Below are 71174 nucleotides of genomic sequence, written 5' to 3' on the forward strand. Positions count from 1 at the left end.
AGGCTAATCCCAGCGAACTAGCTTAAGATAGTGGATGCAGACAAGGAAGAAGTTCTGGCAGCCATTGATAAACTAAATGTTACCAAATCCCCTGGCCCAGATTGCATTCTACACTAAGAGCTCTTAAAGAGCTCAAGCATGAAATTGCTTATCTTCTCACTTTAATATGCAACTTATCCCTGAAATCAGGCTCCATCCCTGAAGACTGGAAGATGGCCAATGTCACACCAATCTTTTAAGCAGCGATCTAGGGGGGGGACCCGGAAATTACAGGCCAGTCAGTTTGACATCTGTTCCTGGTAAATTAGGTGCAGAATCTATCATTAAAGATAAAATTATATAAAAACATGTAGTAGAAAGCAAGACCTGCTGAGAAAGAGAGTCAGCATGGCTTTTGCAGAGGCAAATCCTGCCCTTACAAACTTACCTAGAGTTCTTCTGAGGGTGTAAACAGGCATGTGGACAGGGGTGAACCAGTGGACATTGGTTCGTACTTGGATTTCCAAAAAGGCTTTTGACAAAGTTCCTCACCAGAGACTGTTGGAGAAAAACTCAGCAAATGAAGGAATACAGAGGGAAAAGTCCTCCTCTATGGATTTCATTAAGAACTGGCTGAGAAACAGGGAAACAAAGAGTGGGTGTAAATGGGAAGTTCTCACAATGGAGAGATGTCGGGAGTGGTGTCCCCCCAAGGATCCGCTTTTGGGACCAGTGCTCTTTTTTAACCTATTCCATAAATGACCTGGAAGTAGGTAGGTGAAGCTGTAGGCTAAGTTTGCAGGATGATACCAAATTATGTAGGGTGGTGAGAACCAATAAAAGGATTGGCGTAAGAGCTCCAAGTGGACCTTGATAAAATTAGATGAGTGGCTCCTAGAAAATGGTAAAATGCAGTTCAATGTAGCAAAATGTAAAGTGATGCACATAGGGGCAAAAAATCCGGCAAACTTCACATACACGCTTACAGGGTCAGTGCTATCACACACACCAGGAAAGGGATTTGAAATGCCTTAGTTGATAGGTTCCATGGAATGTCAACTCAATGCATGGCAGCTGTGAAAAAAAGGCAAACTCTATGCTGGGGATCATTAGAAAGCTGAATTCGATAATAAATCTGTAAAGATTGTCATGCCCTTATATAAAGCAGTGGTGCTGTATCGCGACTTGGAGTACTGTGGTCCAGTTCTGGTCGCCGTGATCTCAAAAAGGATATTGAGGAGATAGAAAAAGTGCAGAGAAGGGCAACAAGCATGCTTGAGGGACTGGAGCACCTTCCCTATGAGGAGAGGCTGCAGCGTTTGGGACTCCCCTTTAGCTTGGAGAGAGGAGCGGCTGAGAGGGATAATATGATTGAAGTCTGTACCAAATTATGCATGGGGGTAGAAAATGTTGGACAGAGAGAAATTTCTTTCTCACAATACTAGGAACCAGGGACATTCATTGAAAAATGCTGGGGGAAGAATTAGGACTTCAATAAAAAGGAAAACACTTCTTCACTGCTAAATGCATTGGTGTTTGGAATATGCTGCCACAGGAGGTGGTGATGCCTCCATATGAGAACAGGTTATGTCAATGTAATACGGTCAGTTGTTGAGACGGGTTCAACATGTACCATTGGAGTGTCCAATACACGCAGTCTATACTCCATACATTCGTCCATTGGTAGAGAGCTCAAACGCCGTCAGGGTTACCATCTGTGATGAACTTTTCATCACAATGGGTCCCGTGATCTTGTATGAGAATGTTGCAAGTTTTTTGAGGCACTATTTGGTCAGGGCGCAATCATTGTCTACATAGTAGTAATGGTTAATTAATTTATATGTGTGCGTTTACAAGGCGCGGGTTGTGAACGCTAACATTGTTTTAATGTATTTAATGTATTTAATGTTTTAATGCATTTTAATGTTTTAATGTCTCAGTTAGTAGATAAATGCCTCTTTTCTACTTTTCTACTAACTCTGTAGTTTATAATGCCAATAAAGGCTTTGGAATTGGAATTGGAGGTGGTGATGGCCACTAACCTTTATAGCTTTAAAAGGGGCTTGGACAGATTTATGGAGAAGAAGTCGATTTATGGCTACCAATCTCGATCCTCTTTAATCTGAGATTGCAAATGCCTTAACAGACCAGGTGATCGGGAGCAACAGCCGCAGAAGGCCATTGCTTTCACCTCCTGCACGTGAGCTCCCAAAGGCACCTGGCGGGCCACTGCGAGTAGCAGAGAGCTGGACTAGATGGACTTTGGTCTGATCCAGCTGGCTTGTTCTTATGTTCTTATGTTCTTAACCTGTGTGTTTCACCATTGCTGTGTTCAGATTTGTGAGTTGGGGCATTTTCTATAATGTGATGATGATTTAGAAATGACCTGGTGCAAAAAAAAAATTTGGGGTCAGTGGTGGTAGGTGGTTGGCCCGGCGGAAGGGGCATCCAACTCCAGGTTTTGCCCAGGGCTGAGCCTAGGGTAATGCTCTCTGCCCCTTTGCTGAGGGGGGGGGCTGGTGAGGGAACTCTGTTACTAAATTTTTGGATCCCACCACTGGCAACAAAGCTTTACTAACGAGAAGCCAGGAAAGTGCACACAGCAGAGACTGGGAGGGTGGAAAAGATCCCCTGTTACAAAACAACATTCCTGACCTGCACAATCAGTGTGGGGTAATAGTTAGAAGGCCAGACTAGGATCAAGGTAGGGATGCAGCCTCCAGGTGGGGCATGCTGGAACATCCCAGAATGCCGCCTCATCTCCAGACTACAGAGACTGAAGTTCCCCTGGAGAAAAATGGATGTTAGGGTTCAATCCAGTGGTTCTCCAGATTAGACCATTCCTATCAGCCTCGCCACTTGGCCATGCTGGCAGAGGGCTGATGGGAATTGTAGTCCATGAACATCTGGAGGGCCATAGTTTGAAGACCCCTGCTTTGGAGTGTGGATTCTATGACGTTGCACCCCTCTGAGGTGCCTGTCCTCCCGAGGCTCCCTCCCCAAATCTCCAGGAGTTTTCCAACCTGGATCTGGCAACCCTAACGCCCGCCCCCCCATCCCCTGCAGGTGTGTGTGTGTGTGGGGGGGGGGGGACCTGGAAACCCTAGATCAAGAATATTTAGGTTCAGCTCTCCACTCTGCCACCCAAAGCTGCTGGCAGACCTTCGGCTTCTCGCACATTCTTAGCCGGACCTGCTTCGCAGGATTGTTGTGAGAATAAAACAGAAGAGGGAAGAACAATGTAAGCTGATTTGGATCCCAGGTGGGGTGGGGGGAGGAGGGAGGGAAGCAGGATGTAAGTTTTGTTCTTCTGAAGATAATTTTAGCTACAATTTGCCGAAAGGGGATGAGCTCTATTGCTGTTGCCACAGCAAGAAATATTCCTCTGAAGCCTCTAGATTAGTTCAGTATTCACATTTCTGTTAAATATTGGGAGCACAATTAGCTATGGGGTTGGAGAGAGCGGGGGGACCCATGGGGTTTTTTTAAAAAAAATAAGGGTAAGCTTCTGATTTGTACCTGCTTGTGGAAATGTGTAGTTTTCATTTCCCTCCACTTTATACTAACTATGTCCTATCTATACTTACTATGTCCACTTTACACTTACTATGTCCTATTTCACTGTTCTGTACATGAATTACCATTCTCTAATTTGGAAATACGGTCTGCACTCTTGGTTTTAAATTTTCCTTTAATTGTATAATCCAGTTTTACTTTATTGTTGATTGTATATGTGGTGTTTATTGAACTGGTTTTTTTTTTAATAAGTGCACAATCCAGTTTAAGCAAGGCAGAGGACAAATGAATAATTATGGAGGTCTTTCATAAAATCTAATCCCACATGCAAACTATCCGATAATATATAGAGTGACTCCAGAAGCATGGACTACAATTCCCATCAGCCCCTGCCAGCCTGGCCAATTGGCAGGGGCTGATGGGAATTGTAGTCCATAACATCTGGAGTGCCAAAGGTTCGCCACCACATAGTGACCTATTTAATTTTCGCGATATGTGTGTTATGTGCTACGAGCAAAACTCCAACCAGAACCTAGAATGAAGGCTGCACAGGAGACTTTGCTGGCGATCCTCTAGGGGGCGGTGTGTCTATTTGATGCGGAGAGGGCTCCCTAGCCCGCCATTCTCCTCTCTATGATCGCCTGTTCCTCGATTCACTGGCCTGGAAAGAGAAAAAGAACGACCGTTTCATACCCGGTCGACCAATAAACGGTCGACCAGGGAGTAGCCAATTAAGAGAGGGAGTTTCTATAAATGGCAGTAAAGTTGACCAATGACAATCGCTCCTTTGAGGGAGGCGGGGCATCTGGAAATAAATTGCGAGAGTTTACCTCGTAGGGTGCCTCTCCGTAGGGGGTGCGAAGAAGCGCCCCCCCCCCCCCGGTCCCAGGTAGGGGATGAGGCACAAGGCGTTGCAATCTGATTTGAACACTTTTAGGGGAGAAAGTGGATAACTGGGCCTGGGCGCCTTTAAGGCTTAAAGGGCGATGCACCTTTTCAAAAGTTGGATAGTAAGAGGGGTCAGATGGGGATCAGGAATTAAGAGTATCACAATCACCATTCTCCGAGGGAAATCTGTGGGACTTTCAATAATGGAGGTAGAGCAAGTGCTGCCGTGATCTGGAAATGAGGCTTCCTTATAGCACGCATGTTTAGGAACAGGAAGGCATTTGGGCACCTAAATCCACTAAAAGATGTACTATGGCCCAAGCTTTTGTGCAGTAGGCTCTAATTCATCCTGCGGTGCGCTTGCTCTTAAGCACAGCGCCTTTGCTAGTTTTCCTTCATGCTACAGGGCAGTTTTTGTTGCAGCAGATCAACAGGGATTCCCCGTGGAACGTGTGTCTTTTGATTTTGCAGAATGGACCAAACTCAGCTGTTGGACTGGCCTGGAGAGAGCGATGCTGAAGATCCTTCTTCTGATGGGGCTGGGGGTTGTGGGGAGAACCCCAAACCTGTGGGGCGCCTCCACCTCCTGAGCAGCAAGTATGGGGCTGAGAAGGGTAAGGCTGGTCTAGTGCCAGAAGCTCTGGTCCTTGCATTGTACTTATTTGATTCGATTTTGTTTGCTTGGGTTTTTTTTTTATTTGAGACTGTAAATTTGGGGTTGATAATAATACAGTGTTTGTTGTTTTTTTAAAAAGGGGGGTGGAATAAAGTAGATTTTTGAACCATCAAATGCTGGCTCTGAAAACCAGAGGTGTCTACTGTTTTGGATGTGTATTCATGCCTTGTGCTTTGGTGATGAAGCTGCCTTTCTCCACTGTGGAAAAACGCTCAAAATATATATCTTGGCAAGCAAATGTTTTTGAGACAGGTTCAGGATATCAATAGGATTTGTGGGGGATGGATCACTAGCCCTGGTAAACAAGATACGTGGGACTTGGCTGTCAAGGCCATGTGTGGTGTGGAGGTTAAGAGTGGCAGACTCTGATCTGGAGAACTGGAGTTGAATTCCCACTCCTCCACAGGAATGGCAGACTCTGACCTGGTGAAATGGATTTGTTTCCCCGCTCCTCCACATGCAGCCTGCTGTGTGATCTTAGACTAGTCACAGTTATCTCAGGACTCTCTCAGCCCCACCTCCCTCACAAGGTATCTCTGGTGGGAAGAGGAAAGGAAGAAGTGTGTAAGTCCCTTTAAGACTCCTTACAGTTGAGAAAAGCAGGACATATGTATTGTCAAAGGCTTTCATGACTCGAATTATTATGCTGTGGAAAGTTTATTGGGAGGAAACAGAATTCTAACAGCATTCTCTCCTGATGTTTCGCCTGCATCTGTGGCTGGCATCCTCAGAGGATCTGATAGTTAAAAAGGAAAGCAAGTGGAGTATATATACCCAGTGAGTAAAGGTCAATAGGTGAGGGCATCTTTGACCTTTTGACCTTTACTCACAGGTATATATACTCCATTTGCTTTCCTTTCCAATTATCAGATCCTCTGAAAATGCCAGCCACAGATGCAGGCGAAACGTCAGAGAGAATGCTGCTAGAACATGGCCATACAGTTCAGAAACCACACAGCACTCCAAAGCAGGATATAAATCCAAACTCTTGTCTTCTTCCTCCTTTCCTTCAGAGGTTACACAGATGAGAACTGGTCTTCAGGGATGGCACCGTTTTTGAAACACACTTATTGCAACCTGAGTCCTGGTTCTTTTTTCTTTTTTTTTTGCCTCTTGGCAAACCCACCCTACGCTGGCGTGGGAGGGTTATTTTAATACTGTGAACTAAAAAATGTGTGTGTGTCCCCCTTTTAAAAATTTTTGTCACGTCTGGTCTGATGAAGAATTCTGGGGGGCTTGGAAGCCAGCATGCTGGGATATTTAATCGGTTTGGGTCTCAGGGTGTTCTTGACCAGGTTAGCCTGATCTTATTAGATCCCAGAAGTGAAGCAAGGCCAGCCGCAGTTAGTCATTGGAAGGGAGACCAGCAGGGTTGTTGTGCAGAGGAAGGCAATCACATCTATTAGTCTCTTGCCTTAAAAAACCTACTGGCTTGCCATAAGTTGGCTGCAACTTCACACCATCACACTTATGATGACCCTGAAGGGTTCTGAGGTTGTCCCTTATTAAAGAGACCGTCTTTAGAGCATGAATTTGAACATTTGTCAGCCAGTGGATCCTGTTCTTAGCTCTAAGAGGGGCTAGCGTTTTTTTAAAGTGCCGCATAAAAACTGAATCCTTCCCCAGTTTTTTACACTTTGTTTTTATTGTTGCTTCCACTTTCATTTAACTGCTTTTTACTGTAATGTTCCTCTGCTGTTGGTGTTTTCCTTATGAAGAAGAGTTTGGATTTATATCCCTCGTTGCTATAAGTGACTTATAAACTCATTCCCTTCCTCTCCCCACCACAGACTTCTTGTGGGTTCTTTTATTTATTTATTAAATTTATAGGCCGCCTCGTCCCCGAAGGGCTCGAGGCGGCTCACAACACGGCTGTTTCCAACAGCAATTGATACAGCATAAAAGTTAACTCATTAAAACTCAGCAGCAATTAATAACAATAATAAATAAATTAAAACAGCAAGATTGCGTAAAACACATATACACAGGCGCCCGATCTAAAAGGCCAAGAAAGAAAAAGGAAGAAGAAAAAGGAAGAAGGAGGTAGGCAGGGCCCAAGGTGGAATTAGGGCCCAACCAAGGTGGTCCAGACAGGCAGCTTTGATTTCAGTTTCAACGGGGGGCGGTGGAACCACAGCCGGCCCCTCCAAAAGCCCGGTGGAATAGCTCTGTCTTACAGGCCCTGCGGAACTCGCCAAGGTCCCGCAGGGCCCGGACAGCTGGAAGTAGAGCATTCCACCAGGCAGGGGCCAGAGCCGTAAAGGCCCTGGCCCGGGTCGAGGCCAGCCGCATCCTTGCAGGGCCTGGGATCACCAGCAATTCTGCCGCCATCGATCGTAGCGGCCTATGTGGGACATAAGGGGTGATGCGGTCCCATAGGTTAGGTGGGATTGAGAGAATACTGAGAGAACTGTGACTGGCCTAAGGTCACCCAGCAGGCTTCATGTGTAGGAGTGGGGAAACAAATCCAGATAGGTGTCTGCTGCTCCTGTGGAGGGGTGGGGAATCAAACTGTCTTCTTCAGATTAGAGTCCACCACTCTTCACCACTATATCACATTGGCTCTCTATGATGATAACTGGAAAGAAGACAATTGATTCTTTCACAGTCTTACAGTGTTTATATTATCCTGCTTCATGATGGACTTTATTTTTACTTCTAAGCTGCTTTGGAGGTTTTAGTTGCCCAAGTAGGGAGTAAATATTAAAATTTGTTCAAGCGTGCAGCATAAATGTTTTTCTTTTCTTTACGGGTGAAGCTGAATAAACCAGTTGCCATACATTACATACCTTGGTGGACATTTGATTGCATGTCCATATAGCAGTGATGGCGAACCTTTTCGAGATCAAGTGCCCAAATTGCAACCCAAAACCCACTTATTTATCGCAAAGTGCCAACACGGCAATTTAACCTGAATACTGAGGGTTTAGTTTAGAAAAAACGGTTGGCGCCAAGGTGTGCCTTACTCGGAAGTAAGCTTGGTGGTAGTCTGTGGCTTTGCTTTGAAGCAACCGTGCAACTCTTCCAACGGGTGAATCATGACCCTAGGAGGGTTTACTCAGAAGCAAGTCCCATTGCCAGTAACCGAGCTTACTCCCAGGTAAAGGATTGCACTGTAGTTCTTTGCATTAAAATCAGTTGGGTTTAACAGCGCTTAACAGGGTTACCTACACTGCTTCCCCAAAACTAGGTCTTATGTTTAATGCTAATAGAGCCCAGCGGCCCAGGCCAGCGTAGATATGGGGGGGGGGCACTCTGTTTGCACGTGCCCACAGAGGGGGCTCTGAGTGCCACCTCTGGCACCTGTGCCATAGGTTCGCCACCACTGCCATTTAGAGTTGTTTTGGGAGAAGGGTCCAGTTTGCAGACCGTCTTTCACCTGTCCCACATTTATATAATCTCGGGGTGAATGTGGGGGTGGAATGAGTCCCTAGTCTGAAACACATTAAACCTATTTCAATCTAAGATTCTCTCTTGATTGGAAATAAATCAGGTGTGGATTTCTCAGATTTTATACAGGCTGTCAGAACCCTGATAGAAAACATTTCCAGGCAGCCAGACAAGAGGAAGATCGACTTTATTAAGGAAGCCACAAGCCCTCAGTTTGCACGATCTCACCAAGGCTGTTAATGATAGGATGCTTGGAAGTCTTTAATTCCCAGGGTTGGAGGCCCTACAAATGCTCACCGCTCCGGAGACTTACCATCGCTTAAAGTCTAGATCAGGGGTAGGGAACCTGCGGCTCTCCAGATGTTCAGGAACTGCAATTCCCATCAGCCTCTGTCAGCATGGCCAATTGGCCATGCTGGTAGGGTCTGATGGGAATTGTAGTTCCTGAACATCTGGAGAGCTGCAGGTTCCCTACCCCTGGTCTAGATTATTTGATCAAGAATATCCATTTCTCCTGAGCAAAGCGCAAAGCTCTTGCTCTCCAATATACTTTGGGATTATCCCTCAGAAATCTAGCCCTGCTATATACCTGGAACATCTTGTTAATTACAATTGCAGATGGGTCACGACTAGAGCAAGGTGCAACTCTTTTCCATCAGTACATCTTCAAGGTGGCTTCTCTAATATCCCACAAAATGCGCGTTGCTGTCGATTTTGTCCTGATACAACTGATTCACTTTCTCACATTCTGCTTCACTGTTCAAAATACAACAACATCAGAACTGATTTGAGAACTGGATTACCAACAGGATTTATTCTCCTTTCTGATAAGATAAAAATGGCTAAGCTTCTAAATAACTCTAATGTTGAAATCTCTGAAGCTGTTGCTATATTTTTACTCTTGTGTACTGCAAGTTGTGCAATAATCTTCTTATTGTATTTGGAATTCTTGACGCACACCGGTTTTATGCCTAATAAAGGTTTTGGATTTGGAATTCCCAGGGTCACCACAAGTTGGCAGTGACTTCATGATACGTAACGCACACAGTTATAAACCAGCTTTGGATGGGAGCAGGATAGGATGGAGATTTGGAAAGGACAAAGTTCCGGGTTCCTTTTACCTAACTATTCTTCCCCCCTCCCTACAGATTTTTGGATCTACCCAGGGAAGAATGTCATTGGCCGGCTTGAAAGCTGCCAGATCTGCTTGCCAGTCTCTTCAGTTTCAAAGGCTCATGCCGTCATCGAGGTCCCCTCTCCCGGAGGACCCCACCTTTTGTACGACCAGGAGAGCCTGAACCGCACCCGGCGGCAGCGTATGTTGTTGATCCCGCAGGTCCGCTACAGCCTGCAGGATGGAGACACTTTGGTCTTTGGAGATGTGGGGTGCCAGTACTTCATGCTTGATCCGGAGGGCGGCCTGGAATCCTCAGATGACTCCATGGTGGTGCCACCCACCCAGGCAACCACAGATACCAATGCCCTGGTTATTGAGGAGACGCCTGTGCCGGGGAGGAAGATGGGCTTTGGGCGCTTCCTGGTCCAGGATTCGGATAGAGAGGAGGAAGGCGAGGAAGTGGTCAATGGGGGAGGCAAGGTCCTGCATCTTCCATCGGAGGATGGTAAGTGGGAGCTATGAAAGGGGAGACGACTGGGCCCCTTGCACAGTGGTGGGATCCAAAAATTTTAGTAACAGGTTCCCATGGTGGTGGGATTCAAACTGTGGCGTAGCACCAATGGGGCTGGGTGGGGCACGACGGGGGCGTGGCCGGGCATTCTGGGGCGGGGCATTCCTGGGTGGGGCTGTGGCAAGGACGCAGCTGCTGCGCCGGTCCTTGGGCGGGAAACAAATGCACGCAGGCGCAGGCTGCCATGCACGCCGGTACACCTCCTGCTAGACTGCTTCAAGTTCTGCACGCTACTGCTGAGAGGAGGGGCGTAACTAAGGCAAAAATCACAGGGCAAAATCACCAATTAGTAACCCCCTCTCGGCACACACAAATAATTAGTAACCTACTGTCGGGAACCTGTGAGAACCTGCTGGATCTCACCTCTGCCCTTGCAGCTTCAGACCCCGTGGCATTTTTGTAGCTCAGTGGTATTTGCTCCATGACTGGCAGAAAAGCCACATTCATAATCAAAGTCAGCCAAGAGTCACCTTTATCTCCATGTCTGTCGTAAGGCCTGTACCTGAGGGAGCTTGGCACCTTACCTGTTCCTCTGGTAGCAGCTGTTTCGAGGTGGGAACCATCTGTCCAAACTCACACCCTATCATGCAAGCTTTCCCGACTTTCCTGAAACATCAGGAATATTGGGGACCAGTCCTGAGAAAAGCCTGTAAAAGATCCACAGGCAGCTTCTAATCCAGGGGTAGGGAACCTTTAACACTCAAAGAGCCATTTGGACCCATTTTCCATGGGAAAAGAAAACACTTGGAGCCGCAAATAATTTTTGACATTTAAAATAAAGATAACACTACATATATTGGGGTTTTTTTACCTTTTACTCCGCTCATTCTGAGAAGCGCATGGATGCTCTGCCCTGCTGCCTGCAGGGTGGGCAAGGATGAAGCTGGTGGCTCGGCCTCGCCGGCTGCCGGGAAAGCGCCCACCCCGCTCCAATAGGGTGGGCGAGAGGGGAAGCCCGCAGCACAGCCCAGCCGGCCGCAGGCCATTGGTGCACCCGCCCTGCTGCCTGCAGGGCAGGCAAGGATGAAGCCGGTGGCTCGGCCTCGCTGGCCGCCGGGAAAGCGCCTGCCCCGCTCGAATGGGGTGGGCAAGAGGGGAAGCCTGCAGCATGGCCCAGCCGACCGCGGGCAGTTGGTGTGCCCGCCCTACTGCCTGCAGGACGGGCAAGGATGGGGCTGGCGGCTCAGCTCGTGGAGCCACAGTGCAAGGGCAGAAGAGCCGCATGCGGCTCTTGAGCCGCAGGTTCCCTACCCCTGTTCTAATCCATTGAGCCAATATTGTTGTTCTAGGTCAGGGGTCTGCAACCTGCGGCTCTCCAGATGTTCATGGACTACAAATCCCATCAGCCCCTGCCAGCATGGCCAATTGACCTAGAACAGGGGTCTGCAACCTGCGGCTCTCCAGATGTTCATGGACTACAAATCCCATCGGCCCCTGCCAGCCCGGCCAATTGACCGTGCTGGCAGGGGCTGATGGGAATTGTAGTCTGTGAACATCTGGAGAGCTGCAGGTTGCAGACTCCTGTTCTAGGTCCTATTACAATAGTAGCGGAAGTTCCAAATAAATAACAGAACAGGTCCTCAGCTGCAGGATTCAACTTGCAGAATTCAACCCGAGATTTCTGTCGCTTAGGAAAGTATGCCGGCAACGTTTCCTGAGATTTCAGTCATTAGGTTAACTGAGTAAGATTGCCAGTGGCAGAGTATCGGTGCTCACGGTCCTCGCTCGGGAGAAAAGCTGAATATAAATGTATATCTGAATAAATAAATGTAACAGTCCATAATGCCCTCCCTGGAACAAAGGGAAGTTCTGTTCTTCCCCCAGCCCCGCGGCTTCTCCAACTGAAGAAGGCATTGCCCGCGTGGAAATTTATTTTAAAATTAACCTTCAAAACCATATGTAAGAATTTGTGTGTGTGGGTTTGCCATGGTTAGTGCTTGGATGGGAGACCACCACATAGGGTAGCTATTCAGAGGCAAGCAAGCCTCTGTTTGTCTCTTGCCCTGAAGATGGAGTTTGACCCAGCTGGGCCTTGATGGTACTTTCCATCACCAGGAGCAGCAGTGGCATAGGAGGTTAAGAGCTCGTGTATCTAATCTGGAGGAACCGGGTTTGATTCCCAACTCTGCCGTCTGAGCTGTGGAGGCTTATCTGGGGAATTCAGATTAGCCTGTACACTCCCACACACGCCAGCTGGGTGACCTTGGGCTAGTCACAGCTTCTCGAAGCTCTCTCAGCCCCACCCACCTCACAGGGTGTTTGTTGTGAGGGGGGAAGGGCAAGGAGATTGTCAGCTCCTTTGAGTCTCCTGCAGGAGAGAAAGGGGGATATAAATCCAAACTCTTCTTCTTCTTCTTCACCATCTGTAGTGAAGGGTGTTGCCAGAAAATTCTGGGCTGCTGAATGAACCTTTTTACCAGTGCCCATATGTAAAAGGCAGCCATAGAGTCCAGTTCTCTGAGCCCCGAATAGCAGCAGCTCTGCGGAGCCATGGGCGGGGTCCTTTGCCAGCTGTGCTTCCGGGGCGGGGGTGTGTGTGTCCAAACGTACAAAGTACAAAACCTTTATTAGGCATATTTATGCTACGTAAAATTACCGCAAGACAAGGTATAACGTATGCTATTAATTCCCACTTGGCAACATGACCTGCAACCAGTAGTCAGCTGTTTTCCCTAGAATCAGAGGATCCGTACTATGAAATAGTTTGACCGTGCAAACTTTGGGAGATGCTTTACCCATGATTGATGATGTGACCAAACGTTCTGTTCCACAAAGGCCTTGGCTCAGTGGCAGAGCAGGGACGAGCTCCCGTGTCCAGTCCCTGACATGTCCAGCAGAAAGGCTGTGAATGGCTTCTGCCCGAGACACTGGAGATCTTCTGCCACTCAAAACAGACGATACTGACCTTGATAAGCCAAGGGGCCGACTCAGTAGAAAGCAGATTCACGTGTCCCTGTCGACCCAGAACCTTGTGTGAAGCGTGAGCTTTTACCCAGATCTGGGGCCCCTTTCCGAGGCTGGCGTCGGCAGGGAGGGAAAAGATTAAATCTCCCTGCAACAGTCTCCCTACTTCTGTCTGTCTGTCTTTCTCACTAGGGTCTGATTCCTCTGTCAAACACGGTGCAAGAGGACACTGCAGTTCGGCCTCCATGTTCTCTCCGTCCTTTGCTACCGTAGTGCCTGAAAGGTATGTTTTTGTTCCCGCAGTTGGTTTGGGAAGGGTGTTGATGAGTCTGAGCAGTGGCCTTCTTGAGAAAGGGGTATGCGCATGTGTGTGCATTGAAGGAAGGAGTGCATTATTTTATTTGTTTGTTTGATTGATTTATAGCCCGCTCTTCTTCGTTAACGGGCTTAGGTCGGCTTGCGACAGTCGCATAAACTATGTACCAGTGGTTCTCAACCTGTGGGTCGGGACCCCTTTGGGGGTCGAGCGACCCGTTCACAGGGGTCGCCTAAGACTCTCTGCATCAGTGTTCTCCACGTGTAAAATGGATAAATGTTAGGGTTGGGGGTCACCACAACATGAGGAACTGTTTTAAAGAGTTGCGGCGTTAGGAAGGTTGGGAACCCCATTGATTTTCATGCGAAGAACTAAAGCGTGATTCTTTACCTGGGAGTAAACTCGGTTACTGGCAATGGGGCTTGCTTCTGAGTAAACCCTCCTAGGGTCATGATTCACCCGTTGGAAGAGTTGCACGGTTGCTTCAAAGCAAAGCCACTGACTACCACCAAGTTTACTCCTGCACGCCTCGGAGCCAACTGTTTTTTTCTAAACTGAAACCTCAGTATTCAGGTTAAATTGCCGTGTTGGCACTTTGCAGTAAACAAGTGGGTTTTGGGTTGCAATTTGGGCACTCGGCCTCAAAAAGGTTCACCATCACTGGTGTAGGGTTTTCAACACGAGAGGAACAGTGACGGTTTGCCATGACTTGCCCCCGCGAAGCAACCCTAGGCTTCCTCGGTACTAACCAGGGCTGACTCCGCTTAGCTTCCAAGATCTAAAGAGATCAGGTTAGTCTGGGCCACTCTAGCTGTAAGAATGTTTTTTTATATAACTTTTTTATTGTATAGAATATTATTATATTTGTTACATTCAATATGTTTATTCTAACTATACATTTTCCTTTTTCACCCCCCTCCCCCCCTCTTCCCTTGATTATTTCAAGCAAGCAGCAGAAGGTTCATTCTTCTTATTCTCTTGTTCCATCGTTCTTCGTTAAATCCGGCTTCTTCCATCCATTTTTCATACAATGTCCATAGCTTCGTAGTATCTTCTAGTTTCTCTTGCCATTGTGTATTTTTGTCAGTCTCTCAAAAATCTCTAACTGAATTTGTTCCCAAATATATCCCAACCATTTTGAGACTGTCCGTTTCTTGTTATCTTTCCAGCTCAACGCCAACACTGCGTGTGCTGCTCTAATCATTATTTTATACATTGGTTCCCAATTTCTGTTCACTCTTATATCATCTATTATCCCCACAACTAATAAATCACTGCTTACATCAATTTTTACTTTTACTAATTGTTCTACATATTTCAAAATATTCTCCCAAAACTTTTTTACCACTTTACATTCTATCCACATATGAGTATAATATGCTCCTTTTTCTCCAGTGCCAACATTTTGGGCTTAGTCCTTTGATCATGTAGGCTAGTTGTATTGGGGTTCTATTAGCTGTAAGAATTTAAGCACTCGATGTGCCGATGTGCCTTCCTGGAGTCACCACGAACTCATCAAAACTGTTGCCTTCCCTCAGTCGCCTGCAATTGACCTACTGTGCCACTAGAGGGTGCAGTCTTTAATTCTTCTGCTTGCCGTTTCAATCCCACAGCGATGAAGAAAGCGGTGAACCTTCGGAAGGAGACCTCTCTTGTCCCTCCTTGCGTCTGCGCTGCGAGAGGGCCGAGGCTGAGCCACATTCTTTGGCGAACGGTGCTTTTCCCTCCCTGAACCAGGAAACACATCCTATACAGCCAGGAAGCTCAGAGGCTAAAGTTCCTCCAGACTCCGGGGGACAACCAGAAGCTAAAGACCAGGATGTGTCTGCAGATCCGAGTCTCACGGGCTTCCACCTGGACAGCGACACAGATGTGGAAGACGAAGAGGGAGTTTGTACCACTTCTGAAGGAGCCACAGTGAAAGACGGCCTTGCTCTTGAACTGGACAGTGACCCGGACGTCGACGAACCCTCGCTGGCGAAGACAGGCGCTGCCTCTGCAGGGAACGGACAATTGGCCAGTGACGTTGACAGTGAGACAGGCATAGAGGAGGCAGAGAAGAAACCAAGCGTGTTGGACTTAAAGGCCCACCAAGTCACCGAAAATGGGGACAGCGACACAGATGTGGAAGGGGCGGTGGGCAGTCCAGAGGTTGCCTCTCCCGAAAGCCAAGCTTCTACTCTCCGATGTGAGAGCACCCTGAAAAGCGAGGAAAGGGCGGGCAGCGGTCCAGAAGGTGGCCGGCCTGATGAGGAGGTGGACCGTGATACAGATGTGGAAGCTGTGGAGGATCCAGATGTGGGCCCGAGGAGTGAGCTGCCCACTAAAAAGGAGGATGACGACACAGATGTGGAGGAGCCGTCCCCGGGGCCAGGGAATCAAGAGGTCGCCGCGAAGGACCGCGAGGCTTCTAGTGACAGCGATACAGATGTGGAGGTGGCCGACTTGGAGCCGGAGGGGTTAGGCGGGACCCGTCCCCACGGCCCCCCGCCTACGAGGCATAAAGACGGTGATACAGATGTGGAAGAAATCAGGGGGATCTGCCAGCAGGATAACAGAGATCTGACTGAGGCAAGGGGGATAAATGTCACCAGCGTGGAATCCGCAAAGAGAGATGGAGCTGCTTGTGAACGGTCCGGGGGCTTGCGTGTGGGGGAACCCCTCCCAGACACTGAGATTGTGGAGCCGCTGACCTCCGTGCCTGAAAGTCAACGCTTGCTTGATATATCTCTGGGCAGTGACACAGATGTCGAGGAAGCTGCTGAGGATCCGGATGCGAGCTCAAAGGGAAACCGCCCAGTCGCCAGCGATGGCTCCGGTGGAGGAGACCGAGGCAGCTGCCATGGGAACCTAGAGGCGGGGCCTAGGGAAGGTGAGGACAGCGATACCGACGTGGAAGTGACTTCCCCGTCCCCCGAGACCCGTGCAGCTCACGACAGCGATACGGATGTGGAGGTGGTAGCCTCCGCATTGCCGGAGAAACCCTTGGAAGAGCAAGATACTCAGTTGGTCCTTGTGGGACCCTCAGCAGGTGCGGAGGAAGCAGCTCGCTCTGCGAAGGAACGGGAGGCCAGCCATGATCTTGGCAAAGAGGATGGAGATACCGATGCTGAAGGAAATGAATCCCGTCCAGGTGACAAGAGCAGCACAGATGATGAAGGTAAAAGGAGAAAGGGGGGAGGACTTTCTCTGTCTCCTCTACTGGGAGGCCGTTGACAGCTCAAATCCTGTGGCCTGATTGGGCAAATAAGATTGGGGTTGCGAGTGTGGGGCGGAGGCTGGATTCGGATTGGGGAGATCTGGCTTTGAATCCTTATTGCCTTCAAGCCGGCTGAGTGGCTTTGGGCTGGTCACTTTCTCTCTTTTCCCCTTAAACCCATTCAAAAAGTGGTTGAGGATAACACGAAGGATTTGGGCTGCTTAGTTGATAGTTCCAGGGAAATGTGAACTCAATGCATGGTAGCTGTGAAAAAGGCAAACTCTATGCTGGGGATAATTAGGAAAGGAATTGATAATAAAACTGCAAAGATTTTCATGCCCTTATATAAAGCCGTGGTGCGACCGCACTTGGAGTACTGTGTCCAGTTCTGGTCGCCACATCTCATAAAGGATATCGAAGAGATAGAAAAATTACAGAGAAGGGCAACGAGGATGATTGAAGGATTGGAGCACCTTCCTTATGAGGAGAGGCTGCAGCTTTTGGGACTCTTTAGTTTGGAGAAAAGACGTCTGAGGGGGGATATGATCGAAGTCTATAAAATTATGCATGGGGTAGAAAATGTTGACAGAGAAATTTTTCTCTCTCAAAACACTAGAACCAGGGGGCATTCATTGAAAATGCTGGGGGGAAGAATTAGGACTAATAAAAGGAAACACTTCTTCACACAACGTGTGATTGGTGTTTGGAATATGCTGCCACAGGAGGTGGTGATGGCCACTAACCTGGATAGCTTTGAAAGGGGCTTGGACAGATTTATGGAGGAGAAGTCGATCTATGGCTACCAGTCTTGATCTGCCTTGATCTCAGATTGCAAATGCCTTAGCAGACCAGGTGCTCGGGAGCAACAGCCGCAGAAGGCCATTGCTTTCACCTCCTGCATGTGAGCTCCCAAAGGCATCTGGTGGGCCACTGCGAGTAGCAGAGAGCTGGACTAGATGGACTCTGGTCTGATCCAGCTGGCTTGTTCTTATGTTCTTATGAAAGGGGACTCTGGACTCCTAGGAGGAAGGGAGGGATAAAAATATCCTGCACAGACAGGATTGCCCTGGAGTAGGAGACACCTTGAAGGTGTTGCGTCAACTTGGCAACTGAGAACCGCATGCACAACGGTGTCGTGCAAAGGTGTCGCGGGCTAAGTGCTTTTTTAGCGGCTGGCCCCAGTTGTGTGGGAGTGGTGCATCCTGGGATACAAGAGTCCCTTGTTTCCTCTTTCTCACTTTTGCTCCATATTCTCTTCTTCCAGATGATCCTGACCTGACTGTCCAGGCAACACAGTGTTACCTCCCTGACGTTACCTCCTCTCCCAAGGCTGAGAAGGCAGCAGGTAAGGAACCTCATAGGCCTCCGGAGCTCCTCAAAAGAGGAGTGGAAGTTGGCTGAAAAGCACAGGATTCCTGAGCACTTGCGGAGAAAAATAGGGTTAAAAGACGTCAGGCTGAGGGAGTGAGCCGGGGCAGAGTGTCGTGCCCCTAATGGTCCTGCCATATTGCTGTTTTCCTCATCTGTTGGGGGGTCTGGGAGTTTTTGCTGTGTTGCTGTTCCTCCTGGGAGTTTGGACACTGATATTGGTATCTGTGTGTGTGTTTGTGTGTGCATGTGCTTGCCTGCTCTTTCGCGCTCTTACCTCCTTATCTCACTCTAGGCCTCTTTGTGAGGAAACTGTTTGCTTGCGTTCCATTGGCTGGGTGTAAGGGTGGCATAGCTCGCTCTGCCTTGAGAACCCAACTTCTCCATTATTTAAACATCCAATTATATCGGTGATTCCCAACCAGGGTTCCGTGGTACCCTAGGGTTCCCTGAGCACGTCCCAGGGGTACCATGAGAATGCTACCGCCTGCCCCCCCCCCCCCAGAATCAAATGGATTTTGAAGGGGGGGGGGGTTGGAAGCCTCATGGGCTCCCTTTAAACAACATTGAAAAACAGCATTGTTTTATTGCCTAAATTCGGTGTGGATTGGGGGGGATTTAAAGGGAGAGCTCCCTTTAAATCTACCCCCCCCCCCAATCCACACCGAATTTAGGCAAACAAACAACGCGGCTGTCAACGCTGCTTTCCTTCCCCTCCCCCTGCTTGCCACTCCCCCCACCTACAGGCCAAAAACAGGAAAAAAACCTAAAAAATGCAAAAAAAAAAATCAAATGAACCTCAAGGGTACCCTGAGATATGAAGAGCGAGGTCAAGGGTACCGCGACGTTGAAAAGGTTGGGAAACACTGAATTATATTATACTGTCTGCTCAAACCGATTCTACCTGTCACTGGGGGGGGGGGGGAAAGGGGGGGGCTCTTATGTGTATTTCAATGGGCAGTTTGTGATGTATTTCCAGATATGTCTAGTTTCCTACCTGCCAATATCCTGCTGTAGTTCTGAAGAAGAGTTTGGATTTCTATCCCCCCTTTCTCTCCTGTAAGGAGACTCAAAGAGGCTTACAATCCCCCCCACCCCCCACCCCCAACAAACAAGCTGCAATGTGAGTGGGACTGAGAGAGCTCCGAAGAACTGTGACTAGCCCAAGGTCACCCAGCTGGCATTTGTGGGAGTGCCCAGGCTAATCTGAATTCCCCAGATAAGCCTCCACAGCTCAGGCGGCAGAGCTGGGAATCAAACCCGGTTCCTCCAGATTAGATACACGAGCTCTTAACCTCCTACGCCATTGCATTTGGCATTGCTGAGGAAAATATATAGTGAACCACACAGCCTTGAAAGGTGAACATTAAGCACAAAAATGAAAGCATTTGGGATTTGGGGGGACTAGGAGAGAAATACTAAAAGTGATGGGACTGAAGAGAAAGGACCTTCCAGGTAGAGGGGGAGGATCGTGGATGACGCTTTGTGGCTCCACAGGAGTCAGGTAGGCGTAAAATACTCTTCATTCCGTTCATTTCTTTCTCCCCTTCCACTTTCTTCTACAGTTGGACCCGCCTCTCCTGCTTCGAGAACTAGGCAGGCTAATGTGGTGTCCCTCTTCCCTGTCTCTCCCTTGCAGACTCCAGACGTGCCCTTGAAGAAGAGGCTACCCAAGCATTTGCCTTTCGATCCCCCTCGAGTTTTGCCAGGTTCCATCCCAGGAAAAGTGAGTGAGTTTGGCCCAGTCCTGGTAGCTCCTGTCTTGAGGTTGTTTGACTTCTTGAGCTGGCTTGGCTGTGGGGAGGGCCGGTTCTGCAAGAAAGAGGTACCACCTGGTGTGGGTGTGTGTCTGGGGAAGGTGCAACTTGTATTTTTGAACCATTCCACATTTGTGATTTTGCTAATCCGTAAGTGGCCATTTTAGGCACTGGTTGGAATGACCTCAAATTTTTCATTTGTATACCGGTTCCATGGTGAATCCACCTACAAACTCCTTACATAGCTGGTCTCTCTCTTTCTACTGCTTAGGATATCGGAGAAGCAGAGGTGGGATCCAGCAGGCTCTCACCAGTTCCCGAGAGGGGGTTACTAATTATCTGTGTGTGCCAAGAGTGGGTTACTAATTGGGTCTGCTTTTCTGTTAGAAATTCCATTTGGTCCAAAAATCATAAAGTCCTGTTGTTTCCTATGTGGCTCGTTAGCGAAGGTAGAAAACGGGATAATTCTCCCTGTTGGGCTGTTTCAAAAACATGCTTTAGTAATATGGTAAAGTTCCTTGTTTAAGGAAAGTATCCTTCTTTTGATTTCTAGAAACAAAATGAAGTATTTGAAAGTATTAAGTATTTGACAGGCAGTCAATTAGAGGAGAAGTAGTTGTTTCTGTTGGCAGTAGACGATAGGACTTGCCACAATGAGCTTAAATTATGGACAGAAAGATACCAGCTGGAAATTAGGAACTTTTTTTTTACAGTAAGAGTTTTTTACAGTAACAGAGAAATTATTAACGCTCCGCCCCCGGAATGCCCGGCCACGCCCCCATCGTGCCCCACCCAGCCCCATTGGCACTACACCACTCTTTGAATCCCACCACCATGGGAACCTGTTACTAAAATTTTTGGATCCTACCACTGCGGAGAAGGCATACCTGAGATTCCATGATGGGGGCCTTCCATAAAAGTTAGAGTTGAACTTTTTTTTTCCAGAAAACTATCCGACATCTTAAATCAGATGTCATCTTTTCATTTCAACTTTGCTTTCAGGTAACTAAACACTGAAGCCACAAACATTTGAAATATCTAAGGGGGAAAAGCAAACTAAGTGTAGTTTAAATGGAATTTGGTGTGGAAATTGTTCCTGCTGAAATAATACTCGTACAACGAAAAGAACGTCAGCGTCAGTTAATAAAAATCCAAACATCCATTTCCCACAGAACCGGAGTCACCATATGATTAAAATGACTGTGTAAAACCAGCTCGGAGATTTATAACAGTCCCTTCTTCATGAGCGTGCAGTCCCGTGTAGTGGCTTAACCTCAGAGGGGACATAGGTCAGGTTTATAAAATCATGCACGGAGTAGAGAGAGTAGGCAGAAAGTGTTTTCTCCTTCTCCCAAGGTAGATTCAGAACGGACAAAAGAAAATACGTCTTTATACAGCGAGTGATTAAAATGTGGAACTTGGTGCTAGAGGATGTCGTGATGGACAAGGGGTAGACCGCTTTAAAGGGGAATTAGACAGATTTGTGGAGGGGCAGGTCTATTGGTGGATACCAGCCATGGTGACGAAAGTGAACCTCCACAATCACAGTCAGTAAACCTCTGAATATTAGTGCCAGGAGGCAACATCAGGGGAACACTTGGGAGTACTGTGTTCAGTTCTGGTCGCCATATCTCAAAGAGGATATCGAAGAGATAGAAAAAGTGCAGAGAAGGGCAACGAGGATGATTGAGAGACTGGAGCACCTTCCCTATGAGGAGAGGCTGCAGCGTTTGGGGCTCTTTAGTTTGGAGAGGAGACGTCTGAGGGGGGATATGATTGAAGTCTATAAAATTACGCATGGGGTAGAAAATGTTGACAGAGAGAAATTTTTCTCTCTTTCTCACAATACTAGAACCAGGGGGCATACATTGAAAATGCTGGGGGGAAGAATTAGGACTAATAAAAGGAAACACTTCTTCACGCAACGTGTGATTGGTGTTTGGAATATGCTGCCACAGGAGGTGGTGAGGGCCACTAACCTGGATAGCTTTAAAAAGGGCTTGGACAGTTATAAGGACTATGGCTACCAATCTTGATCCTCCTTGATCTGAGATTGCAAATGCCTTAGGCCAGGTGCTCGGGGGGAGCAGCAGCAGCAGAAGGCCATTGCTTTCACCTCCTGCATGTGAGCTCCCAAAGGCACCTGGTGGGCCACTGCGTGTAGCAGAGTGCTGGACTAGATGGACTCTGGTCTGATCCAGCAGGCTCTTTCTTATGTTCTTAAACTTTGGGGGCGTGTTTTTGGCTCTCCAAAGTAACTGGTCAGCCATTGTGGGAGCAAAGATGCCGGACTAGAGGGCCTGATCCAGCCGTGTTCTTCTTACGTATCCACCCTTCACCTTTTGGCAGGGTGGCTCAGTGGGTGAGCATCTGCTTTGCACTCCGAACCTCAGGTTCATTGCTTAGCATCTCCAGTTAAAGGGATCAGATAGGAAGAGACGGGAAAGCCCCCAGTCTGAGACTCTGGAGAGCCACTTGCCAGGCTGAGCAGGCAGCACTAACCTGGCTTGACTCTCAGCGAGGCGCCTTCCTATCCCTTTTTGTAGTCTGCAACTCTCCTTTGAAAGAGGAAGATCCAGATCTGTACATGCTGGAAGCCACCCAGCCGTTCTGCAGAGAGGCTCCATCACTCTCGGAGGAGCCCACTCAGGCCTTCGTTGCCGAAGAGGAGGAAGCTACCCAACTGTTTGTCCAGCAGTCCCTTGAAGGGGGACAGGCGAAACATCCTGAAGTTCCAACTCCAGCCACTGGGGGTCAGCAGGAACCCAGCATCCCTGACGACACAACCCAAACCCGCTCTGTAAAAGCGTCCCGTCCTGAGCCTGGGACACAACCAGCAGGGGGCGCAGCTGCAGAGGAACCCCACAAGGAAGAGGAAAGTCAAGTTGCTCCTTTTGTCAGAAGTCGACCTTTGACACCGCCAGAGATGCGCGAGGCTTCCAAGAGTGAGGACCAGGCATGTGTGGCGTCTCTTGAAGGGGAAGTCGCTGCAAAACTGTCCCAGTCCCAGGGAAAGACAGGTGAGCAACAGGGATGCTTTGCAGGTGAGGAGGGTGCATTGTTGCCTTTTTAAAAATGTTTTATTTTTGCAATTTAAAATAGACTAATACATTACATAGAATAGGTACAAACTTCCGAACAACAAAAGAAAAAGAAAATATCTTAACTAGAGGTCTTCAATATTGTCCAATCTTGTTGCATATAATCTTAATCAATTAAGGGAGCAGCAGTGGCGTAGGAGGTTAAGAGCTCGTGTATCTAATCTGGAGGAACCGGGTTTGATTCCCAGCTCTGCCACCTGAGCTGTGGAGGCTTATCTGGGGAATTCAGATTAGCCTGGGCACTCCCACACACGCCAGCTGGGTGACCTTGGGCTAGTCACAGCTTCTTGGAGCTCTCTCAGCCCCACCCACCTCACAGGGTGTTCGTTGTGAGGGGGGAAGGGCAAGGCGATTGTAAGGCCCTTTGAGTCTCCTGAAGGAGAGAAAGGGGGGATATAAATCCAAACTCCTCCTCCTCCTCCTCCTCCTCCTCCTCCTCTTCTTCTTCTTCTATCTTCTTCTATCTTCTTCTATCTTCTTCTATCTTCTTCTTCTTCTATCTCCTCCTCCTCCTCCCCCTCCTCCTCAGCAATGACCTCTCATCGTCTTATTATTACAAATTTTGTTTAACAGTCAACTGAAAGAAATTAATGGTATACAAGATTGACTTTAGGAAAAAGAAAATAACAACAGCCTAAGAAAAGGGGAGAAAAAAATTAAAAAGAAAGAAGAGAAGAGAGAGATAAAAGGAGAGAGAGAGGGAGGGGGGGAACCCCAGAAAAAGGCATCAATGAAGGAAGGAGAGGAAAAAGAAAAAGGGGGATGAAAGGTACAGGAGAGGAGAAACAGAAAAAGAAATAATGTGTCCCCATGTGTCAGTCGGCTTGCAGTTTGACTTTGAGAGATGTGCATCTTCCTGCTAGCATCAGTTGTCCGTCTACTTAGGGGGAACTTGTCCACCCCGTTGGATTTACCTCAAGGTACATCAGGTTTCTACTCTAAGAGGCAGTGGGGTAGAGTGGTTCTTGCTGTGAGCTGCTCAGAGAAAAGCCACACTTCAAAAAATGCAGGCATGGGTTCCAGGTGGAGGATTTCTCCGGTATTGAACATCCCACTTACCCGCCAGTTACACGGGAGGTGTGCTGATTCACAAGGTGATCCAGGTAAATAGCTGGCCCAGGTGATTAAAGTCTCAACAACAAGCTTTGGAGGGATTCATTTGTAGAAATCCTACTCAGTCATGCCCTCTGTTGTTTCTTAGCTAATAGGAGTTTTCATACTTCCTGTCTCTCTGTTGTGGCAACACAGGAATCTGCCAACCAGCTCCATCTTGAAGGTGCCACGTTTGAAGCGTGCCTTTGCCAGCGTTCCATCCCTGTCCCCCAAACGTCTAGCATGACAGGAGATCAGAAGCCTAGGAGAGTCCTGGGCCTTTTGGCCCACACTCATATTAGGGGTCTCTGGGAGTGGGAAGAGGCGTAGTTGCTCACCTCAGAGTTGTCCTTAAATGTGTATCTCTCTTCCCCCCCCCCCCCCCGCCCCCAGTAAACAAATTTTGGCTGTTCACTTCTGTGCAAAGTATCCTGACTGGAATTTCAGCAAAATGATCTGTTTTTTGGCAGTCTATGGAACACTTTTTGTGAGGGGAGTTTTGCTAGTCCATGTGCATAAAGAGCCATTCCCTGAGGTCCTGTCACCCAATGTGGAGCAGCAGTGGCGTAGGAGGTTAAGAGCTCGTGTATCTAATCTGGAGGAACCGGGTTTGATTCTCTGCTCTACCATCTGAGCTGTGGAGGCTTATCTGGGGAATTAGCCTGTGCACTCCCACACACGCCAGCTGGGTGACCTTGGGCTAGTCACAGCTTCTCGGAGCTCTCTCAGCCCCACCCACCTCACAGGGTGTTTGTTGTGAGGGGGGAAGGGCAAGAAGATCGTAAGCCCCTTTGAGTCTCCTTACAGGAGAGAAAGGGGGGATATAAATCCAAACTCTTCTTCTTCTTCTCCTTCTTGATTCACCTTACTCCATTTGCTTCTTGTAGGCCACATTAAAGATGGACAGGAAGAAGGGTGCTCAGAGCCGCCTGGAGAAGCAAAGGATGCTGAGCAGGTGAGCCTGGTGGTGGGGGATGGGGTGGTCCTTTCCCTTGCATGAATAGATGCTGCTGCTTTGTGTTGGGCAAGGCCCTGGGAGTCCTGTCTCCCAGCTCAGCCCAATAGGCCCCGTCCTTCTCCTGTTGCAGCTGCCACGGCGTGTCACAAAGGAGCCTTCCAAACCAGTGGCTGTGGTCTCTGAGCGGCTGCGCAGCCTGCGGTCTTTTGCTGCTGCCTCCTCCCCCTTCACCCTCCCAGAAGTACGCAGCCGCCATGGCCGGGTGGGATCGGCGGACCGCGACGGCCCAAGTGAGCCAGTTGCTCCCCCAGGTAGACGTAGGGGGCTGCGTCAGCGCAGCAATCCCACACTGTATATGGGGGAGCCGGAGAAGAGGGCAGAAGAGCCCAAGGCAGAGGAAACAAACCGCACCAAGACGCCCAGCAAAGGGCAGACAGCAGCGACTATCCATCAAGGCAGACCCAGGCGTTCACAGCGGGGCTCCTGCTCTGCCACTAAACCTGAGGAAGAAACAGCAACAGCTGCAGGCAACCCAGGGACTGTGGAGTCCCAGAGTACCAGGAAACGGAGAGCCACAGCTGCCACCAAGCCTATGGAAGAAGAGCAGCCAAAACACCGTAGGACCCGGTCCAGCAGCCGTTTGGGGGGCACTTCAGAGACAACGGCAAGCCCAAAGGATGCTGGGAAAGGCACCAAAGTTAGGCAGGTGTGTAACACTTGGTGGAAGTTGAGTTGGGAATCAGTAAGTGTGGCGCAGTGTATAAACATGCATTGATCCACCATGTGGCTAGCCTGAGTGCTGTTTCATTGTGGTTTACCCTTCTTATCTATCTGTTCCATACCAGCATTTTGCTATGTATCTTCCAGTCCTTTTGATATGCTTAAGCTCCTATTACAGTGGTGGCGAACCTATGGCACGGGTGCCGGAGGTGGCACTCAGAGCCCTCTCTGTGGGCACGCGCAAACAGAGTCGCCCCCACCCCACCCACACACATCTAGGCTAGCCTGGGCCGCTGGGTTTGATTATTAGCATTAAACCTAAGACCTAGTTTTGGGGAAGCAGTGTCGGTAACCCTGTTAAGCGCTGTTAAACCCCATTGATTTTCATGCGAAGAACTAAAGCGTGATTCTTTACCTGGGAGTAAGCTCGGTTGCTGGCAATGGGGCTTGCTTCTGAGAAAACCCTCCTAGGGTCATGATTCACCCGTTGGAAGAGTTGCACGGTTGCTTCAAAGCAAAGTCACCGACTACCACCAAGTTTACTCCCGCACACCTCGGAGCCAATCGGTTTTTCTAAACTAAAACCTCAGTATTCAGGTTAAATTGCCGTGTTGGGACTTTGCGATAAATAAGTGGGTTTTGGGTTGCAATTTGGGCACTCCGTCTCAAAAAGGTTCGCCATCACTGTCCCATTATTATGTTTCTGACCGGCCTTTCTTCAGCAGACTGAAGGTGGCACACTTAGGATCCCATTCAGGTCCTGGCTATGGCCAATCCTGCTTATCTCCGGCAAGGTCAATGCATTGCGCACCTTCCAGCCACCCCTTGCTATTTCTTTTGTTATCCCCTTTTCCCCTAGGGACCCGCGCCATCCATTCCATTTTCTGGGAGGAGGTTGCGGCCACTGAGGACAGAAAGCGAGACTATTGAAACGACGCGGAGCCGATTGCTGAGTTCAACCACCTCTGCTGTTCCAGGGCCAAAGGTACTGCACATGGGGAGGCAGAGACTGGAATCTGGGAAGTTCAGAGGCGGCACCCTGAGTCAGCTCCTGGAGACCAGGGACATTGCGCAGATGGAGAAGCCACATGTCACAGCTTCAGACCTTCTGGCACAGCGAGCAGAGCTGTGCAGCGGTCCCTTGGCTAGATCAGGGCCTGATTGGCTCCGAGGCGTGATTGGCATGCCTCGGAGCCAAACGGTGGGGTTGCCACCGTTGGGGATTGGTCCCACACTTGATGCGATCTTGAGGGGACTGGCCGTGCCAGCAATGGGTCAGAAAGGGGTAAGGAGCCTATGGAACTCTTTGCCACAAGATGTGGCAATGCCTTCTGGCTCAGAGAGCTTTTAGAAAGGAATTGGGAGCAGCAGTGGCGTAGAATTGGGAGTGGCGTAGAATTGGGAGCAGCAGTGGCGTAGTGGCTAAGAGCAGGTGCACTCTGATCTGGAGGAACCGGGTTTGATTCCCGGCTCTGCCGCTTGAGTTGTGGAGGTTTATCTGAGGAATTCAGATTAGCCTGTACGCTCCAATACACGCCAGCTGGGTGACCTTGGGCTAGTCACAGCTTTTCAGAGCTCTCTCAGCCCCACCCACCTCACAGGGTGTTTGTTGTGAGGGGGGAAGGGCAAGGAGATTGTAAGCCCCTTTGAGTCTCCTACAGGAGAGAAAGGGGGGGAAATATAAATCCAAACTCCTCCTCCTCCTCTTCTTCTTCCTCTTCTTCTTCCTCTTCTTCTTCCTTTTCTTCCTCTTCTTCCTCTTCTTCCTCTTCTTCCTCTTCCTCCTCTTCCTCCTCTTCCTCCTCTTCCTCCTCTTCTTCTTCACCACTGCTACTGGGGGAGAGGGGAAGCAGCGCTTATTAAATGTTGGTGTGTGTGTATCACTTCCTTTGCCCCTCCCACCCTGATTTTAATGACAGAAAACTGCCTCTTTGCTTAAATGGTGTGATTTTGAGAACAGCTTTAGTTATTAACTATCCTTTTTCCCTTTCCAATGCCTGTGTTTGGATAATTGCCACAGTGCCTAAATCTTCACATCCACAACATGAATGCAGTTAATCTCTGCATCCTTCCGGGATTGGGGCTGTAGGGAAGGGGTGTCAATAAAAGGAGAATGAGTCAAAAACAGTACAAGAAAGCCTTGATTGGAATAGAGGTCAGAATGCTGAGCCAGGAGGCACAATGCTTTTGCTGATGGACTGTTCTCTTTTTCTTGCTGTCCCCCACCCCGGGCAGGTGCTGTTCACGGGGGTGATTGACGAGGAGGGGGAGCGCGTGGTCACGGAGCTGGGGGGCTCTTTGGCAGAGTCTGTCATCGATTGCACCCACCTTGTAACAGACCGCATCTGCCGGACAGTCAAGTTCCTGTGTGCTCTGGCTCGAGGCATTCCCATTGTTACCCTTGACTGGCTGGAGAAGGTGAGCCCCTTCCCCTACTCCCTCCCCACATCTACCGGAGCTTGTGATGGACTCGCTTCTGCTTCCTTCGGGACTGTTCCAGTCTTCAAGCTGTGATCCAGGAGCTGGAGGGGTTTCTTGCTACCTGACTCACATGTGTTTGACAGAGAGAAACTGTTCTCTCTTTCTCACAATACTAGAACCAGGGGGCATTCATTGAAAATGCTGGGGGGAAGAATTAGGACTAATAAAAGGAAACACTTCTTCACGCAACGTGTGATTGGTGTTTGGAATATGCTGCCACAGGAGGTGGTGATGGCCACTAGCCTGGATAGCTTTAAAAGGGGCTTGGACAGATTTATGGAGGAGAAGTCGATTTATGGCTACCAATCTTGATCCTCTTTGATCTGAGATTGCAAATGCCTTAACAGTCCAGGTGCTCGGGAGCAACAGCCGCAGAAGGCCATTGCTTTCACATCCTGTATGTGAGCTCCCAAAGGCACCTGGTGGGCCACTGCGAGTAGCAGAATGCTGGACTAGATGGACTCTGGTCTGATCCAGCAGGCTAGTTCTTATGTTCTTATGTTTCATATCTGACAAATATCTATAGCAGTCGTCCCTGACACAAATATGCTACAAGGCGGTGCGGTTTTTTTTGGCCAATCATATTATTTCTGCTGTTCTGGTTGTTTCTTTTTATGAATTGTTTGTGGTGATGGATGTTACCTTGGACATATCTGGAAAAACAGGATCTGATTTTTTAAAATAAATTGCCAGCATGCTGTAAGAAATTATTGCTTAACCGCATTCATGAGCCCAGAGCACCCATTGACAGCAGAGGTTGCACACTGCTGCTCTGTTTGATGTAGTGTTCTGGCCTTGACTTCTTCCATTCACCCTGTTGGTGTTCGGCAATTCTGTCCCACTTCTCTGTCATAAGAACTAGCCTGCTGGATCAGACCAGAGTCCATCTAGTCCAGCTCTCTGCTACTCGCAGTGGCCCACCAGGTGCCTTTGGGAGCTCACGTGCAGGAGGTGAAAGCAATGGCCTGCTGCTGCTGCTCCCGAGCACCTGGTCTGCTAAGGCATTTGCAATCTGAGATCAAGGAGGATCAAGATTGGTAGTCATAGATCGACTTCTCCTCCATAAATCTGTCCAAATCCTTTTTAAAGCTATCCAGGTTAGTGGCCATCACCACCTCCTGTGGCAGCATATTCCAAACACCAATCACACGTTGCGTGAAGAAGTGTTTCCTTTTATTAGTCCTAATTCTTCCCCCCAGCATTTTCAATGGATGCCCCCTGGTTCTAGTATTGTGAGAAAGAGAGAAAAATGTCTCTCTGTCCACATTTTCTACCCCATGCATAATTTTATAGACTTCGATCATATCCCCCCTCAGCCGTCTCCTCTCCAAACTAAAGAGTCCCAAACGCTGCAGCCTCTCCTCATAAGGAAGGTGCTCCAGTCCCTCAATCATCCTTGTTGCCCTTCTCTGCACTTTTTCTATCTCTTCGATATCCTTTTTGAGATGTGGCGACCAGAACTGAACACTGCACTCCAAGTGCGGTCGCACCACGGCTTTATATAAGGGCATGACAATCTGGGACGTCAGATGTAGCTGGATAATTTGTGTCCGGTGATTTCCTTGGGAGGCTGCCCATGAACTGGTTCTGTGAACCTCTTTCTTTCCAAGCTGAAGTCACACATAATAGTGACTGCTTTGGGGGGCGGGGGGCTAATCAGAGCAGTTTTTACTTTTGGAGTATGAGTGAAGTGTGCATCCAGATTAAATTCAGAAAAAATGCCTCTGGCTGCTGGAAACCAGTGAAAACCAGTGAAATGAACTAGAAGCTTGGAAAACTGCCCTACAGCAGCCACGCAAGCAGGGCTCCCAAAGATGCAGAGTTATGTACTTGGCAACGTGATTGAAATGTTGTGTGCAGAATCCAAAGAGGAAGAGTGCTGACGTGGTGAAGTTCTCTTTGTCTATGTCGCTAATATTTCCTCCTTGAAGGCCAGCAAGCGGTATCACAAGGCGTGTTTTGGGGCCGGGGGCCGGGAGATGGAATTCTGACACGGCCCGGTGGGCACAGCAACAAAATGGCTGCCACAAGAGGCAGAGTTAGCCACACAACGATTGCCACGGGTTACGGTGGCTCAGCGCAGATCTTTGTGCTGTGGTGGTACCTGATGCCAAAGCATCATTTAAAGAAATCTGCTCAGCCTTGCTGGCCAAAAGCCCTACGTGGCCCCACCGCTTCCTGATAACATTTGGTGGGCACCAGAAAAGGTGTCAGCGAGCGCCATGGTGCCCCTGGGATCTACTTTGAGGATCCCAAGTTTAGATAGTCAAAAGTTCATATATCTGCTCAAGGGAGTTTTCACTCTGGAAAGCCTATACCCCCCAAATCTCACTAGTCCCTACGGTGCTACTGGACTTGGAACTAGCTGCTATTTCAGTTTCTAGCTTTCGATAATTCATGGTGCCAGACAATATGGTGCGTGAGCCTTTATTAAAAGGAGGAATAGAAGGATTTTCACATCCCGTGACTCACTTGCTTAGTTTTTCTCCTGTTTCTTTTTCTCTCTCCCCCGCTTCCTCACAGAGCAAGCGAAACTCTTTCTTCCTGGCACCGAATAGCTTCCTTGTCCGAGACCCCGATCAGGAGAAGAACTTCCAGTTCAGCCTCGCCAAGTCCCTTCAGAAGGCCCGGCAAAAGGGAGGCCTACTTCAGGTGAGGCTGTGACTAAAACACCCTCTCTCAGAATCACTCCTGCAGACCCACCAAGCTTACTTGGCGCGACAGGAACGAATGTATGCCTGCATCTTCTCTAACCCTAACCTTCCTCCTGCCGGGCTCCTTTTAAAAAAGGAGTATTTGGAACAATCAGACCCCTGAACAAATGGCTCGGCTTCACTGGTTTCTCTAAAACTATATATTTCATGTTAATTAAGGGAAGGGTGGGATTGGCTGTCTCCAGAGAAACGACTGTCTCCTCAGATGAGTGTCCGATTCCAACCGGGGTCAGATTTTTGCAAAGGTTCCCAAAACATTGCAAGTGGCAGGGTTCACAACTGGGCTGGAGTTCCCCCTCGTCTTCGTGGGGTCATAGTTGCATGAATAACAATAGAACTACCACCACTGTTGCACTCTGGCTATAACCAATATTTCAAATACGTATATTTACAAGTTTATATATTATTATTATTATTATTTTATTAGACTTAATAAACCGCCCAACCCCCGAAGGGCTCTGGGCGGTGTACAATGAGACATAAAACAAATACAATATAAGGTCTCATAATTACAATACAACAATAAAACATTAAAATTCATTAAAATACATTATAGCAGCAATTCCAAAAATTACAAATAAAAATACATGCCCAGAGGCATGCACAGATGGCGCCCAACCCAAAGGCCAGGAGGGCCAGCATTGCCCAAAGAATAGATGGTATCAGCGATCAGGCAATGTTGAAGATGGTAAAACTGTCGTGGGGGCTCCAGGGGGGGGGCAGGCAGTCTGCGGCTGGCATCCCCAAAGGCCCGGCGGAATAACTCGGTCTTACAGGCCCTGCGGAACTCACCACGGTCCCTTGGGGTGCCGGACCACTGAATGGTAAAACATTCCCACTGGGGCGGGGCCAGGGCTGTAAAGGCCCTGGCCGAGGTAGAGGCCACAGCCGTGTATCTATGAGGGCAGGGACTACTAGCAAATTGGCCTCCGCAGAACGCCAGAGGAGCCTATTAGGGCTGGCAGTAATGGGGTCAGACGGTCTACTGCAGGTATGAAGGCCCCAAGCCGCTGAGGGGCCTTAAAGGAGTTAACACCAACACCTTGAAGACGCATCCGGAATTCCACTGGGGAGCCAGTGCAGAGCCCGGTACAGCACAGGGGGGTAATATGATCTCTAAAAGAACCACTCCTGTCAAAGAGCGAGCCGCTGCATTCCTGGACCAACTGTCTTCCGGATCAATCGCAAGAGGAAGGCCCAGCGTGGGGCGAGCTACAGTAGTCCAGCTCTGGAGGTGACTCCGTGTGGGCATGGATCTCTCTGGCCAGGTCGACTTGGTAGAGATAGGGGCCAGCCGCCCGTGCTTGGCGAAGATGGAAAAAAAAAAAGCCGTTCGAATTAACACAAGCCACCTGTCTCGCCATGGATAATGAGAGAATCCCAGAGTGAACCCCGAGGCTACAGGCCAAAGAGGTCGGGGCCAATGAGACCCCTTCCAGCACTGGTGGCTGGAAATCCCCAATCTCCCCACTGCGACCCAGCCAAATGACCTCCGCTCTTCGATGGATTAAGTTTTAACCTGCTCTGCTTCCAACTACAACTAGAACCGCCTCCAAACAGTGCTGTAGAGCTGCAGAGGGGAGGAGCTCTTTCCTCCTCCTCCCCTTCCTCCTCCTCCTCCCTCTCCTTCCTCCTCCTCCTCCGTCCTTCCTCCTCTCCATCAAGCAGAATGAGCTGGGTGTCATCAGCATACTGGTGACAGACTCAGCCCAAAGCTCCGCACCAGCTGAGCAAGGGGTACGCATGTAGATATTACAAATAAGAGCGGGGATATTGCAAGGCTCCCCCTGGGGCACACCACAATAAAGTGGGCACCGGGCTGGGAGGCCATGGTCCCCGCACCACACCTGCTGCCACCCCTATCACGGAGAAACGAGGGCAATCCACTGAAGGACCGTGCACCCTGTACCCCTGGACACAGCTTTGTAGGCGGTGGAGTCAAAGGTCAGTGGGTTGCGACCACATCAAACGCTATGCTTGGTAGATCGAGCAACACCAGCAGCCCGATCCGCTTGCTGATCAAAATGCATGCGGAGCGTATCTGTGACGGGGTAAACAAGGACCGGTCTCCGTCCACTGCATGCCCAGGCACGGAAGCCTTGGACTGGAAAGGGATCGAAAGCTGATGTGTCCCCTCCAGAAAGGCTCCTGAAGCTGCTCCAACACCACTCTCTCACTTACCTTACCCAGAAACGAAAGATTCGAGACTGGGCGGTAATTGGCCAGATCACTAGGATCTAAGGATGGTCTTTTCAGGAGTGGAAGCGGGACCACACGCCTCCTTCAACCCACCCGGAAAAACTCCTTGCTCCAAGGGAGTTGTTAGAAATATTAATACTCAACCAGGGTGTGGGAGTCGCAGAAGCTCCCCAGGCAGGCCTTTCATAACTAGCCAGGAGAGGCAGGATCCCAGAAGGGGACAGGTTGTACAGGAGTCTAACAGCAGCCAGGACTCCTGTCAGCACATCAGGCTCTGAGAGCAGGGAAAACTGGATCCAAACAAGAAGGATCAGAAGAGCGGCCATGGAGCCTCCAGTTCACTTAACTGTCTCAAGAAACGTGGATGGAAAGGTCCCATGGCGGAGGCGACGCAACTTTATCCGCAAAAAAGCTCATCCAAATGCCCTCCCACAGCCGATATCCAAAGTTGGAATTTACAGCCCCCCTCCGACAAGGGAAGTGAGGGAACGAACAATCCGAAACAATTTTGCTGGGGCGAGAGCTAGCGAGATCTGCGAGGAATGAGGACGCAAAAAATAAGCTCGTTTGCCACCTGTAATGGGTACATACATCTCATAGGCCTTCATAAACGTCCTAAAAGATGATCGTGCCGCCCTGCGTCACGCGAGACTTCCTCCACACTTTCGCTCTAGCCGACGTCTGAGCTCCCACGCTTTCATCCGGCGTATGGCTCCTCGGGTATACCAGGGAGCGGCCAGCCGAGAACGGGGGTGCAGAGGCGCACTTGGGGAGCAAGCACCTGCGATGGCATCGGCGGAGAGCCTGGAATTCCAGTCTTCCATTTGCTCATCAAGGGTGCCAGTGGGTTCAGGATCCACGCAGAGCATTCAGGAAACCAGTGGGATCCATGCTAAGTCTCCGCTGGGCGGGCATAAATCAGCCGATACCGCCTAGAAGCGGATTTGGTTGGAGCAGAGAGTCCATCCCGGACCTTCAGGGCAAAATGGTCCGGACCATGGCACTCCTAGCAACAGAGGATACTGCACTCATATTTACTCCTGGGACCCGAAGACCAAAATCCAGAGTTCTTGGACGCAGCCTCATGGGTGGGACCAGAATTGATCAAGAAGAGGAGAGGCCAAGCGTCGCCATGGATGACACCAAGGTCCGCAGCGCCACTGAAGCATGAGGCGTAGCTGTCCAACATGGGCGTTGAAATCACCCAGGACAACCAGCGCCTGGGGAACCGCGAATGCCAGTCAGCCACCGCCTCCCAGCAGCTGCGACAGGCTATCTCCCGGGTGCGCTTAGGCGACCGGTACACTGGAAGAAGACAGCCAACCTTCTCCGAGGACATCCCACTCCCAGGCCGGCACACTCCAATACCAGTGATCCACTCGGGACAGGGGACATTTTCAGCCCTGGAAAGGGATCCGAATCTCCGGACAAACAGCACCACTCCACCCCCCATGGCCCTGGGTTGAAGTGATCTGGTGAATGCGTCGGAAACCTGGGGGAGACTTCAGCCCAAGGGCGACCGATCTCACCATCCCGCACTCCATGTTTCAGTAATGCCAAGCCAGGTCCCACCTGCTGGAGCCCCCGGTAGAAAATCCCGGAGCGTCAGCTGGGTCTTATTATTGATGGACTCAGATGGCATTTATTAACACCAAGGACTCGAAGCAGGGTATGCCCTGAACTCCACAGCCTGCATATCGGCTTGATGGATGGGGCCGAGGAGGTCAGAAGGGGAACGAGCAAAGCAGCTGCTCCTTCGCCTTCTTTCATATGGCCCCCGCCTACCGTCATATCTACCCCGTCCCCACACAGCTGGAATCCCCTGCCCCAAAGTCACTTCCCCCACACCCCCACCATCCCCTCCCATATCAAAAAAACCTAAGCAAATACAACAACTAATCAGTTGAGGTATAAAAATCCAACCTAGTTCTAGCCACTAACAGCACAATCTCCTAACTCTAAATGACTAGAAGCCTAATACTAATCCTCTAACTTCTAACTGACTACGAACTAATTAACTAACTGCAACTACAACTCACTGATTTACAATAATACTTGTTAACCCTACAGGCAACCTCAGCTAACTAACTAATCCAGGCTACTGCACATGCAGAGCTAAATGAGCGGGGGCTTCCAGATGGACAATTTCACACACACACCCCCGGGCCAAAAGATCTTCCAGTTCAGCCTGGCCTCAGTCCTGGGAGGAAGTAGAAGAAAAGCAGTGGATAATACTACTAGGTGTCTAGGAGGAGTTGTAATTTAGGCACAAAACTGAGAGACTCTGCCACCGACTCCCACAGTCCCCGGCAATCAGAACCCACAAGCAGTAAGCTCTCAGAACCAGAAACAGTAGTCTTGCGCCCCAAGGTGCCAAGATGTTAACACGGCCGACTGGAAAAATGCTGCCACCAAATGCCAGTCAGGCAAAGAATAGAAACAACTCTCCAGACAGCTGGGAGTCCGAGGCTCCTGCCACCAGTCTCAGGCGCTCCCAGATAGTCTTTTCCTCACTTCCAATCAGGCAAAGGATAGAGACAGCTCTCCGGACAGCTGGGAGTCTGAGGCCCCTGCCACCTGTCTCTGGCTCTCCCAGTTGGTCTCTTCCTCACAGCTGGGCAAACCCAAACTCCAAACAGGCAAAAAATAGAGACAGCTCTCCAAACAGCTGGGAGTCCGAGGCCCCTGCCACCAGTCTCAGACACTCCCAGTTGATCTCTTCCTCACAGCTGGGCAGACCCAAACTCCAAACAGGCAAAAAATAGAGACAGCTCTCCAGACAGCTGGGAGTCTGAGGCCCCTGCCACCAGTCTCAGACACTCCCAGTTGATCTCTTCCTCACAGCTGGGCAGACCCAAACTCCAAACAGGCAAAAAATAGAGACAGCTCTCCAGACAGCTGGGAGTCTGAGGCCCCTGCCACCAGTCTCAGGCACTCCCAGTTGATCTCTTCCTCACAGTTGGGCAGACCCAAACTCCAAACAGGCAAAAACAGAGACAGCTCTCTAGATAGCTGGGAGTCTGAGGCCCCTGCCACCAGTCTCAGACACTCCCAGTTGGTCTCTTCCTCACAGCTAGGCAGACCCAGATTCCAATCAGGCAAAGAATAGAAACAGCTGTTCGGGCGGCTCCCGGTCTCAACTCCAAGCTGCTCAGCAAACACACAGCCAGGCAGTAAACGAACGGAGCCGGCATCAAACGCGGGGGAGAGGCTTCTGCCACCAGACTCTCCCACCCCGTCTACTTGTTCACAACAAAGTTGCTTCTCCAACTTCTCTGGCTCGGGCTCTGCTTCCGCCGCCGGCGCCTCTGCTTGAGCCGCCGAGGAGACGCTGCCAAACAGAATAACCGCATGTAGGGGCCAGAGGGGGGGGGGGTAGATAAAAACCCCACGTACCCATAAACAACTCTCCAGTCCAAATTGAAGACAAAAAGCAGATAAAAACACATCCTATAGGTAAAAAAGCCTAAAATCCCGCAAAAACAGCGGAGCTTCGCTGCTAAGCTCCCGCTGCGAGTTTATATCACTGTTCATACTTTTTACATATTTCATTGGTTGTAAATACAATCATTTCATTGGTTGTAAATACAATCATTGGTTGTAAATACAATCATTGGTTGTAAATACAATCATTTCTACATCCAACCGGTAAGTTCAACTTATTTTTAACAATAATAACAAATAAATTCAGGGTCATCCGTATTAATTCAGGTAGGTATTTAGTTCATACTCTCCCATCAATTCAGCATCCTTAAGGTAAGTCTGTATGTATTAAATGATAAGTCCAAAATTGTACACAGACAGAAGTCCAAATTCTTTTAAACACTTTTAAACACTAGGAGGTCGCTCTAATTAAGGCATTGTAGGGTAAGTTTTCCACCAACCGTTTAGGATGGTACGATTTAAAATGGAGCGCCTTATTTCGATCTGTTGGCTTATGGAATGCTCTAAAAGCCACTCTCCGATCCGGTGTAATATAAAGGGTTGTATCTAGGTAATTTATTTCTGCCAGATCGGCCCTGCCGCTAAATTTTAAATTGTCTTGAAGACTATTAATCCAATTGACAAACTCTCCAAAATTAAATGGTGCATTGAACAGAAATAACAGGTCGTCTATATAACGTTTATAGACCAATAATTGGGCATGAAAAGGATTGTTCTCTGCCTTCAGAATATATTGCATTTCAAATTGGTTCATGTACAAATTAGCAGCGGACGGTGCGAAACTACTGCCCATACTGAGTCCGGTGGTCTGTAAATAATAGTCTTGTTGAAATCTGAAATAACTATGGTCCAATATTAATTCTACCAAATTAATAAGGAAATGTGAGGGTGGTAAAGTCTCTCTTCGTTTCTGAAACACTTCATATAGGACCGCTCTGATTTCATCGTGAGGTATCACAGTGTATAGGGAAGCTACGTCCAACGTCACAAATACCATTCCAGCTGGACACCGAATTCCTTCTAACTTATTGATTAGGTCTGTTGAGTCACGCAAGTAGGTGGTCATTTGTTTAACAGCCGGTTGAAGAAAGGTATCTATATATTGTGCCAGCGGTTCTGTGATGGCACCCGTAGCTGACACTATCGGTCTTCCTGGTGGAGGAATCCCACCCTTATGGATTTTTGGCAAGGTGTAAAATATTAGCACCCTAGGAAATTTATTAATAAGAAATGTAGACACTCTAGCAGGGATCCATGCTGCAATCTCCGCCTCCTGAACTGAAATTTGTATCAATTTCTTTATCTTATTGGTGGGATCTCCCGATAGTTTGACATAAAATTTGTCATCATCTAATTGTCTCTGTATTTCCGTTATGTAATCTTGACGATCCTGAATAACAATGGCACCACCCTTGTCAGCTTCTTTTATAACTATAGTCTTATCAGATTTAAGTCTCTGTAGGGTCTGTTGGTCTTTCATGGAAAAATTCCAATATTTACTTCCTTGCCTCCGTTGCCAAGTTTCTGCCTTAGTAATGTCTTTTAGAATCAATCTTTCTAAGACAGTAATGGAAGGATCAGATATCGGAGGTGTAAATGAGGACTTCGTAATTATTTGTCCTGGGCCTAAGTCCAATCTTTGGGGAGGTTGTTCAGCAAAAAACGTCCGTAGTTTCTGTCTGTGTACAATTTTGGACTTATCATTTAATACATACAGACTTACCTTAAGGATGCTGAATTGATGGGAGAGTATGAACTAAATACCTACCTGAATTAATACGGATGACCCTGAATTTATTTGTTATTATTGTTAAAAATAAGTTGAACTTACCGGTTGGATGTAGTCGACAAGAAATGATTGTATTTACAACCAATGAAATATGTAAAAAGTATGAACAGTGATATAAACTCATGTATATAAACTTGTAAATATACGTATTTGAAATATTGGTTATAGCCAGAGTGCAACAGTGGTGGTAGTTCTATTGTTATTGATGTTGACTGTTGCACCCCCCCTTTTTCTTATGTGAGTCATAGTTGCATGACCACAAAGACTTGGACTGGAAGGCCAGACGGGCAGGGCTGGGAGCTGGGAGTGTTCACCCCTTTCCTGCGAAGAGTTGTCCGCCCCCTGCTGGTTGCCTGATGTACCTGTCTCTGCCTTTCAGGGCTATGAACTCCACGTCACTCCTAACGTCAAGCCGGAACCTGAGCACATGAGAGACATAATCAAGTGCAGCGGGGGGACTTTCTTACCCAGAATGCCTCGGGCCTACAAGGTGCGTGGAAGGGGGAGTAGTCCTTGCAGGCACTGTAAAAATGGCACATTTGATGTTAAGAGCTGGGCCCGCAGGCAGGTGTGGTGGGGTGGAGCCCGAGGAGGTGGTGGCAGGGTCCCACCTGGTGGTCCTGAACACCCACCTTTTGACCCTTTGAAAAGGACAAACGTGTCGTCATCTCCTGCCTGGAGGACCTGCCTCGCTGCAGACCAGCACAGGATGCCGGGGTCCCCATCGCCAACTCAGAGTTTATCCTGACGGGGATATTACAGCAGAAGGTTGACTTGGAAGCCCACCGCCTCGGCACTCCGGACGGCCCCTGCCGCGCCAGCCCTGCCGCTCTCACCACGAGGGCCGGCAAGAGGAGAGCTGCGATGCCCACGAGTCCAGCCCCACCCAGTACAGCAAAGAGACGGCGCTGATGCTGCAACGTGGCTAGGAACATGGAGTTGCTGCCTTAAATGTGTAAATAGCATTTTTTTAAAATCGCTGTCAATAAAATATTGGGCATACAAATAGCCAGTTTTTGTGAGCAGAGCATCTGGGAAGAAGTAATTGTGGTGTCTGCAAAGGGTGTTATTAAAAATGCTGCAACCTGAACAAGTCGTTTCCAGCTGTCAGACAGCCTTGGACTTACAACTTAGTAAATTTTGGCAGCAGATTAAATTGTGGGTTTAATTTGCTTTGCAGAACCGGTCACGCAGTTTTAATAAACGAGACCTACCATCTTTGTTGGGAAGGCTCCCATTTACAGGAACACACCAGGAGCAGAACGGTCTCAAAATGAAGTAAACATGTCCTCACCAGATGTAGGGGCTGAGGGGTTGTGTTACAATTATGGAAGGCACCAGCTCAGCTCTCCATGAAGTCACCATGTTCTCTTAGCATTAGCCTCCCGTCTGTAATATGGGGACAATAACGTTTCTGTTCAACCCTACAACAACCTTAGTGTTGTGTCTTGTGACTATAGTCCCAATTGAAGAACTCAGGATTAGAATATGATATTCTTTATAGAAGGACTATATCAGATATTGGCAGGTAAGGAACCATAGATAGATCTGAAGATACCCACAAGAGCCCCCTTTCTTCACAATCCAGGTGAAACCAATTTAAGCAGAAAGTGTAACACAGGGGTCTTCAAACTATGGCCCTCCAGATGTTCATGGACTACAATTCCCATCAGCCTCTACCAGCATGGCCAAGTGGTAGGGCTCATGGGAATTGTAGTCTATGAACATCTGGAGGGCCATAGTTTGAAGACCCCTGGTGTAACATAACTGAGTGTGAACATAATGGCAAAGCTGGGTGCTCAAAGCAGAGCTGGCTATGTTATCTTTAAGCGAAAGCAATTGGAATGCCCCAACGAGATAAAGGAGGGATAGTGTCAAAAGCAGGCAGGCACACACACCAGTTCCCTTGCTTCCGGCAGGAGTATCAGGAAGAGTCAGGCTTCCAGACCGCCGGGTGATGAGAAAAGCAGCAATATGGCAGGACCACCAGGAACATGATGTTTCATCAGTCCAGCATGCCCAATGGTTGGAAGTGTGTCATCAACTCATGTTCCAATCCTCACACAATAATGTATCTGTGTGTGTGTGTGTGTGTGTGTGTGTGTGTATATCAAATTAAAACACCAATACATAACAAATATTTGCTTGCACATGCAGAACACAAATAGGTGCAACTAGACAAATTTTTGACTCAGGCCTGACAGACACCTATGAGCCAAATGGCCTTCCACAGTGGTCAAGGCTAAAATATCTAACCTCCAGAAGGGAGATAATATTAGTTATACCCTTTGTGACTGAGATGCAAAAACAAAAAAATTAAATGGCACTTGGGCAGTCACACCCAATTAGAACCTTTAGTAAAAGATTGACATATTGTCCCAGTACTTCCCTAATTTTTGAACGAAAGATGATATAAACCTGTGATAGCTAGGTATTTTGTATCTCAGCCAGAGGAAAACAATCATAAGTCGAGTAAATAACAGAGTGCAGTTACAAGAGCACTATGAAGAATCCTATCTTGGTAAAAGGTGCATGATAGTGTCTTTTGCTGCCATGGTCCAGAAATTCAATAGGGCAGCAACCGACTAGAGTGCCCTCCTGTCGTCTTTGTTCTCCCCATGAAATAGTTGAATGAAGAATAGTTGAATGAAGAAGTTGAATGTGTTCAGTTCTGGTCGCCACATCTCAAAAAGGATATTGAAGAGATAGAAAAAGTGCAGAGAAGGGCAACGAGGATGATTGAGGGACTGGAGCACCTTCCTTATGAGGAAAGGCTGCAGCGTTTGGGACTCTTTAGTTTGGAGAGGAGACGTCTGAGGGGGGATATGATTGAAGTCTATAAAATTATGCATGGGGTAGAAAATGTTGACAGAGAGAAATTTTTCTCTCTTTCTCACAATACTAGAACCAGGGGGCATTCATTGAAAATGCTGGGGGGAAGAATTAGAACTAATAAAAGGAAACACTTCTTCACGCAACGTGTGATTGGTGTTTGGAATATGCTGCCACAGGAGGTGGTGATGGCCACTAACCTGGATAGCTTTAAAAGGGGCTTGGACAGATTTATGGAGGAGAAGTCGATTTATGGCTACCAATCTTGATCCTCTTTGATCTGAGATTGCAAATGCCTTAACAGTCCAGGTGCTCGGGAGCAACAGCCACAGAAGGCCATTGCTTTCACATCCTACATGTGAACTCCCAAAGGCACCTGGTGGGCCACTGCGAGTAGCAGAGAGCTGGACTAGATGGACTCTGGTCTGATCCAGCTGGCTTGTTCTTATGTTCTTATGTTCTTAGTCCTGAACAAAAGAACTGCAAATTTCTTAAGAAAAGAGAATGTACTTTTCCCCCTTGTGTGGGCGTAACTCTCCTCCCCCTTTCCCCTTCTATGACGACTGAGGCTGAGATTAAGCTTGGGAGACTGGGAGAGCCACTCTTATCTCACCTCAATCTCGGGTTCTTTTCCCTCCTATTAAACTCCAGACCAGCTGATTGTTCAAGGATTTATTGTAAAAGTTCAAAACAAAGAAATAAAACATAAATGCAGTGAGAGATTGCTCAACTGGTTACATTCCTTTTGGTTCTTTGTCCCCATTCCGGGAACCCATGGCCCAGAGATGCTTCCCTGACCACGTCTCAAGATGGAATTCTAAAACCTTTGTTTTCCCCTTCTTAGGAAAACTCTGTTCAGGCCACGAGGTAACTTAGGCCTTTGAAGTTTCATCCTGGCACCTCTGCATAGTTTCCTGTCCTCCCTCCAGGAGATCAAAAGGCAAAGATGCTTTTCACAGTCATATGTGACTTTGCTAGTTTTACAGTACCATTCCATCACGCCTTCTATTCTGTCTAAGAGCCTTTAATTGAACAGATCTGGGTCACCGCTCTTGCAAGGAGCTCAGGCTGTCTCAGGTGGTCTCTGCTTTCTCATTTTATCCTCACAACAGCCCTGCTTGGCAGATTAGTGTGAGAAACTGGCCCTAGGGCATCTGAGCCTCAGAGCTGAAGGGACTGAATTCTGGCTTTCCATTATCCTAACGCAGTGGTGGCGAACCTTTGGCACTCCAGATGTTATGGACTACAATCCCCATCAGCCCCTTCCAGCATGGCCAATTGGCCATGTTGCAAGGGGCTGATGGGAATTGTAGTCCATAACATCTGGAGTGCCAAAGGTTCGCCACCACAGTCCTAACGCAACTCTCTAAGCACTGCATATGCTATCTTTCTAAGAATACCTGTTTTTCTTTCACAGTAAAAAGTCTGATGTGTAAAACATGCAAACAATATGAAGTGGACCATTGTTTGGAGGGAGACGGTGTCTGCAAGACCAAAGGCAAAAAGCCGAGATGTGCAAATCTAATCAGAAAAGGTAAGTTTCACAACCACCTCCTTTCCATGTACTTCCTTGAATAATAACCTGTAAGTGGTCTTGAGCTAGTGTCTCAGACCAGGTGATCGGGAGCTAGTGTCTCAGACCAGGTGATTGGGAGCAACAGCCGCAGAAGGCCATTGCGTTCACATCCTACATGTGAGCTCCCAAAGGCACCTGGTGGGCCACTGCGAGTAGCAGAGAGCTGGACTAGATGGACTTTGGTCTGATCCAGCTGGCTTGTTCTTATGTTCTTATGTTCTTATGTTCTCAGAATCTCTTGAATGTACATTTCTCTTCCCCACTGTGACATTAAACCAGGGAGGTGCTGACAGCTGCAGAATTCCAATATCCAATGTCATTTCTTTGTCCAAAGCAAGAATACACGCTGAAGGTTTATTGCACTGAGAGGGAGTTCACACTCACTTCTTGCCGAATTATGGAAACTTTCTTGCTCGTCCTCCTCACTGGCTTTTAAACCACTGTCTGACCCGAGCACAGCCAATTACTGTTTCTGAGGTTCACCAACCTTGGAGAGTAACTCTAGCAGAGTAACTTGCATCTTCGCCAATTCATCAGACTCTATGCTAGTTCACTGTATTTTAGATTTTGTAGTTGTGGGAACTGTGATTTGGGGGTTAGCTGATATAATTGGTTATTGTTTATAGTATATCGTTGTGATGCATTATTATGCTGTTGATTATGATTTATTGTTGTTGCTGTTTATTGTTTGTTCGCTACTGTTGTTCGCCGCCCTGAGCCCTCGAGGGGGAGGGCGGGATATAAATTAAATGTGAAATGAAATGAAAAAATCACCGCCTTCTTCCTGCCCCTGCCAGGCAGACAGGCTTTTGGCAGTTTGCTCTTGATTCACTGACTGCCAAATAATAATAATAATAATAATAATAATAATAATAATAATAATAATAATAATAATAATAATAATAATAATAATAATAACAATGATGATGATGATGATGATGATGATGATGATGATGATGATGATGATGATGATAATAATAATCAGCCTTCATGCCGGGAAAACTTGAAATTATCACCAAAAAATCAAAATACTGGAATCCCCTGAATGCTTCCACCATGTGTAGGGAAAAAAATGGGTTTGCCCAGAGGCTGGTGCCCTTTTCCCAGTAACATACCGAGACCAAATACTCTCAAACAGCTGAGTTCTTAAATAAAACTAAAGAGAATACAATCAGGTCTCTCAGCTCTAGACAGTTTCAAGTATACAAAGCGATACAAACACCATGCAAGGCTATGCAGCCCAAGGCAGATTAATGAATGGATTAATCTCTGTATAAAGTCTCTAAGTCTCTAGCATCATGTCAGCATTTTATAACCTTCTCCTCTCTACTGCTCGAAGAGGGAGATGACCCCCCACCTGACCATTAGGACCTTAATTAAGACCTATCTGTCTTGTTTAGGCTGTGGGCCTGCAAAAACCAATTTCCACTGTTTAAACACAAACACAGCTTGCAACTTTAATGCAGACCAAGCAGAGGTGGGATCCAGCAGGTTCCCGAGAGTAGGTTACTAATTATTGGTGTGTACCGAGAGGGGGTTACTAATTGGTGATTTTGCCACGTGATTTTTGCCTTAGTTACGCCCCTCTTCTCAGCAGTAGCGCGCAGAACTTGAAGCAGTCTAGCAGGAGGTACACCGGCGTGCGTGGCAGCCTGCGCCTGCGTGCATTCATTTCCTACCCAAGGACCGGCGCAGCGGCTGCGTCCTTGCCACAGCCCCACCCAGGAATGCCCCACCCCCGGAATGCCCAGCCATGCCCCCGTTGTGCCCTGCCCAGCCCCATTGGCGCTATGCCACAGTTTGAATCCCACCCCCATGGGAACCTGTTACTAAAATTTTTGGATCCCACCACTGGGGTCAAGGGTTCGCATAGTTTATGACCTAGCAAGTCCAAATATTTGCCATCTTAGATGAATGATCTCTAAGTAAACTTAAATGAATATATCCTCTTTTTTTTCACAGAGGGGCACCCTGGGCTCCACATCAGAAGACCCCTGCTGGATCAAACCCAGTAGTTTGTCTTGTCCAGTATACTGTTTCATATAGTGGCTGACTATCAGAGGTGTACCAGGGGAAAATGGTGGCCAGAGACATCAGTTCTCCGGGCGCACCCCCCCTCCACGCTGACAGCTGGCAATCCCTTCTGCCGTCCCCTCTGGGGAGGTCAGAAACAACTGGAAGTCTCCAGGCTGGGGCCTTTGCTTTTACAAGCTTGTGGGTGGAGCCATGCCCCTGAGGGGCGGGGCCACACACACTGATCTTATAAAAGCAGAGGCCCCAGCATGGACCCTTCCAGTTGCTCCTGTCCTCCCCAGAGGAGCCTTGGAGCTGGCAGCTGGGAAGGGGGCAGGGCGGGTCTTGAGGGGGGAGCCGGAAGCTGGGAGGGGGGGTGATGCTTAGGGGGGCTTCCTTGGCCCCTCTGGCTTCCTTGGCCCTGCCCAAAATTATTCATGCAAAATTATTAATGCAAAAATTATAAATTTGCATATCTAGCAAAGGCTCATGGGTAGGCTGTTAAATTTTTTAAAATTCATTTTTATTTTTAGTTTCATACCCTGCCCATCCCAGAAGGGCTTAGGGTGGCAACAACATGTTAAACCTACATCTATATATATAAAAAGCTAACAGTGACTTTGTTAGTCACGCCCTAACGCCGAAACGGCTGGGCGGATCGTCCCCAAATTTTCACATGACGTCCCTCCCCGTTCTGGGCAGGTAATTGGACCTTCAAATTGCCGAAAGTCCATACCTGAACCAGGTAAAATGTCTTTTTCCTGGCACACCAGGCCATGAGGCTGTCTGTGTTTAACTGTCGCCCTTAAAATGTTCGTGCAGCCTGTCTGTCTGTGGCCTGAGGGCTCAGAATGTTCGCGCAGATGGGCAGAGATGAGCAGTGGAAACAGTAAATAGGTAATACTGTTAGGTAATACGAGTGGAAGTGAAACACATACACACTTTGCCATGTGAGACGTCAGGTGGGGTTCCCCCCCTCACACGCAGGTAACTTTCACTCTCTGTGCCTCACCTACTGCTACCACACAATACACATCCAGCTCATCCTCACACACCTCACTCTGCCCTCCCTCACATCCAACCACCACTTACCCACTTCTTCACCCATACTCGCCACAGCTCTCTTTTACTAAAAGCGAGCTGGAGTTTGCCTTTTTCTTCTAAGAAAATCAGCGGGGTGGGGGTGAACCAACACTACCGGCTCCGCTTCTTTTGCATCGTAATTCTAAGAACCCAGGGAGCTGGCTCCTCGATCTTGAGCGCCTCACCACCCTGCCTCTGCTGCCTGACTGGGATAGCCTGCTTGCCCCAGTTCTGCCTTACCCAAGCCAGGGCTGTGCGTGTCAACCAGCCTCATGGACAGCGGGATTCGCAGTCTGGACAGTTCCGTTGTGGAATGGAAAGGGTTACCTTATACTAAAAAAACAAGACAGCACCATATAACAATGTGAATTGAAAAGGGAAAGAGGGATTCCATTTGACCACCCCAAAAGGCTATGCTGCGAATCATTGGACCTGCATGGACATCTCTGTGGGTTGCAGACTGTGATGAGAAGGACAATTGCCACAGCAAAGCGTGGCCGGGCCCGCTAGTTACAGTTAAAAATCATAATTTAAAAAATGCTCACCATAACTTAAAAAGTAGCCCAAAGGCAGAACCATGCCTGCCAAAACATGACTTTTTGTTTTAATCTGTATTCAGTCAGACTGAGCATGGGTACCTGGATCAACCAGAGCCAATTTATGCCAGGGTTCTGCAAAAGACACCTAGGACCCAGCAGACCCGAGATCAGGGGAGTCAATCATTCAGCCTGTGGAGTGATTCAGTCCCCTTAAGGGGGCTTAATAGCAGACAGGGGATTGGCTCAGCTGACTTCTGGGCCTGAGAAGCCCCTTCAAGGCAGCTTCCCTCCCCGCTCCCTCCAAACCTGGCCCAACCAAGTCACATTTATATCATATCTGGCAATTGTAACAAATGGGTTTGACACCCCAGCACCAGCTGATCTGCCGGAAATGGCCCAGTGGACCACACCACACTCTTGCCTACCTGTGCTCAACTGCCTTAACCCTTTCATCCCAGAACCCATGATGCCAAAAGCACATTTGTTCACCCAGTCTAAATGGTCTGAATACCTTCCTTTCCAAAAAGTTACAGGAGTCCAGTCTGTGTACTGACATTTTTGTTTTGTCTTCCACTGCAGGAGAATTGAAGATGTGGAGTCTATGCGCTACAGAATCGAGCTGCAAGGATTTTAAAAAAGGAAAGTTGATGCCCCAATATTGGGACCTGATTTGCTGTGCTACGGAAATGTGTAATGAGCAACCACCTTGGGCGTTTATGAATGAAACCTCCCCGGAGTCTGATGCTTCACGCTTTCCAGAGAAGCTCTAAGATGTGGTCATCAGCCACCACCTGGCCAAAATCCTCAATACATTGCATTTGATTGTTCGGCCTCGTGGGCTGTTAAAGACGGTGTAGACAAAAATAAACCTATTCTCAAACACTCCAGACAATGTCTGATGTCTGCCACTTCTTTGTGGGCAGTTTGTGGGGACTACTGAGAACAGCCCCAGGAAGGGTCAGATCTGGCCGTTTAATAGAAAATAATGTGCGCTGTCCTGAGCTTAACTTTGGTTGGAGAGGGTGAGATACAAATTTAATAAAACGAAACAATGAGGGCCAGCAAGAGGGGGTAATCTGTGATGCCCACGGCCCCACCCAGCAGAGCTACAACGCCGCTAGGAACATGAAATTAAGAACATAAGAACATAAGAACTAGCCTGCTGGATCAGACCAGAGTCCATCTAGTCCAGCATTCTGCTACTCGCAATGGCCCACCAGGTGCCTTTGGGAGCTCACTTGCAGGATGTGAAAGCCTTCTGCTTCTGCTGCTCCTGAGCACCTGGTCTGCTAAGGCATTTGCAATCTGAGATCAAGGAGGATCAAGATTGGTAGCCATAGATCGACTTCTCCTCCATAAATCTGTCTAAGCCCTTTTTAAAGCTATCCAGGTTAGTGGCCATCACCACCTCCTGTGGCAGCATATTCCAAACACCAATCACACGTTGTGTGAAGAAGTGTTTCCTTTTATTAGTCCTAATTCTTCCCCCCAGCATTTTCAATGAATGCCCCCTGGTTCTAGTATTGTGAGAAAGAGAGAAAAATTTCTCTCTGTCAACATTTTCTACCCCATGCATAATTTTATAGACTTCAATCATATCCCTCCTCAGATGTCTCCTCTCCAAACTAAAGAGTCCCAAACGCTGCAGCCTCTCCTCATAAGGAAGGTGCTCCAATCCCTCAATCATCCTCGTTGCCCTTCTCTGCACTTTTTCTATCTCTTCGATATCCTTCTTGAGATGTGGCGACCAGAACTGAACACAGTATTGCTGCCTAGAATTTGTAAATTCACCATATTCAAAATATTATTATGGGGTGGGTGCACTATATAGGTACAGTCCAGAGGTGGGATCCAGCAGGTTCTCACAGGTTCCCGAGAGTAGGTTACTAATTATTTGTGTGTGCCGAGAGGGGGTTACTAATTGGTGATTTTGCCACGTGATTTTTGCCTTAATTATGCCCCTCCTCTCAGCAGTAGCGCGCAGAACTTGAAGCAGTCTAGCAGAAGATGCACCGGCGTGCGTGGCAGCCTGCGCCTGCGTGCATTCGTTTCCCGCCCAAGGACTGGCGCAGAGGCTGCGTCCTTGCCCAGGAATCCCCCGCCCCCAGAATGCCCGGCTATGCCCCCGTCGTGCCCCGCCCAGCCCCATTGGCGCTACGCCACAGTTTGAATCCCACCACCATGGGAACCTGTTACTAAAATTCTTGGACCCCACCACTGGTACAGTCAATCCACTTTTACACACCAAAGGCTAATTCACTTGTCCCAAGACAATGATGATTTTGAAATCTTGATAATGTAATGTACATAGAGAAATGCTTCTGTTATTCACCAAGATAAATCATTCAAACTTACAAGTAACGACAGTGTTTACAATACAGAGAAATTTTAACAACTTACACTTTTGTCAGTCATCAATCACCAACCATATTTTGGCTCTTGGGTAGACCTTTTAAAACAATTAAACTTAATAACATGCACATCTGTCAGTCCTCAAATCATAATTCATATTTTGGCTTAGGTATATTTTAGCTTTGGCTAATCAAACACCGGTAGGTTTGGTCTCAGAAATCCTTCAGTCAGGGCCAATACTTGTAGCACAATTTGTAATGCTCTCAAAGAATTTTGTACTAACAATGTCTGACTTTTGTTTTAATAAACAAGAGCTACCATGTTTGTGGGGAAGACAAGGACATTTTCAATGTGGATCTTGGTAACTCCCATTTACAGGAATATACCGGAAGCAAAACGGTCTCAAGCTGTGGAGGCTTATCTGGGGAATTCAGATTAGCCTGTACACTCCCACACAAGCCAGCTGGGTGACCTTGGGCGAGTCACAGCTTTCCAGAGCTCTCTCAGCCCCACCTACCTCACAGGGTGTTTGTTGTGAGGGGGGAAGGGAAAGGAGATTGTAAGCCCCTTTGAGTTTCCTACAGGAGAGAAAGGGGGGATACAAATCCAAACTCCTCCTCCTCCTCCTCCTCCTCCTCTTCTTCTTCTTCTTCTCCTCCTCCTCTTCCTCTTCCTCCTCCTCCTCCTCCTCCTCCTCCTCCTCCTCCTCCTCCTCCTTCTTCTTCTTCTTCTTCCAAATTAAGCAAACATGTCCTCACCAGATGCAGGGGCTGAGGGGTTGTGTTGCAATTATGAGGTACCAGCTCAGATCTCATCTCTCCATAAACTCACCATGTTCTATTACCATTAGCCTCCCCATCTGTAATATGGAGATGATAACACTGCTTCACCTTACAAGCTTAGTGTTATGTCCAGTGACTATAATCTCAATTGAAGAACTCAGGATTAGAAGATCGTATTCTTTATTGAAGTACTATAGCAGGACATTGGCAGGCAAGGAACCCATAGACCAGGGGTAGGGAACCTGCGGCTCTCCAGATGTTCAGGAACTACAATTCCCATCAGCCTCTGTCAGCATGGCCAATTGGCCATGCTGGTAGGGGCTGATGGGAATTGTAGTTCCTGAACATCTGGAGAGCCGCAGGTTCCCTACCCCTGCCATAGACTGATCTGAAAATGCCCATAACAACCCCCTTTCTTCCCAAGCCAGATGGAACCGGTTAAAACAGACATTGTCACATAATTGGGTGCTGATATAACGGTAAAGCGAGGTTCACAAAGCACAGCTGGCTATGTTATCTTTATGTTATCTATGTTATCTCACTGCGGTGTTCGATGTTGAAGATCATGACTTTCTGGTCCACCGCCTCACCGATATCGGTGTTTGAGGATCAGCCTTATGTTGGCTGACCTCATTTCTCTGAGACCGGAGACTGCTGGTGGCATTGGGGGGAGAGAACTCCGGGCATTGCCCTATAGTATGTAAGGTGCCACAAGGAGCAATCCTCTCCCCGAAGCTTTTTAACATCCATATTCATCCCTTGGTCCAGAGTTTTGAGCTGCAGTGTAGACCACTGAGATAGAGATAGAAGATAGATTCTAGGGGAGAGGGTAAGAAATAAGCATTTGTGTATATTACATGGCAAAGAACCTCCTCTTGTACTTGTACTTGTGTTTGTACTCATATTCATATTTATATTTACAGTGACACAAAACAGTGGACAATAGGAAGTAGAACTAAACTTAAGAACACATATATATAAAAAGAGAGAAAGAGAGAAAGAAAGATGACATTGGACATAATCTCAATCAATATTAATGGATTAAACAACCCCCCAAAAAGAAAACAATGCTTTAGCTACCTAAAAAAACAAAAAGCAGGGATTATATGCATCCAGGAAACACATTTAAAGGATAAAGATAAACAATATTTAAAACAGGAAAAAACTGGACTTTTATTTTGTAATTCGATGCAACACAAAAAAAATAAAGGAGTGGCTCTCTATATAAAGGAATTCCTTAACCCCAAGGAGGTATTAAATGATGGACAAGGGAGAGTATTAGGTGTGGAAGTATCAATAAATGGAGAACAAACTTTAATAGTAGGAATCTATGCTCCTAACGAGGGGAAATCTAACTTTTATAGAAGATTGACGAACGAATTGGCACAATATGTAAAGATCTCAGTGGAGTTGATGCTCTTTACAGTAGCTTGGCCTTGGCTGAATTCTTGGGCACGGGCGATGGCCAGACTCCGCAGCGCCCACGCTGTTAGAGGGCTTATCTTGTAGAGAGAGATGAGCATCTGCCCCATGAGAAATGGGACTGACTGACTGGGAGGGGAAAAGGGAGATATTATAGTCAGAGTTTTTTGGCGGAAACCCATTCCTGACATGCCGCGGTGTATGAGCTTGAGATGTCTGAATAAAGGATCTTTTGACCAAAAAAGTCTTTTTATTTCTGCTCTTCAGAATTCCTTACATTATGTCAGGAATCCACTAATCCTTCTTCTTCTACAAGTGTTGGACTTCTGGTGTGTTAACATGCAGAAGTTGGTTGCTCTTGATCATGTAGAAGCTGCACGTGTAGCCCCCATAGAGGGTCTTCCGAGCCTTCTTCCAGAATCTGAGAGGAACCACCAGGAGAACGCCTCGCTGGTGACCCTCTCGGCCCTCGCTCCAGTTCGAAATTGCCCTGCTTCGCTGGGACGCAGATTGTGGATGTGCTCATGGAGAGATCCAAGAATCGGCCTGGGCGCCTGTCTATGATCGAGGCCAGGATCGGATTACCACCCGACTCCGCGATGGATTACAAAACCCAGATGCCAACCGGCCGAGGAGGAACTGATCCCAAGGCGGGGCATGCTCGCACCTCGAGTCAATCAATTGAACGGTTCCTGGACTCCTACTTTGATGATCCCCCTGCGGACCCACCGTGGCAGCATCGGGGCCCGCCCAAATCCACCTCCGAAGATTGGGACTATGATAGATCAGGGATCTCGGATTGGGAGAGGCTCTGCTGGGTCCCATTCCGGATCTCTCCTCAATTTGGGATTGGGTCGGGCGACTAGCGTTAAATGCCCCCTGGGGGCTGCTGGAGGGTTTGAGGCTGCCGCCTGACCCAGGAAGAAACCGAGGAAGACCCTACCACCATCCAGATGATTTTCCTCCTCTAAAGACAGCTGGGAGGCTGAAGTGCCAACCAAGTAGATGCCAGCAGAAGCCTGGGACCGCGAACGCAATTGGGAGGAGGAGAGGGAGAGATTGCAGCAGGACCGTGAAGCCATGCAAAAGGACCGAGCAGTACCGCCAAGAAGTACAACTTGAGTTGAATCGTACAAAGATGCTGCAATGTCAGTACCACCAGAACTTAATGATCCAATTTACAAGGTCCTGACCACCTAAGTTGGACCCTTTGAGCCAGCGAGTTAATCAGCCATCCAAACGAAGTGAACTGACTGCAGCTCTACAACGGGACGGTAACAAGCCAAACTGGCTCCGTGAAAGAACAGCTCTACATGCCCACGATGCCTTGGACGCCAGGGAGAGGGAACTAGCTGTCTTGGAACAGGAGCTGAAAGACGGCTGGAGTGTGGCAAACATCGTGTCGGAGACTATAGTACTTTCACCGGCGCATTCCTGCTAGTGCTCCCCTGCCGTGGGACCAACCCAACCTGGGCCTCCTCTGGTTCCACCTCGTGTGCTCAAGCCGCCTCCTTACCTTGCGGGAGAATACCGCACCAGGTCCAGTTTCTCCTCTTGGCCCCGTGGTGCTCTCTCTCCACTGCCCGCTGCCCTGTCCCACCGGCTGGCCAGCCAAGAGCAAAGCTACAGCCTCAGCGAAGTGCCCAGAGCTGGGCGGAAAGAGGATACCACAGGCCCCCCATTCCAGCCCGCTTTGGACGCACCGCCAGTCTGCCATATTTTATCCTTCAACTGGATGCTCATATGGAGGAGTTGGATGATTTGTATCGCTCTGAACGGAAAAGACTGTAGAGATATCGGGTCTGTCCTGGATGGAGTGGCAGCTGATTGGTTTTGTGACAGTTTTCTATAACAGGATGAAGACACGCCGCGACAGTGGCTGGATTTCTTCAAGCCTTTACTACCATCTCCAGGACCCCGATGTTGAAAAAAAATGAAGCTATTCGCACTATAAAGTCCATTCAGCAGGGCAACCGCCTCTTGCCGAAGCTTGCTCACAATTCGCGGCGGGTAGCTGCTAAACTCCCCTTGTAGATTGGAACGATGAAGTGTGAATACTTTTGGCGTAGGTCAGAAATGGCAAACTTCGCGACAGTGCTTTAATTGCCAGACATTCTCGCACTATCGGCCAATGGATCGACATCTGGGATCGCAAGTGGCAGCCTCGGTTTCAGACTACGCTACGCCTAAAACCACTCACCCTCGCCTCGCAGTCCAGTCCGGGTTGTTCCTGGCTCTCCACCAAACCACTTCGAACGCTGTTGGGATTGTGCCTCACTGTGGCGGCCCGCCAATCTGGCTACAATTGCCCAAAGAAACAGAAAGCCCCTTCTGCTCCGGACTCACAGCCTCCTCCTCGCCAAACCTCCTCGCGGACGCTCTTCTGGTCCCTCCGCTTCACAGGTTCGGGTTCAAAGCGGGTCTCCGGGCGATCTACTTCAGAGGGGGGAAGTAGCAGTTTGTCTTTCATCCGCACTCCAGTGGACATGGGACCTACCTCCTGACCCGTGAGTGAAGGCAGCTACCATTACTATTATTCAAGCCTCAAGTACAACCCCGCTGGCATACGCTACATTTTGGCCTCTCGGCCTGATTCCGGGTTGCTCCCACTGTTTAATGCGCCCCAAGTGGCTGAGAGCTCGCTCAGACCGGATCCCCTAGTAAAACCCAGTATCCCTGCCATCACTCAAATGGATGGAAGCCCACTTCATGCTTGAGGGAACTGCCTGATTCAAAACGCAACCCGTCCTCCTAGTGCGCCTGATCACTGGGAAAGAACAGTTTCATACTTGTCTGCTGCCAAGCACTCCATTGTCTTAGGCATGCCATGGTTACATACATGAACCAAAAATTTGTTTGGAAAGAACGTAATTTTGAATTTACTGACCTCTGCGGGAGCATATGAACTGGGAAGAACTAACCAAGTAAAATGACTTCTAAAACCGGCCAGTTTTCCTCGCAGCTTTAAACACCTCGATGGCTTTAAACACCAGCCCCATAGCCATCCCTTCAGTAATTGTGGACTTGGCCAGGGTGTTTCCAGGAACAAGAGTGCGATCAATTGCCCCCATAGAGATACCGACAAAATCATATTGCAAACCTCGGAGCTCAACTACCTTGTTGGTAGAATCTACCGCATGAGTCCCACCAAGAGAAGGAGCTCCATACCTCTAGATAAGAACCTGGTCATGGATTCAATGAGATCTTACCAAACACACTCATGGTGCCCCCGTTCTTTTTGTAAAGAAAAAGGATGGTTCGTTAAGATTGTGTACCGATTATCGTGGCTTACATGCTGTCTCCATGTCCAATAAATACCCCTTGCCTTTAATCAAGGACCTTTTAGATGTGCTGCAATGGATCTTTACCAAGTTGGATCTAAGAGAGGTATATTACAGGGTCAGAATTGTCGGGCTATGAACATTTGATCATGCTTAATACAAAATTTGGACAGTAAGGAATATTTAATACTAATGCCCTTCGGTTTAAGTGGAGCTCTGAGCTGCCTATGGTCCTAATCAACGAAGTACCGTATGATTTACTGTACAAAGGAGTGGTCGCCATTTGGACGACGGCTAATTTACTCAGAAACTTTGAGGAACATGAATCCCTTTGTTAGAGAGGTGTTGGCAACGCTTTGTTTGACAATTCTCTTTGCAAAGCTCGAAATGTTGTTTCCATCAATCTTCCATTGATTATTTGGGCTATCGGATCTCCAATGGTTTGGAAATGATCCTGCTAAAATAGAAGCTGTACTACAATGGTTAGCTCCTAATGCACTGTATGAACTGGGTAACCTTCCTTTATTTCTATAATTTCTATCGCGGGATTTCATACCTCCCCACTTGCTGAACTGACTCTTCCATTGACTGATCTTTACGCACTAAGGGAAGATTCCTAGGCAACCAAGTCTGGCCCTCCCTTTGGTCTCAGGAATGTCAACTGGCTTTCCAGCTTAAAATCAGCATTTCATTTCTGAGCCTATTCTGAAGCATCCCGGACTCACCTCCCCTTTTCTCGTTTCACGGGACGCATCGACAGCAAGGCCGGCGCTGCCCTCCCAGAAAAATAAAGATGGTAGACTTTGTGTCAGCAGGCTTATTTTGTCCAAAAGTTTTCCGCTCTGAACCCACCTGGGGACAAGGATCGCGACAGGGTTCTTAGCACCTGGAGGCCACTGGCTTGAGGGGCCAAACATCCTTTCCAGGTTTGGTCGATCACAAGAACTTAGCCTTTCTACCCCAAGATGTCATAAAACAGCTCCGTTGGCTGACTTTTCTCCTTCACAGTTCATTTTTTTTCCTGGGAAAACTAATAAACTAGCTGATGCATTGTCTCGTCTGCCGGGAGGGGGGGTGTCTCTTCACGGGATATCCCACGCACCATCCCTCTCCTCCCAACTGAGTTTGGCGGCTCTTCACTGTCACAGACCACCTCCTCCGCCTATCAGTATCGCCTCTCCCACGGTGAACCTCGAGGAGGTGGGTCTACACCGGGGACCGCCTCATGGGAGGAAGGGGACTCCCAGCTGCAGCTGGAGGGAGGCTGCCTGGGAAAGGGGTGGGTGCTGGTGGCAGCCCCCCCGCTGCAAGCAGCAGTTCTCAAGCCCGGCTCACCCATGCCAAGTCGGCTGGACATTCGGTTTCAAGATTCCTGCATCCGGGTCTGCCGGCCAGTTTTGGTGGCGCCACATGGCAAGGATTGAAGCTTCCATCAGCGATGTACGGTTTATGCGTAGCTAAACTGTTCCTGGCAAGCCCTCATGGTCTTCTTTGAAACCGCCCCGTGAAAGCATCCAGACCCCGGGAGGTTTCACGACGGCTATACAGACCTGCCGGAAAGCCAGGGTAACACCGTTTTGTGGGTGGTGGTGGATCTGTCTTCTAAACAGGCAATATTTTGTCCCCTGCTCCACCATCCCATCCGCCCTAAGTTGGCACGACTGTTTATACAACATATCTATCAGCCTGCACTCCTCTCCGCCATAGTGGTGGTATCAGACCGCTGGCCCCAATTCATCTCAAGTTTTGGAAGGTTTTTCTCGTTGTTGGGGTCCACTCTGCCATTGCCGCTCTCTACCACGCTCAAAGTGACGGGAGTCGAGACGAATAGAACTCTAGAACAGCATTTTACGCGAAAGAGTACTAACTATCACCAAGATAATTGTGCGGACTTGATCCCGCTTTGCGGAGTATGCCTACAACAACGCCATCCATAGTAGCACGCAGACTCCCCTTTGAAATTGTGTCTGGTCGTTCTTCCCACCACTGCCCCAACTTCCACACAGAGGCCACACTCAATTAAACAATGGGATTTCATCCCTGGTCGAGGGATGAAAACGGCTCAGACCTCTACTGCAGCAAATGGAAGGGGAGTCCCAAAGTTCCAGGCGGATAAGCAATCACCGGACTCGCTATGCAGGAGCCCGGCTTCATCTATTCACTAAGAATCTCCGGGACTTTCATACCCAAATTCTTCAGGGGTAAAAAAATTCGCAAATTTCTCCTTAGGACCGAAGAAAAAAAGCATTTTCACGACGTGACCGCCCGCTTCGATCCGCCCTGACCCTTTAAGTACATCCATCCTGCCTTCATTCCAGTTTACTCAAGGAGGCTCCCGGTTCCGATAAGCTTGGCACTGACCCTCCGAGATACCCCCACACCATAATTGATGGCCAGCACTAAGTGAAATTGACGCTTATCCTGGACTCTCAGATATTAATCGCAATCGCCAGGTATTTGGTTTCTTGGTGGGGTATTCTCCTCTGGCTATAATCAATGGGTGTATTCGAAATATAGAGGCCTCTTATTATGGGTTTCCATCGGCCTTCCCTGTAGAAGCCGGGTGGGAGGGTTCTTTAGGGAGGGCAGAGTGTAAAGATCTCAGTGGAGTTGATGCTCTTTACAGTAGCTTGGCTCCTATTGGCTGGAATTTGGGCGGGCGATAACAGACTCCTAGAAATTTCCACTGTTAGAGGGCTTATCTTGTAGAGAGAGATGAGCATTCCGTTCCCATGAGAATGGGATCGGACTGACTGGGGGAGGGGAAAGGGAAAGATATTATAGCCGGGTTTTTTGCGGGAAACCTCATTCCTGACATGCCGTGTGTATGAGCTTTCTGAGATGTCTGAATAAAGGATCTTTTGACCAAAAAGTCTTTTTATTTCTGCTCTTCAGAATTCCTTACACAATATATGTATACAAATGTAATAATACTAGGAGATTTCAATGGATTAGTAGATCCTAAGATAGATAAGAAAGGGGGAGGAAAGAGAGAATTAAACAAACTACCAAAATCCTTTTTTCAGCTAAGTAAAAACTTGAAAATTAAAGATGTCTGGAGAGAAACACAGGGTCAGACAAAGGACTATTCATTCTACTCCAATAGACATAAATCCTTCACAAGAATAGATATGATCTGGGCCACAAATGAATTACTTAAAAAACATAAAAACATAAAATACTTACCAAGCGTAATAGGAGACCATAACCCACTGCTATGGCAGATCTACCAAAAAAAGAGAGGAAATAATAAACAATGGATTAATAACAAGGTATTGTCTAATAAAAAATTTCAAACAAAAATGCGAAAAGACATGGAAGAATTCTTCAAACTTAATGATACCCCAGACATAGATGAGTCAATAATTTGGGATACTAGTAAAGCGTATGCAAGAGGATTAATAAAACAACAAGATAGAAAAACGAAACAGAAGAGATATCAAGAATTAAATTTACTAAATAACACCCTAGAGAACTTGGAGAAAGAGTTTAAAAAAAGACCAGGTAACAAAAAAATTAAGAGACAAATGGAAAGAATTAGAGCACAGATTAAAGGGTTACACACAGAAGAAACATTTAAAAAACTGAAATTTCTAAAACAAAGGGAATTCGAATGGGCAAATAAACCTGGAAAATGGCTCACATACAAACTGAGAAAAAGGAAAGACAGAAAAACAATTATAGCAATTAAAGAAAACGATAAGATAATTAGGAAAGAGGAAGATATAGAAAGAAGTTTGACAAACTTTTATAAAAAACTATACACAGAAGAAATCAGGACAGATGAAAAAGAAATAGAAAAATATTTAGAAGAAACAAAAACAGACCTCTACTCGGACAATCAAAAGAAGAAATAGATAACTTAAATAACCCAATAACAACGATAGAAATCCAAGAGATAATAAAACAATTGAAAAAAGACAAATCTCCAGGACCAGATAACCTTACAGAAATATATTACCAACAATTACAAGCAATTCTAGCACCAAAACTAGAAACAATCTTTAACAACATAATGAAAGGAAAAGCACTACCAAAATCTTGGCTGGAGACAGAAATAACACTAATACCAAAAGAAGAAGGAGAAATTTTGGAGGCAAGCAAATACAGACCAATCTCTTTAATTAATTTGGATCACAAAATTTTCACAAAAATCTTAAGTGAAAGATTAAAGAAATATGTAGGGAAATATATAAATGAGAACCAGGTAGGATTCATACCCAACAGACAAGCAAAAAATAATATAAGAACGGTATTAAATATTATCGAGTATGCAGAAAAAAACCCAACCAAAAGAATAGCGTTAGTGTTCCTGGATGCATACAAAGCATTTGACAGTGTAAATTGGGCTTTTATGATAAAAGGATTAAAAAAAAGAGGAATAGAGGGACCATTCTTAGAAGCAATTCAAACAATATATCATAAGCAAACAGCAAAAATCAGAATAAACAATCAACTGTCCAAACAATTTAAAATAACCAAAGGTACAAGACAAGGCTGTCCACTATCCCCACTGTTATTTATCTTATATCTAGACATACTTACCAGCAGATTAGATAAGGAGAAAGAATGGAAGGGATTGGTAGTAAAAAATCAAATTTATAAATACAAGGCATATGCGGACGACCTGATACTGGTCATAGAAAACCCCATAGAAAAAATTAATAGAGTAAACGATATTATAGAACAATTCGGTAAATTGGCAGGATTAAAAATTAATATAGAAAAAACGAAAACACTGTTATTGAATATAAAGCATAAAGAAACAGAAAATTTCAAGAAAAGATCAGGTTTCGAGGTAGTGAACAAGGTAAAGTATTTGGGTATAGAATTAAGAACTAAGAATAACAACCTATTTGAGGACAACTATGGGAAAATTTGGCAGAAAATTAAGCAAGACCTAGATAAGTGGAAAGGGTTATTTTTGTCATTATCCGGGAGAATAGCAGTAATTAAAAATAACGTGCTTCCGAAACTAATGTATTATTACCAGAACTTACCAGTAATATTATCGGATAAAATATTCCAGAAGTGGAAAATAACAATCAATAAATTCATATGGAATGGCAAAAGAAATAGAATCAAATATTTACAAATGATCAAAAAAAAACTCTATGGAGGTTTCGCACTACCGGATCTGAAATTATATTACGAAGCATGTGCAATTACGTGGATGAAAGAGTGGATAGAATTAAAAAATACCAATTTACTTACATTAGAGGGATACAATCTATATAGAGGCTGGCACGACTTCTTATTCCCCATAGAACACAATAAAAATTTCAACAACTTTAACACACATTTGATTAGAAAAGCACTAGCTAGGATATGGCTAAAATATAAAAATTGGTTTTATGAAAAGACCCCACTATGGATTTCCAGAATAGAATCTTTAAAGCTAAAGGAATTCAGTAATACAGATAAATGGGAAACGTATAAAGATCTGTTAAAAATTGAAGGTACAACAATTAACCTGAAAGACAGAGAAGAGATAACAATCCAAGGGAAAAAATGCCAATGGTTCCACTATATACAAATAAAAGAAACATATAAGAAAGATTCGGAAAGAGGTTTTCAGATGAGAAAGAATGAGTTTGAAAAAGCGATGTTAGATGACACAACAAGAAAACAATTCAAAAAATATACAATTTGTTGTTAAACTATAAAACGGAACAAGAGAACACAAGTGATAACATGATAATTTGGGCGCAGGACATAGGAAGAAACATAACAACAGATGAATGGGAAAAAATGTGGTGGAATAATGCTAAGTTCACGTTAGCAATGGACCTACGAGAAAATTGCCAAAAAATATACCATCGCTGGTATTACACTCCAGTAAAATTACATAAAATGAAAAGCATGAACAACGACAAATGTTGGAGGTGCAAAAAGAAAACGGGAACGTTTTTACATATGTGGTGGGAATGTGAAACAATAAAGAAGTATTGGGAAGAGATAATTAACCTTATTGAAGTAATCTTAAAAACTAAATTACAAAGGAAAGCAGAAATTTTTCTCCTGGGTCTATTTAATAACAATAAAACATTAGAACGAAATAACAACTTGTTCATGTATTTAATCACCACGGCAAGAATGGAAATTGCAAAGTACTGGAAAGAACCATGCCCCCCCCCAATGTGGAAGACTGGAATAGAAGACTGTACCAAGTAATGGAGGCTGATAAACTAACCTGCACAAGTTAAAAAAGATTGCAAACTCCAGAAAAAAAAACTTAAGAAAACATGGAAATTATATGTTGATTATTTAGAGAAAATGTTAAAATGAAAGTGGAAAAGTAATTTAGATATTTAATTATAAATACCTGGTGGATTTTATCTGTTTTAGCTGATAAATCTGATTCTTTTGTATTTAAAGGAAAGCAAAGAAAATGATGAAGACAGACAACAAACAAACAAGACAAATAAGAGAAGATTGTACTATGTACTATGTATATAGGGTTTATAGAGCTTAAGGTTAGGAAGACTAAGAATAATTACAAGAGTTACGATAAGAAATAAGAGTAAATAAGAGATAAGGTATAAAAAGAGATTTGTACCAAAGATGTATATATTATTTAGCAAGAGGATGTCATTTGTATATAGTTAAAGATGTATTTGCCTGAAGATATAGAATTAAGAATAGGAAAGGCAGAAGAAAGAAACAGCAGAGGGATTGCTATATTTCTCAGAAAAATTATGAGAGTCAGAGCAAGAAGATTAAAGGAGAGAAAAATTAAAAATAAAATAATTGAAAGGAAGAAAAGAACAAATAACAACTGGGATAATTCCCACTAAACTTGACCTGGAACGTTAATTTATTAGACGGAGTCAATTAAGAGGGAGGAAGGGAATAATTTAAAGCAAACAATCAAGAAACTTAAACGATGGTGTAAACGAACCCTTGAGAAGGGGAAACATATCGGCTGCTTGTTTATTAGTTATAACGTATGTTAAATACATTGGTCAACACTTGACCAATAGAGAAGGTCAAAAGTTAAGTTTTATAGACAAAAACGGACAATGTTGGATACCTAAGTGTTGAAATGACTGAATGTAATATGTAAAATGTTTTAAAACTCAATAAAAACCATTTTTCAGAGAGCGATTCGGCTGAAGTTAAATCCTACAAAGACAGAAGCGCTGTGGCTGGGTCGTGGAGAGCGACCAGTGGACTTCTGCCTGCCTATGCTGGACGGTGAGGTGTTGCAGTTAGCCTCATCTATCAGAAGCTGGGACTTGGCTTTAACGCTTGAGACCGTGGTTACAGGCCCTGCGACAGCGTTCCATCATCTGCGGCAGGCACGAAAACTGGCCCCGTACCTCTCCCGTTCTGATCTAGCCACAGTCACCCATGCAACAGTCACCTCCAAGCTTGACTATTGTAACTCGCTATAGGCTGGCCTGCCTTTGAATGTGATCCAGAAACTTAAACTCGTTCAGCATGCGGCAGCCAGACTCCTTACAGGGACTACACCGGTCCTGTACCACCTTCATTGGCTGCCCATCGAGTTCCGGGTCATGTTCAAAGTGTTGGTTCTGACCTTCAAGCCTGTTAGCAGCCTTGGATCTACATACTTGAGGGACTGTGTCTCGCCATATTGGCCCACTAGGTCCCTTTGATCTTCGGAGGAGAACCTATTGGATGTCCCCAGCCCAAAACATATCCGGCTGGCCTCTATTAGGGCCAGGCAGAGGTGGGATCCAGCAGGTTCTCACAGGTTCCCAAGAGTAGGTTACTAATTATTTGTGTGTACCAAGAGGGGGTTACTAATTGGTGATTTTGCCACATGATTTTTGCCTTAGTTACGCCCCTTCTCTCAGCGGTAGCACACAGAACTTGAAGCAGTCTAGCAGGAGGGTGCAATCGGCATGCGTATGCAGCCTCCGCATGCCTGCATGCATCATTCGTTTCCCCTGCCCAAGGATCTCAGCATGAATGCCAAGGCTGCGCCCTGCTGCTACAGCCCTGCCCAGGAATGCCCCGCCCCCGGAATGCCCAGCCACACCCCCGTTGTGCCCCACCCAGCCCCATTGGCGCTACGCCACAGTTTGAATCCCACCACCAGGGGAACCTGTTACTAAAATTTTTGGATCCCACCACTGGGGCCAGGGCTTTTACAGCCCTGGCCCCTCTCTGGTGGAACAGGCTCCCTAGAGAGACCAAGGCCCTGTGGAAGCCGCAAAGCTTCCACAGGGCCTGTAAAATGGACCTGTTTTGCCAGGCATTTAGCCAGCTGGGTTGGTTGAGACCCCAGATGATTTAGTCCTCTGGTGGGCTCACTTGGGGTTCGGGGGGGGGGCCTTTTATTGCTATCTGCTGTATATAAGGTTCCTTTTAGTATTTATTGTTACTAGTTTTTAAATGGTTTTACATTTGTATGGATTGTATAGGATATTGTACACTGCCCTGAGCATTTCGCGGGAGGGTGGTCTAAAAATCCATAACAACAACAACATCTGTCAAATTCAGAAGGCAGCCCTGCTGGGATCCGCACAAATACTACGCCGATACATTACAACTTCCTAGGCCTTTGGGTGACGCTTGAGTTGTAATGAAGGCTGTGGTAACCCAGGTAGCCCCAAAAGGTGAGGAGATTGTTTTGACCCACCTCTTAAGCCACCCTTAGGTCACCAGAATTACAAACAAACAGGGGCGAAGGAGAGAAAAAGAAATTTCCCCTTTTTGGTACCTGTTTCCAGGTGCCAAGCCTCAGGGAGATATTCCCTCAGGAAATTGTTCCTTTAAAGCTGCGAGGATCTCCCTTGACAAAAATATTAAAGTTTGCTGCCACCAAAATATAACTGGGATGTAGCTTATAAGCTTCCAGCAAGTCTCCACCTCTGGAACTGATGGTAACTTAAACAGAGTTTGTAAGTTTATTTTGGCTAAAGTGCAGGCTTCTCAGGTGATTTGAGAGGCTCCAAAAGCTTGTCGGTTACAGAAGGAAAACTTATTTTCTTGAGATGTTCTTTCAAATAGTTACACAAAACTGTGATCGCACGCAGGTGTCACTTCTCTTGAAAGAGGTTCAAAACTTAAGCTTTCTCACGAAGAGGTTTCACTTTACTTCAGCTTCCCTTACACAAAAGGTTTTGCTTTGGGTTGTGATCTCACAGACACTAGATGGTCTCTGTTCCACACACCCCTTTCTCGTTCATATACCCCAAGTCTAAGTCTGGTAGGACTGGCACACACTAGCCACCTACCCTATCAGTCCCTATCAGGAAAAATTTGAAATCTAAATTAAACGGTGGGCAAACCATCAAGGGCATCAACACCTGGGCCATACCCGCCATCAGGATAGCGTTAAAAGCAGGCAGGCACAGACACACTCACACGCACACCAGTTTCCCTGCTTCCGGCAGAAGTATCAGGAAGAGTCAGGCTTCCAGATCCTCGGTCCAAAGTTATGTACCCACAAATGTGTAGCCTCCATCTTCTATTAGCTCCCTTTGGAAACAATGGGGGATGGGTCACCCCCTTTGGGAATCCATAACTTTGGACCCCCTGAACCAAACCTCACCAAACTTGGGTAGAATCATTAGGAGAGTCTCCCCAAAAACCCCTGAAATTTTGATGCTGCTAGCCCAAAAACAGCCCCCCTTGCAGGCCATAATCTGAAAAAACACTAAAAAGTACAAACCCCCCCGCAAACAGGGGGGGGGGGCAGAGCTTCGGACATGTAATGGGGGGGGTTGAACCCGAGACCTATGACCTTGGTTTGAACTATGATTTCACATTGGGAGTGTGCAAGCAGGCAAACCCTTAATGTTGCAATAACTTACCAACTTTGCAATTAACATTGCTAGAGACATACAGCCCAATACAGATTGGCGGGGGTGGGGTGGGGGGATGGGGAACAAATGGTCTCCTGAAGGCGGCATGGAAGTGCCACGAAGACACCGTCTGTGGCCCCCCAGGGCTCGGGATTAGGCTGCCTGTCTTTTAAAGCAAATGTTGGGAACTATTGCTATTGCCAGTTGTTGAAATGGAAGAAAAAGCCACTCCGGTGACTTGTGGGGAAAAGTCAGCCGAAGGCGTTTGAGGCCTGGAAAGTGTGCAGAGGATTCCCCCCTCCCCCGACTCTTCCGTGGCCATTTCTGATGCCTCAGGATTGGCTGAGAGCAGCCAAGAGCCGTGTTTGTGTGGAAGCAGCATGATGGTGTTTTGCCTTCACAGGGCATCCCTCTGGAGTTCATTTCCCTCCTCCTCTGCTTAAGTTCTTCAGTCCCTCAACCAAACTGTTAAATGGGGACTTCAGCTGCCCCCCCCCCCTTTCTCCTTTTGGACTCTTTTTGGCTGGAGCTGAAACTTTCCTCAGCAGTACTTACCAGAATCCCAGGGACACCTTGAATTTCAGGTTGCTCTGTGTACCCAAAGGGTGTTCCATTCCTTCCCTAATTTCCCAGCAAACACGCCCTGCCCAAAGTCATAATTTTGTGCAACTCAGCATGTCCTTGAATTTATGCCCATGAATTGACCCTCTCTCCAGGAGTGAAGCCATGCGTGCTGCAAACCTGATCCCTGAAAACGGCCAAATCAAGTTATTTGAATGTCTGTGCTAACCCCCTCAAGGGGAAAATAGCCCAAGAACAGGAATTGACCGTCTCTGTGCAACTCCTGCTGCTGGGACTTTCTGTACACTAGACTGAAGACAAGAAATGAAAGCTTTTACACTCGTATTCAGGCTCCAAAGAGCATGGGCAGTGCCCTCTATGGCTTTCCCTTCTGCACTTTGCAAGCATTATGCAGACCCACACATAAGTCTTACATTCCACTTTCCCATCTGCCCCTCCAGTCCCCTTCCTTTGCAGGCAGAGGGAGCATTCTTTTGGGGAATTGTTTGAGTAATAAGCAGAGTGAAAGGAGAGACCAGGAGACTTTTGCTGTGATTATAAAAGATGAAAACTTTACTTAACTAAATCAGGGTCGGGTACACATGGAATAAACACAATAAATCCTTACTATTCTAGTACAAACTTAGTTACAGAACTTAGGCACATGTGAGCCCACATGTTGGCCTAGGCCGGTGGCGGCGAACCTTTTCGAGACCGAGTGCCCAAATTGCAACCCAAAACCCACTTATTTATCGCAAAGTGCCCACACGGCCATTTAACCTGAAGACTGAGGTTTCAGTTTAGGGAAAACAGTTGGCTCCGGGGTGCGCGTTGCTTGGGAGTGAGCTTGGTGAAGCAACCGTGCAACACTTTGAACAGGTTGTGCCCAGTGCCCCAGGCCAGCCTATATGTGTGTGGGGAGGGGGGAGGGGAAGCGAGGGGCAGGTGCCACCCTGAAGCCAGGGAAATCAGAAGGTGCCCAGAGGGATTGGGGCACCCACATGACGAACTCTGTGCACGCGTGCCCACAGAGAGGGCTCTGAGTGCCACCTCTGGCACCTGTGCTGTAGGTTCACCAACACTGGCCTAGGCGTTCACCTCTTAAGGTGAGTCCATCTTACAGGTACAAAGAAAAAACCTTGTGTGTGAGCATTGTGCTCAGTGTGAGTGGAGGTGTGTGTGAGACAAAGAAACATAGTTAACTTTATAACCTCTGACCTACGTGCTCTGCCTCACATAAGTGTGGGAACAGGCCAGAATGTGTATAAATTTGTTTCATCAAGAATTATGGGAAATCCAAATGAACCAAAGATTTGCAAAGAATCAAAATGGAGCTTCTGTATAGTGACCAGCAAGCCTGCAGTTTTGAAACAGGTCAAAGGAATGTTACCAGCTATGCAGGCAACTACACATAACATCTTTGACATATCTTGGCACTGAGGGCCTACGCATTTGGACAGAAGAAGACAGATGCAATTTCTATTACTCCTTGTTTCTTTAAGCTAGGAAATGAATGTGATTAGTTAAATTACAAAGTGTTTTTCTATATAGCTAAATGAACACATAAATGATAAGTGATTCACATGTATTTGTATTTGTATTTTACTATAATTCTATTGTCTTAGAATCATTGTATAAGTCTTAGAACCATGTTTTAACATTTCAAACTGGGGAATTGTTAGAAACATTTCATGCTGGGAAAAGAAAAGTTTTATGAGCCAAAGGAATGCTGCATTGCCTTAGGGATAGCTCTCTCTGAGAGAAACCTAGCAAAACGGGTTTTTTTGAAGACAACAAGCTAGCTTTTATGGCAGTTCTTTAGTAATATGCACATAGATAGAAAAGCACGCTAATTTCGAAACAGCATGTAGCATGGTGAAGGCAGACGAGAATAAGAGGTTGTCTTATTGTGACCAAAGACAGATCTGGACCGCCAATGGAGTTTGAAACACATATGGAATTGGCAATAATACGTGGGAACAAAAAAAAAGGGGAGGACTGTGTGATCGTGCCTTTGCATCTACATAAAAAAAACTCAGGGTTTTCCTCATACTGGGCATGCCTCCCTTCGGCAGAGCCACCCAGGAGAGGGGCAATCTCCTGTAACATTCTCAAACATTAGGTATTAGCGCAGTGCCTCCTCCTTAGGAGAGGTCACCTTCTGTAACTTATCTGTATTCTGTAACGTTCTAAATTCTGTGTCTATCACTCGAGGGCACTAAGGGCGTGTTTCTTCCTTGGGAGAGTTCACATTCTGTAAACTGATCTATATTCTGCTAAGTAAAACTGTATGTTTGTTTTCTAATGTCAGATGTATTTTGCTTTATTTCAAATTTTAAGTTTTTCTTAAAACTAACTCAGCTGTGTAGGACCAGAGAGCGGCCCTGGCCCCACATAAGCAATGTCGGATTAACTGCCCAATGACTAACCAATGAACTGGTCGCAAGACACTGACCTCACTAGCTAATTAACATGCACAAAGTTAACCCCTTGTTGTCAGGATTGTGACAGACACTTGCAAACCCTAACACATTCCAGGCCAATTGCTGTCTAACTGACCCCTGCATTCTCTCTGTGGTTTCTTTTTGGTTTCAGAGATGGGCACACATTGGGGGGGTGGCTAGCTGCATATGTGGTTGGGAAAGCCCTGTGTAAGATGGCCCATGTGCTGCCCAACCAATTCATGGGGACACTTTGGGGCAACAAACGGCCAAGAGTCCCCACGTGGAAGGAGATGGGCGTGACTTACACCTTCTGCTGCTTTGTAGACTGAGTTCAGGGCAGGCTACAGAGTCTACACATTTCAATAACTGGAGAGAGGATGCGACATGGTCTGATGCCGCAACTTCATTTCTGGCTACAAAACTGGAAATGAGGTCACTGCATTATGTGATGTTCAAGGACACTTCTAGATCTCTATGGTTTTTACCCAAGAGATGTGGCAGATTCCTAGAGCAGTGGTGGCGAACCTATGGCACGCGTGCCAGAGGTGGCACTCAGAGCGCTCTATGTGGGCATGCGCACACAGAGTTCATCATGTAGGGGGAGTGGAAAATCATCCCCCACACACACACATCTAGGCTGGCCTTGCTTCTGAGCAAACCCTCCTACAGTCGTGATTCACCTATTCAAAGTGTTGCATGGTTGCTTCACCAAGCTTACTCCCGAGTAACGTGGTGTCCTGGAGCAAAAAAAAAAAAAAAAAAAACCAGGAGGTGGGATCCAGCAGGTTCTCGCTATAACCCCCAGAGCAGGTTTGTCAATTATTTGTGTGTGTGCCAAGAGGGGGTTACTTTCAATTGGTGATTTTGCCAATGCGTGATTTTTGCCCAGCAGCCCCTCTCTCCTCCTCAGCAGTAGCATGCAGAACTTCTAAGCAGTCTAGCAGGAGGTCCACTGCTGCATGCGTGGCAGCTCAAGGCCTCAAGTGCATCTATTTCCTCAACAAGGACTGGCGCAGTGGCTACGTCCTTGCCACAGCCCCACCCAGGAATGGCCGGCCCCCAGAATGCCCCGCCATGCCCCCATCGCGCCCCACCCAGACCCATTGGCACTACGCCACAGTTTGAATCCCACCACCATGGGAACCTGTTACTAAAATTTTTGGATCCCACCACTGGAGCAAACCGTTTATTTTTAAAACTAAAACTTCACTATTCAGGTAAAATGGCCGTGTTGGCACTTTGCAATAATTAAGTGGGTTTTGGGTTGCAATTTGGGCACTCGGTCTTGAAAAGGTGCGCCATCACTGTCCTAGAGGTCAGGTTTTGTTGGTAGGAAATGACATATAGCAGCGCTTGCTAGCAGAGCTCCACACAGTTTCCCCTCACTGCTGCGTTGTGTAGCAGCAGGAGATCTGGGAGCACAAACAGGAGCACAACAGGAAGATTACAACCCTACATGGCTCGAAGCAGCAAAGAAAGGGCTGCATGCTTCTTCTCTATTGAGGCCTCTTTCCTTGCTCCACTGGGGTATGCTACAGATCACTGAGGTGGGCCAAACTCATAAGAACATAAGAACAAGACTGCTGGATCAGACCAGAGTCCATCTAGTCCAGCTCTCTGCTACTCGCAGTGGCCCACCAGGTGCCTTTGGGAGCTCACGTGCAGGAAGTGAAAGCAATGGCCTTCTGCTGCTGCTGCTGCTGCTCCTGAGCACCTGGTCTGCTAAGGCATTTGCAATCTGAGATCAAGGAGGATCAAGATGGGCAGCCATAGATCGACTTCTCCTCCATCAATCTGTCCAAGCCCTTTTTAAAGCTATCCAGGTGAGTGGCCATCACCACCCCCTGTGGCAGCATATTCCAAACACCAATCACATGTTGCGTGAAGAAGTGTTTCCTTTTATTAGTCCTAATTCTTCCCCCCAGCATTTTCAGTGAATGCCCCCTGGGATAGGAGGAGACATGCCATCCCATACACATAGATGTCTTGGTTTCTGGGCACAGGGTTTTTTCTGGGCCCGGCTAGTATGGGAGGGAGGAAATTTCTGTTATCACTCTTATCGGTACTAATTTCCTTATCTGGATCCAGCTTGCAGGAAGCCTGTAAATTGATGAATGGTCCAAGGGGCTAATCAACACAGCTCTGGATCCCAGAGAGGAGGAAATGCACAGAGGTAGAGGAAAACACCCAGTTATACAAAATCTTGTTTTCAGATTCCCATTTGCACACCAATGAATTTAGCGTAGAATGGGTTAGTCACTCTCTTTGATTCCCTGACCTATTTTAATCGCTTGCTTTGCCTGGCAGGCCCTATCCCGCTCTCTGCATTCTCCCAGGGGTTGTCAACTTTTCCTGGGGAGGGCTAGCTTTCTCTCTGGGTAAATCACTGAGAGCAGCAGTGGCGTAGGAGGTTAAGAGCTCATGTATCTAATCTGGAGGAACCGGGTTTGATTCCCAGCTCTGCCGCCTGAGCTGTGGAGGCTTATCTGGGGAATTCAGATTAGCCTGTACACTCCCACACACGCCAGCTGGGTGACCTTGGACTAGTCACAGCTTCTCGGAGCTCTCTCAGCCCCAACCATCTCACAGGGTGTTTGTTGTGAGGGGGGAAGGGCAAAGAGTTTGTAAGCCCCTTTGAGTCTCCTGCAGGAGAGAAAGGGGGGATATAAATCCAAACTCCTCCTCCTCCTCCTCCTCCTCCTTCTCTTCTTCTTCTTCTTCTTCTTCTTCTTCTTCTTCTTCTTCTTCTTCTTCTTCTTCTTCTTCTTCTTCTTCTTCTTCTTCTTCTTCTTCTTCATCACCTGATCATTTGAGGACTGCCCACTGGGGAAGATCAGGATTCCTCAGCTTCCTTACCAACCATGAAGCCTCTGCCTCAGTTTCCCCTTGGTTCCCCTCTCCTGGTTTCCACAAGCCAGATTGCAGGTCCTGGAGGACAAGCTGATCACCAGGTGCCAGCCTTCCTCCCCCACTACTACTTAGTGCCAAGACAGTGGGACATTTGTGGTACAGAAAACTGTTCTCCACATCTAAGGTTTTAAAAGTATTTATTAAAAATACAAGTCACAAGTATCTTTAAGCACAGCACCAGATTGAGCAAGGGTTTCCAAAGCAAAGTAGATATAAAATGTGAACCCCCTGCCCCTATCTCTTAACATACCCTAACTAGGAGTTGTTGAATGTAGGGTAGGCATGTAAAGCTTAGAAGTTGCATTTTTCAAAGCATTCTCATTACCTGGCAAGCTGAGTGAGCTCCCTGGATGAGCACATGGTTCAAAAAATGACTGCTGTCTTCACAGCCCAGGCAAGAGGTCTGCTCCCCAGCAGAAGGAAAAAGAGAAGAGAGCTCGCCCCTCCAATCCCAGCAATTTATCAGACAGCAGATTCCACCCTCCTTTGACCTGGTGAGGCTGGGTCAAAATATCTTTTCCCCCTACGTCAGGTAGCACTTCCTGATGTGTCTCTGGAATTTCTAAGTCCTCTAAAACTTTGATACTTGAGGGGAGGAGGAAAGAAAAAGAAAAGGGGGGGGGATGAGCAATTTCTCCACAACTACTAATAAACTATAGTAGCATCCTGATCGTTGGTTTCACATGATGGATGATTTCTGATTCATATGCAGTGTGGGGGCCTACAAGATCTTAATGGATGAAAATAGGAGCAAGTGTAGGAGGGGGAAGGAGAAAGGGGATTAAAGCGAAGAAAGGAGAGGGCGGGGAAAGTGAAGGAGAGGGTAGGGGAAGCCAACTAAAAGAATCACGGTTGTCTTCAACAGTAAACCTGGCTGAACGTCCCCATCTTGCAGGCCCTGCAGAACTGTGCTGGGTACCTCAGAGCCCTGGTCTCATTTCTCACAATACTAGAACCAGGGGGCATACATTGAAAATGCTGGGGGGGGGGGAGAGAATTAGGACTAATAAAAGGAAACACTTCTTCACGCAATGTGTGATTGGTGTTTGGAATATGCTGCCACAGGAGGTGGTGATGGCCACTAACCTGGATAGCTTGAAAAGGGGCTTGGACAGATTTATGGAGGAGAAGTCGATTTATGGCTACCAATCTTGATCCTCCTTGATCTGAGATTGCAAATGTCTTAACAGACCAGGTGCTCGGGAGCAGCAGCAGCAGCAGGCCATTGCTTTCACATCCTGCATGTGAGCTCCCAAAAGTCAGCACCTGGGTGGCCACCATGAGTGCAGCAGAGCGGTGGACTAGATGGACCCTTGGTCTTGTAGCTAAGTGTAGGTAACCCTGGTCTGATCCAGCTGGCTTGTTCTTATGTTCTTATGACAGAGAGTTCCACCAGTCTGGGTCAAGACGAAAAAAATCCT

At 47.3% G+C, this 71174-nt stretch overlaps 1 protein-coding gene across 3 annotated transcripts; it reads left to right on the plus strand.

Moving 5' to 3' along the window:
- Positions 1-4290: 4290 nt before the first annotated feature.
- On the plus strand, positions 4291-39269 carry MDC1 (mediator of DNA damage checkpoint 1). 3 transcript variants are annotated; one of them, XM_048491332.1, is made up of 15 exons: positions 4291-4384; positions 4855-4997; positions 9598-10071; positions 13234-13324; positions 14971-16517; positions 17821-17901; positions 19564-19650; positions 22228-22701; positions 24762-24829; positions 24963-25538; positions 26412-26537; positions 27788-27970; positions 30557-30685; positions 38559-38669; positions 38831-39269. In XM_048491332.1, exons 2-15 carry the CDS (start codon positions 4856-4858, stop codon positions 39089-39091), a joined length of 4350 nt encoding a protein of 1449 aa, XP_048347289.1. In that variant the 5' UTR covers positions 4291-4384; position 4855; the 3' UTR covers positions 39092-39269. The 3 variants fall into 3 exon arrangements, with proteins under 3 accessions (XP_048347289.1, XP_048347288.1, XP_048347290.1); XM_048491331.1 differs by lacking the exon at positions 4291-4384 and adding an exon at positions 4395-4592; XM_048491333.1 differs by lacking the exons at positions 4291-4384; positions 24963-25538 and adding an exon at positions 4395-4592.
- The last annotated feature ends 31905 nt before the right edge of the window (positions 39270-71174 follow it).

The sequence above is a fragment of the Sphaerodactylus townsendi genome, linkage group LG03 (genome assembly GCF_021028975.2).
Source record: "Sphaerodactylus townsendi isolate TG3544 linkage group LG03, MPM_Stown_v2.3, whole genome shotgun sequence".
NCBI classification, from domain to species: Eukaryota; Metazoa; Chordata; class Lepidosauria; order Squamata; family Sphaerodactylidae; genus Sphaerodactylus; species Sphaerodactylus townsendi.

What these genes read in the sequence shown, in the direction of transcription:
- MDC1 (XM_048491332.1), top strand. Translation starts at nt 4,856, where the DNA reads ATGGACCAAACTCAGCTGTTGGACTGGCCTGGAGAGAGCGATGCTGAA. An exon ending in GAGCAGCACAGATGATGAAG is followed by an intron (nt 16,518 to 17,820) that starts GTAAAAGGAGAA and finishes CTCTTCTTCCAG; the next exon opens with ATGATCCTGACCTGACTGTC. An exon ending in AAGGCACCAAAGTTAGGCAG is followed by an intron (nt 25,539 to 26,411) that starts GTGTGTAACACT and finishes CTTTTCCCCTAG; the next exon opens with GGACCCGCGCCATCCATTCC.